Genomic DNA, 72,089 nt, shown 5'->3' on the forward strand with positions numbered 1-72,089 from the left:
GAAAGATGGGAAAGTAGTGCCAATACAAAAAATTCCCCGCATTTCCCCGAGGGGAAGAATGTGAAAATGCGAATGCACGAGTTGAATTTGCGCGGTTCGGTAATGTTCGCGAAAGAGAGATCACACACACACACACACAACTACAAAGAAAGAAAGATGCATTTATTCACAGTGTCACGTGAACGGATGGTGGGGTGGTCTTAACCAGCTCGGAGCAATGGACACGGGGAAGCCGTTGACGAGTTTGACATAACAAACATTTAATGTACACACAAAAAACCCTCACGCAAAGCCCTCAATGATTAAACTACACGTAATAGATAAACACCCACATCTATAACTAACCCAAAACACAACTCAAATACAAACCCCTAACTTCACAGCTCAATATACAAATCAAAATCAGAACTCAAAAGTCTCTACAATAACGTCCTACACTAAGTACGCTCTAAATACACTCCTTAATCAAGTTCTCATTCATTCCTCTTGTACCACAACTCCTCCGCTGTGTTCTACAACTATGTCCCTATAATGGACTGGCCTACCCCGCTGTCGTCGGCGCTGACGTGTCGCACCCGTTGCGTGGCCGCGACTCGGTGGTAGCCGTCTTCTTCTCGCTTCGGTGCCGGCGTTCGATGCGCGCGGTCACTCCTCGGACGGCGTGGGCTCCGCGCGACCTCACTTCGTTCCTCTGTGGCTACCCCCTGGTAGCCGCTCTCGCTGGAGGTCATTGATGCCGGCGTTCGATGCGCGCTGTCATCCCTTCGGCGGCGCGCTTCCTCGGTGGCTACCCCCTGGTAGCCGCTGCCGCTGGAGGTCTCAGGTAGGCTTGGCACGAACGTCGCCTTTCGGGGCCGTCGAGACGAACGTCGACGGAGCGTGGACGCTGGCCGCTGGTGCCCGACCGATGCCGCTGGGGCCAACGAAGACACAGGTTCGTGGTGCACCGAGGATGACGGTGCCGATGCGCAGTCGGCCCGCTCCCGCCCAGGCTCAGATGGCGTGGTCGATGGCCTGGCCGCGTCCCCCTGGCTCGTTCGTTGAAGCGCACGTGCTCCGGCCGCCTCCTGGTTGTCTTCTGTTTCTTGCCTCCCACTTCTCTTTGTGCGCCCCGCTTTTATACCCTCTGGGCTCTCCCGTGGCGCACTCCCATTGGCTCTTCGCCTCTTGTACGTCCTTATATGGCCATCTCGCCACTTGTCACCTGCGTGGCTTTCCCAGATTGGCCGACCCGTCTGCTGTCACCTTTTCCCAGGATTCCTTGGTGCGTCGGCGCTGGCGCTTGCTGATTGGCGCGCTCCTGGCGCGCACTCCAAATGGCCGTTCCTTTGTTCTTTTTTGCGCCTTTTTCTCGGGGGTTTTGATGCGTCCCCTTCTCAGGGGGTGCCCTGAAACATGACAATTACCCCCCGCTTTAAGAGTTTTTTTCTCAAAAAACTGCTTCATCTTGGCCACAGATGTCTTGTTTTTTAACCAGCGTTGCTGACTTCTCATAAGTCCACTGTTCACCAGCACAGATCACTTCTTTCCACGCACCTTTCACTTCACGCTTCACTTTTTTACCTTTGTCTGTAGTTCACTTGTGTCCCAAACACACACACACACTTGGTTTACACAAAATTCTCATTTTATCAACAATACATCACTTTCTCTAACACCGAAATACTCAACCTCTTCTCTAAAACATCATAAAAATCAAACACATCAATGATCTCTTATTCAACAACCCTTTTTCTCAATACACATCAAAAACATCTTTCCTCCTACTCCTCAATCACACTTTTCAACTACTTCTCTTATACCTACAATTCAAGCAGGTACACCAAAGATTTGCTCTCACATAACTAAAATTAAACACTTCAATTATTTAATATTCAAGAGCACTACTTTTCAATCTGAAATTCATCACTACCTCATTGATACCTCCAACCTTGCTTTCTCACTCTACTACAATATTTACGCTGTACCACAAGAGACAACTTATTCAACACCGTTATAGGTCCTATTCCTTTCCATGTCAACTCCAGGCTTTCCATCCGGTTTCTTGACCTATAGCTTCATCTTCACCTTCTTCCGCCTCAACCACTCAGCACCCTTTACTACACTGTCGGCTCGGCTTTGACAGCCAACTTTGCTAATATTCCTCGCGTTCCTCGGGGACGTAGCCTGGCTGACTGTTTGCTGTAGGCCCCCAGGCCTTGCAAGATCACCTCCTACTATGTAACAGGGCGCATTTCTTTGACTCCCAGCTCGCAAGCCTCTTAGCGCCTGACCTCGTCTCTGCTCCGAGCTGCCTGGCCTTCCGTGCTCACTGTGGGCGTTTTTCTCACGCTGTCTCATCTTTGCGCTCCGTCTACTCATTCGCTCATCTCCGAGCCTGGTCTAAGCAATTTTTTGAGACAGACCGCCTCTCGATCGGGTATTTCTCTGGTATTTTGCACCCGGGCTACTGCTGAACGACTGTGCTTTCTTGCACCGCTTTCTCTTTTGCTTATTCGAAGCTCCCAGCGTCTTTTTGCCTCAGATCACTAGCCCCTGCACTGCATTCCTGCCACACTGCTCTACTCCTGACTCTTCATCGAGCGCAATCAACTCGGTCTCAGGGCGCTGTCCTGGTTGTTCTGAAATGCCGGTGGCTAGCGGCACCCTAGAGTCCGCGTTGAAAATCGCAGACGCTGAGCTCCCCGCTTCACTGTCTTTTTCCGGCATAACTATAGTCTCAAGAGTCATAGGCTTTTCTACCGCACTGGCAATAAAGCCTTCTGGCGGGATGCAATTCCTACCAGTGCACGGAGCGGCAGCCACATCGGTCTCAATAATTAATCTTTGGGCGACCGGGACACCCACTAATTTCGCAGGGCTACTAGGCGGCAGAAAGCTGTCCGTGCCTGGCGTTTTCTCGGTGCGCCCATCTTCAAGTGCCTGGCCTGCGGTTAAGCCACGCCCGGCTATTTCACTGTGTCGCGCTTCGAACGCGCCTTTTTGCTCAGCGGGCTGTCCAAACAAACAATCGTTTTCTTTGCGTTCCTTTTCATTTGCGGCCTCATCAAGATCTGCGGCCTGCGTTCTATCTGTCTCACGTGCCTGATCTCGGTCGGCGTTCCTCGTGCCTTCGGTCTCACGTGCGGCACGTTCACCGCTCTCATTGCATCTTTCTTCCTGCAAGCTCTGTCGCGAACGCACCTTTTCTATTTCTATTCTTTTGCTTTCGGCATTATCGCTGTGGGCTAGGCGTGTGCATTTACTGTCAGGTGAGCTAGGTTCAATGCTCCCTCCTTGCTCGCACAAACTATTTTTCACGAAGTGCCGCCTCGATGCTTTTAGTTCTACCTTCTTTCGCAGTTCTATCTCTGCATCAAATTTCTCATGCAGTTCTTCTACCTCCGCATCAAATTTCTCATGCACTTTGCGGCTCTCTTCATCTAACAATTCGAAAAACTGCGTTTTGTTCAAACCTCGCGATTGAACTATGGTCAACAACCTTTCCAAATCCATTCTCCCAGCTGGTTAGACACGTGACTGGGCCCGGTGGAAATATCCCGTGTCAGGATAAATTATCCTGGCAGGCTCGCCAATTATTTGTCACGTGAACGGATGGTGGGGTGGTCTTAACCAGCTCGGAGCAATGGACACGGGGAAGCCGTTGACGAGTTTGACATAGCAAACATTTAATGTACACACAAAAAACCCTCACGCAAAGCACTCAACGGTTAAACTACACGTAAACACTAAACACCCACATCTCTAACTAACCCAAAACACAACTCAAATACAAACCCCTAACTTCACAGCTCAATATACAAATCAAAATCAGAACTCAAAAGTCTCTACAATAACATCCTACACTAAGTACACTTTAAATACACTCCTTAATCAAGTTCTCATTCATTCCTCTTGTACCACAACTCCTCCGCTGTGTTCCACAACGATGTCCCTATAATGGACTGGCCTACCCCGCTGTCGTCGGCGCTGACGTGTCGCACCCGTTGCGTGGCCGCGACTCGGTGGTAGCCGTCTTCTTCTCGCTTCGGTGCCGGCGTTCGATGCGCGCGGTCACTCCTCGGACGGCGTGGGCTCCGCGCGTCCTCACTTCGTTCCTCTGTGGCTACCCCCTGGTAGCCGCTCTCGCTGGAGGTCCTTGATGCCGGCGTTCGATGCGCGCGGTCATCCCTTCGGCGGCGCGCTTCCTCGGTGGCTACCCCCTGGTAGCCGCTGCCGCTGGAGGTCTCAGGTAGGCTTGGCACGAACGTCGCCTTTCGGGGCCGTCGAGACGAACGTCGACAGAGCGTGGACGCTGGCCGCTGGTGCCCGACCGATGCCGCTGGGGCCAACGAAGACACAGGTTCGTGGTGCACCGAGGATGACGGTGCCGATGCGCAGTCGGCCCGCTCCCGCCCAGGCTCAGATGGCGTGGTCGATGGCCTGGCCGCGTCCCCCTGGCTCGTTCGTTGAAGCGCACGTGCTCCGGCCGCCTCCTGGTTGTCTTCTGTTTCTTGCCTCCCACTTCTCTTTGTGCGCCCCGCTTTTATATCCTCTGGGCTCTCCCGTGGCGCACTCCCATTGGCTCTTCGCCTCTTGTACGTCCTTATATGGCCATCTCGCCACTTGTCACCTGCGTGGCCTTCCCAGATTGGCCGACCCGTGTGCTGCCACCTTTTCCCAGGATTCCTTGGTGCGTCGGCGCTGGCGCTTGCAGATTGGCGCGCTCATGGCGCGCACTCCAAATGGCCGTTCCTTTGTTCTTTTTTGCGCCTTTTTTGTCGGGGGTTTTGATGCGTCCCCTTCTCAGGGGGTGCCCTGACACATGACACACATACACCTATTTGTGTTGTCGTTGTACTTCATTGCTAGAGCGGATCTCAGCTTTGAAATTTTGTGTCATTACTCCTTTAAGCGGGTGCATTAGCCCTTCTCACGCCCGATTCTTGGCCAATCCCCCACGTGGGTATGTGCCATGTCAGCGGCCAGGCAGCGAGCGCCCATCTCCCCCCGTTGCCAAGGAAGACGAGGAGATTCCTGGCCAATCCACCACGTGGGTATGTGCCATGTCAGCGGCCAGGCAGCGCGCGCCCATCTCCCCCCGTTGCCAAGGAAGACGAGGAGCGCGCGCACCCGCAGCTGTTGCTATGCGGACGGCGGCGGACGCTTCAGGCTCGCTTAAGAAGTGCATTCGCACTTAAAAATCAGGCAAGCCAGTGGACCGCATGAGTAATATCAGGCTGATTGCATTCGCGTGCACTATCTTCAAGCTGATGGAGCGTAGGGCCGCTACTCGCCTGCGCTGGTGGCTCAAGAACTACATGTGGTATCATCCAGCTAAGATGAGTTTCCAATCACACGTCGATACAGAAGATGGCCTGGAGCATCTTTTGAAAATGGTGCTGTTGAGTAACAGACTTCGTAGCATACGAACGCGCCTAACCGTGGATGTCCTGAAGGGTTATGATTCTCTCAGTCACTCAGCGATGCTTACCATCGTACGTAAGCTGCAAGTTACAAGCATGGTCTGCAATTTCGAGCTCTTCTTCCTCGACCGTCTTGCTATTTCTATTCCAATAGGCATGCAACACGTAGGGCATTTCCCGTCTGAGCGGGGAGTGCTACAGGACTCTGTGTTGGTACCAGTATATTATTTATTGCGGCACTCCTTGCGCTCGCATGACACTTATCTACCATTCCGGATGTTTCCTTTCTCATATCCACCGACCATATTACAGACTGGTCTCTACAAGCACATTTCAAAAGCCATCACGCAGGCCTCCAGGCAGCCCTAAATCAAATGGACCATTAGTTTGCCAGAATTGGTTTGACACTATCAGCTGCAGAGATTACCTTCATGTCGATCAAAAATTGATGGGGCCAACGCCGTCTTTCACAGACGCCTTTCAACTTGACCTCAAACGACCATGTCCTCAATCCCGCGTGGTCAATGCGAGTGTTCCGAGTTCAACTCCACTCCTCTGCATCAGCGGCTCAACAGATCTGTTTTGTGCCAGGCAAACCTTCCAAGACGCTGACCTGTTTCGACGGATCCCCATGAAGATTAGCGGTACCAGCGGTCGCATGGTAGGCATCCTAGTTCAATCTCTCTTTCAACCTCGGCTGATATACCTAGCCGCGTTTCATTTTCTCACTCAAAGGGAATGGGATCTACTTCATACTGCAAACCAACAGGCTATGCGGTATATTATAGGCCTGCCTCGCATGACACCTATTTTGACCCCAGAAGATGACGCACAGCTCCCAATGTGGACGAGCTTGTCGAATAGCGGAGGAGTGCACATCGCCCGAAAAATCAAACAGTTCGCGCTGATGCTGCGGAATTGGCCGATTACTTCGATTCCTGGTCACCTGCTATATCAGAAAAATACTGTGACCTTAGCCTTTGGAGCGGAAGTCAATATTGTGACCGGTAAAAACCGCAAACGTCCATGGGTACTTTGTCTGCTCCTGCGGGGTCTCGCCACTTCCGGTTCGAAAGCTATCCTGACGTCCCATACGCCAGCAGCGGCTTGGTAACACATAAACAGGCAGATAAACGTGGGCCTGTTTATGTGTTACCATCGAAAAAAACGCTCATGCATCGCGCATTCAATGCATAAAAACAATGAATCCCACCACGGGCTTCTCTGAAAGGTAAGCACTGTGTGACAAATACGCACACACACGCCTGAACGCCGCCGACGTTCGGAAGGCCAGGCAAGATCTTAAACCGGAAGTGGCGGTGGAAGATGACGTACCCTTGAGCCTTTGCGCTTTTTACTGGTCAACTATCCACGTACAACCAGCCACTTACCCGGATATGCCGCTTTCATAACCAGCACTGCAGCTGAACCCCCATTCCTCCGAGTTGGATGTCACAACCAATGCACTACACGTGTATGTCGATGCAGAAATGGCCCAACATCTCCTACAAGCTAGCCTCGTGGGCTCAGTCAGACCTTGCTGGCGGTCGGACCTTGCTGCCGCCGCGAGGAGGTGGTGCCTCGGAGGATCCTGTGGCCGCATCTTTGACCCCAGCAATGAAGACCTGATGGAGGATGCAATTCCCCCATTAGCATGCTCCTTCTGTGAAGACCCTGCCACTGTAGCGACCCTAGAGCATCCGGGTGCCCAGACAGCAGACATGTCCGCGTCCCCAGACAGCATGAGTTCGCCGCGTGAGGGCCCTCGGCTATCGGCCACGACGACCACCTGACCTGCACCGGTGGACGCAGTCCCCAATACTGGCCGTTCATGAACTTTATTGCGGAGACTGGACTACTTCACAACGCTTAGCTTATTCCGAAAGGCGTACTTGCACAAAAAAGCTTAGATTCGGGGTCTTCTGATGACGACACACACGTCACGGTAAGCCACCACAGCTCTGCTGTTAAAATGCAGCGTAAGTAGATGGCTTAAAAACAAGTATTACATTCAAGGCAAAATAATTATTTACACCTCAAACTCTACAGTTACTATCCCTTGGATATGGATTTATAGTGTTACTTATCGTTACCGCGTTTTTCATGACCACGGTCACAGGTAGCTACTATTGGTACTTCAACAGTTTGCCAGTGTGTGACGAGTGACGTCTATGTCTACTACTCCACCGCCATCTCTGTGTGAACACAGGAAGCGCTTGGTAGCCTGGATTCCTTGGAGTCTTCAGGGCAGAGCTCCTGACATAAAAAAAGTTTCCGTTCTCCCTTTTAGCAGCACATCTGTTTCGGCCGACATAAATGCGTTTGACGTAGACAGAAAAAACCGAGCGCAGGCGAGCGCGCGCCTCGCGACGACCACCCGGCGTGAGCAACTTTCCCAGCTGGAAAGAAAGAAAGTCTAAAAGAAAGTCTAAAAGAAATACTTTTACTCGTCCCAGCTGCCGATCACCTCGCATAGACCACGACTTGAAAGTTGGCATATCTCATTGCAAGACTAACCTTTCTTTATGATCCCTCTGTACGCAGAACCGGCAGGTACTGGAACCACCTTCTGGCCTCGGTTGTCTCTATCACAGATAATACGACTTTCAAAAATGCACGACTTTGCTGTATAACTTGAGATTGCTTGCCATTTTCATCCATTACTTACTTGTGACTTGATTATTATATATTTTTTTGTAGTTTGTACACTGTCCTCTCTGTAATGCCTGACTGGCACTGAGAGTATGTAAATAAATAAATAAATAAATAAATAAATAAATAAATAAATAAATAAATAAATAAATAAATAAATAAATAAATAAATGAACACCCTACGTAAAGAAGCAACTTGGCCAGTTGGAACAACTTCCCATAATTATTCTTTAGCTTGAAACCCATTCTGAGTGACATTGTCGCGTCGGGGGCCCTCGTCGATCAGTTGGTCGAAGTGCTTCTGGTGGAAGAATAATAACAGATCTTAGCCTGGCCACTTCCTCTCTCACTTCGCTGCTGTATTTCACGCCTAATTATACACTCATCCACGTTTTCCGGCTTAGGCTTGCACGGGGTGGGTTGGATGGAGGGGGCTTTCAGGCACAGCATAGCCTAATGCCGCTACCGATGACCTACTCCGCGTCGTGGTGAGAGGTTTAAACGTGGGAGTCTCATGGGTAAATGAGCCCTGTTAGCTGTCCTCGGCTACCGAGTGCTTTGGGGCTGGGTTGGTGTGTTCCACAGAGAATAAGATGCCTAGACTGGGCAGCGAAATTATTACCTACGTGTGTGCCCGATACGACAAAGGTCGAGGCATCGCTGTGGGACGAGCGAATGTCGTTCGCTTGGTGGAAGAACAGCGAAGAAGCGTGAGCGCGAACAGAAGCGTGAACGGGCGAGAAAACATCGGAAAGCCGCTGCCGCCGCGCTTGCCCCCTCAAGTTCCAGCTGGTCGACTAGCTGCGAACCTGTCCCGGATGAGGAGCACCTGGCCCGCTCGGAACGCCGACGTGGGCCAATATAACTTGTTCAGATTATAGGGCTTTCAGAGAGACATGTTCGATAGTTTCTTTCACTTCTAAGAAGTCGCTCATGAACGGTTGTCGGTTTATGCGTGCTCGGGTTGGGATTGGAGGAAGGGGGGTCATGCATAGCTAAAGATCTAAGGCCCCTACTTATAAATACATTGAAGGTGGTTTCGGCTAAAGGTTCTTTAGGCGGACACAAATCCCTCCGTCGTACCCAAAACCCCGAGGTCTAAAAATTATGTTGCTAGGGAGTTCCCCGGACTCGAACTCGGGACATACACATCACGAAAGCGGCAGCCTCAGCACTAGACTACCCTAAAGGTCCGCGGGGTAGACGTTAGCAGCAGGGAGAACAATAACATGTGCAGACCATTCGAAGGATGTAGAGGAATAGACGTTTAGGTTTGTCGCGGAAAGGACCGAGCCGGGACCACGAACGGGAGCCGCCGCTTTAATGGGACAGGATGGAACACTATGTACAATGATGATGATTCGAGAGGTATGTTGAAGGGACCACTTCTTCCTCCTTGCCGTGATTTCCAACATCCTCCCGACCACGAAAAGCAGAAGGTACTAAACGACTAAGTCAAACAAGCGTTATCGTTCCAAAGTACATGAATATTTCAAAAACGATCCGGTGTAGTCTTGAAAGCAGTCCGGTGCAGCCCCAGTGCACTTGCTTCGCCATCGGTGCTTGTACCGTCTGCCAAAACTTCGGTGGGTGGAGTTGCACCACGTGAAATGAGGCACATAGGTCGCTTTGTCAGCTCCACAGGAAACAGTGGTATCCCCCCGAGAAGGAGTCTCCTGACAGCGTTGATACATTCTCAGGCGGCATGGAATCCTGCCTGTACATCGTTGCTTGCGAGGTTTCCCGGTTGTATGTCTCTGCATCTTCTTTGCTGCCATTTGAAGAGCGTTTCCTCTTTTCCCACATGAAATTATGAAGACACTTCTTTCCAGGCTTTTCTCCGAGAGGTTAGTACCTCTCCGTTTCTTTCCTTCTTTGCGCGTTCGATGCGTTCTGCATTTCTTTTGTTGCGTTATTTTTACACACAGCGTACGCTCTTCTACGTTGGTACTTGTTGGAGCTTCTTCGTTCACGTTCACAGGAGAGGCCGCGCGGATTAACCTTTTTTGGGTGTCACCGTAGTTTTCTGCCTCAGATTGTGGATGGTTGCATTGATACGTTTCTGTTGGTGCTAAAGGCAGTGACGTGCTGTCCGCAAAATAACCGATGTCGGAGTATTGATTACGCTTCACTTCTGGCTCGTTTCTAAAGTCGGTGATGCTCTGGTTGTTAAATGTTTCGTCCGTAATGCCCATCAGTGACGCAGCTGACATATCGGGAGAAGTGCCCTCCCCATTTGAACCGTAACAGGTGAACGATGTTACGTCCAGATATTTCACGTTGCGTTTGATCCGTTGCCGAACTGAGCTTTTTAAAGACTGCCGTAAATCACTTATAACCTCTTGTATTTTCCACTTCATTGTTACGATGGTATTGGCCCATGTTCCAGCACTTTCGATCTCCTCGGCAATCTTCTCTATGGCAATGAGGTCTTCGACTTCGCCGTCCAGTTTCTTTAAAGCTTGTTCTTTCTCTAGCAGAGACTGGTTCCAGCTAGAGAGCTGCACTAGCGAGGGTGGTCCATAAGAAAGATGCAGCTCAACTTGCCTAATAATGGTGGAGACTTCGTCACGTAGCTGAAGTCGTTGGCTTATAAGCTCCTCCATTGTTCTCCTCGGCGTTATGCAGTCCACAAAATCGTTGGTAGGTAGGCGTTCCTTGGTATGGCCACGAAGTATACCGTCGTTACAACGTATGAAGGTGGTGTCTTCATCGTGAATACATGCGCTTGAAGCTCGTTCCCCTCGGGTCGTTTCCTTCTGCTTCAAGCTAGTTCTGCGTCAGGTCCAATGGTCCTCGCCCCACGGCTCACGTTGTCGTTGGTTGGTAGCCCGCTCGGACCTTCCACCGTTGAGTTCCCTTGGCGCGGCTCCATACGAGGACACAAATGCACCGGCGGAAACTTCTTCTCGAAGGTCAATGGGGCCGGCGCTCGTTAGAGTGTCTCACGTCTGTGAAAGCCGCTTTTCCCGTCGTTTCGGCACCATGTCGCGGAAAGGACCGAGCCGGGACCACGAACGGGAGCCGCCGCTTTAATGGGACAGGATGGAACACTATGTACAATGATGATGATTCGAGAGGTATGTTGAAGGGACCACTTCTTCCTCCTTGCCGTGATTTCCAACAAGGTTCTCAAATTAGAACAGAAGGGTAGCCGGCTCAGTCCATGCAAATGCGTGCTTTCGCTGCTCGGTTGGCCCGAAGAATCAGGTTTTGCTGCTCCTGCACGTTCGAGCTGGTCAGTGCGCTTCCTTACTGCTCAGGAGTAGGTTAAGGAAGCCTGGAGGAGTTGCGTGCGCAGAAGAATACGAGGTGGGGTGTGGTGGCTGGGGTGTGGCAATAAGGGCAGTTGTAGGTGAAACCGCTTGGGGAGATGTGAGACAGAATGACACCGTTGTAGAATTTATTTGGTTGGAAACGTCTCCAGATGCGGGATTCTGCGTTGGTGAGTGCAGGGCGTGGAGGAGGTTAATGTCGGGTGTTGCGGCAGAAATGCCGAAGGATATCGATATGAATACGTTGCTCGCAGTGGGCGTAGCGTTTTTGTTGTGTTGGTCAAGTCATTCGGGAGTGGCCGGTAATGCCGTTCGCAGACCGCAGCGTGGACTGCTTCATTCCCGTGGAGGGAGGGGTGACCCGGGGTCCAGACGATGGGGATGTTAGGGCTGATAGAATTTTGAAGGAAGTAGAAGAATTTTTCCGAATAGGTATCCTCGACAGGCGAGCAGCGAGTCGGTGATAATCGTGAGGTAGGGGTTGCCGGACGTCGCTGTGTGCGTTGCGATGGCTATTGCCGTAGCTTCCGCTGCAGATGGAGATACGTGGTGATATCTGGCTGTGGTATAAATGGTACCATTTGTTTCAGGGACCCCTAAGGTTATATGGGAAGGTGAGTCAGCGATGTCGGTGTAGCGGGTGTCATTGGCTGATGAGTATCTCTTGTGTAGGTAGCGAACGCGAGCGTTGCGACGCCCTTTGTTCAACTGCAAATGCATGTCTTGGAAATGCGGTAACTTGGTGTTGGCCCATAAATGATGTGGCATTGACTGTAATGCATCATGAGGATCATGTATTGGGTGGCCTACATTTGGGATGACTGTGCGACAGGGGGGGTGGCGGCGGTGGGGGTGAGCATAAGGCGAACGATTTGGCTAGTTGTTTGAGCTTCTATGAATTCAGAGAGCGAGTTATTTGGGCCAAGTTGAAGGAGCTTATCGGTGGGAGTGGAAGGTGGAAGTCAGTACTCCTAACGCTTCGTAATAGGCTGAACAGATTGGCGAATCTATCTGGGAGCGTCCTTAGGGTCGAAATTGATTGTAGGGAGTGCCATAAGTAAGTCTGCTAAGGAGTAAGGCTTGCGGAAGTTAAGGCAACTTTTCTTTAAGACCATGTTTGTGCGTGCATATCAGGCGGATGAGGTTGGCCAGTTAGGACATGGTGAGTATATATGGGTTTACTACGGCCAGAGTCCTTCAAGGCTTTTGTTATAGGACTCTGCTTCGGAGAAGGGGGTTGGGCAAGAGACATTGTTGTCCCAGCAGTAGAAACGTGCTTAGCGGGTCACCCACTTGCTACTTGAATTACACGTTGAAAGTACTCCTGTACGCAGTGGTACTTGTTTTTAGCAGGCGTTTCTGAGTCGGCGACCAGAACCCGTTCTCTTTGGGAAACTTTAGTTTGCCAGAATGATCGAGTTGTGCTGGTGCAGGGTGTCAGTGGTCGTTACCAATTTTGGAGAACCGTACTTAAAAATCACCGCAAAACCGAATATTCTAAGTTTTCCTAATGGTTTTATTAGTTTCATTATCTACCGGAGACTTTCCCAAGAACGTGGCGTCATTCTCTGCTTTAATAAGCGTTTTTTTATTCTTTGCGGTCTTTCATCCTGTGCCATCCGGCGGCCATTTGGGGTGCCATGGGTGCACGAATATTGACCGATAACAAAGTAATATTTTTCCGTAAAACGGTTGCCTTACAGCAATAAACCGAAATCTGGCCAAGTAATTAAAATCATTGCCAAATATAATTAGATGGATGGTAGGGTTCTACCTGCAACGATCTCATAAACAAGGGAAACGTGATTTTGCTTTATATCACCATTTCGGTACTTCTCTGCCCAGTATTATTCTTTTCAGGGTTGAGAGTGTCATCCGCCATTGTATATACACGTATATATTGCTGAATGGATGTGGATAGCAAGGGAAGTTTGAGTACACACATATGCGGCGTCTCCATTACGACAACAGAAAAAAGGAACAAAAAAATTGGCGAAGTTTCCCTTAGCAGTGCAAGGCTGGAGAAAGAGCCGAGCTTTGGGTCGACCTAGCTTCGCCCCACACTGACACAGATTTCTGCAGAGAGGGAGCAGCCGGACCTTAGCCGCGCAAGGCAGTTTTCGACGGCGCTGTGAAGCAAAGACTGCTAAAGTAATAAGTACTAGAGTGTATAATCACTAGCAATCGTGGTGGTCACTTTCGTGGTCGTCTTACGAAAGCACAGCCGCGTTGGGTGGAAATCTTGTAGTGCGTCTTTGGCTGGGTAGAACTCAACATCTTAGTCAGCTGGTCCAGTGGCCGTTTGCACGTGTGGATTCTGAAGGGATGACTTGCAGATTCGTCGTCATCGTCTTCCGCGCAGCGAACTCGTGGCAAGTCGGTCGCTACACGATGGCGACGGCGACGCAGGCTAGGACGACGAAGGCGGGAGCACCTCGTACGGTGTAAGCCCAAGAACAAGCCTGCCCGACGCCGGTAGATCGCCGCAAGCCATGCGCTCAAGTGCGCTCGGTATTTTCTTTTTTTGCTACTGTCACTGCACGAAGGTCGTGTTCAGCGCCTGGGAGCAGGGATGCCGGGCAGTCACTGCGAGGCTGGTTGCACAGTGGCAAACCTTTGAAGTACCTATAGTAGCTACCTGCGACTGTACCCATCTAGAAAAAAGGCGGCATTGATTTATTAATACACTATGAATGCTTAACAAAGAGAAAGTACATGTAGCGGCGAGGTGTCAATAAACTTTTACCTTGAACACAATTCTTGTAATAACTCGTCTGCTTATATGGTATTTTTAAATGATGAGATGTGTAAACGTTCATCTTGACCGCACAAAAAAAAGCCAGAAACAAAAGACAAGGACAAGCGCTACTTCTAATGGAATTTCATTGAATCAGGGCGCAATATATTCCAGCAAAAAGACAAGAGATATAGAAAAGGATACAATTATACAGAGATTAAAATAACCGAATCGCTTGGCACCAACTTTATCATTATCGGTATGGAATACAAACTAGCCCGAACTCAAGCCCTTCTTCGAGACGCGTAAACTTGAGGTCTTGATAAATGCTTTCAAAGGTGCTTGATCTTGAAGCTGAAGGCATGCTTATAGCACACAACACGGACCTTTGTTGTCGGAACCCTCGAGATTCAGCGACACGTGACTGCTTGTTCTCATACGTAAAAAATATGAAACTCAAGCTTCGTATAATAGCGAGTGGGACCCTACGGAAACGAAGTCAAGTGTAAATAAATTACTGCGGCAAATTAGAAGGACTAGCCAAGCTACTGGCGCTCGGCTTTCCACAGGTTCGAGTTTTGTGGTCGTCCTCATGTAACTTTAAAATCAATTGCCGTTTCAGGCAAGAAATTTCGAAGAATTTGGCAAGAATACATCTACAACTGCAAGGTCACACAGCCCGCTAGCTTAGTAATCTCTTCACATAGCTTGCCTTTGTGCGTTCACACTTGAAGTGCAGTGGCTCACTTCCAAGAGGGTTTAATAGGCTCTGTACATTGTCAATATGGTAGACCAATGGTGTCAAACGACTTTGTAAATAGCGAAAAGTGCGAGGAACGCCAAAATGAAAGAGAGGAACGTATAAAGCAAGCAGCAGCTCATCTTTCCTGCCTTTTTACAAGACATGAAAAGAATTAGGCAGAAAGCAGTGCCCCAAGAATGTTTTGTACTCAGCACAGAAAGCAATTACGGGGGATTGCCCATGTGCCCTTTTCAAAGTTGAATAGTTCTTAAATCCACCGTAACAAAGGATTTCGCCGTATAATAAATACAGGACATTATGTCGAAACACTTTCATTTGCAGTTCAAACTCAGCAGCAAGATGAGGCTACCAAGAATAGTAGAGGGACATTTTTTATCAGCCCATCCTATTGAATAGCATAGCTAGGAACCCAGGAGCTGCTACACTTCAACCTACTTTTGTACGTAATTTTAGCTGGCATTTCCTAATAGGGGATCTTTAAGACCTTTGTGCGGGCTCTGGTTTCCGTTGGGTGTCGTTCTCGGCTGCGTATTCACAATCTATATCCCGCCTTGGCCCACGCCTCTTGGGCTCTCGTTTAAAAGCAGAAGTTGAACGGAAACAGAAAGAAAGCTCCCTAAATGAAATACTAAAAGCCATAGGCAGCCTAAATTGTGCTGAATCACCTCTGTCTAAAGGAAGAAACAATATTGCACGTAGGCTTACACGGCTATAGTTGCATGATCAAGAGACGCAGCTTTTTTAAGGCAGGCTTTGCTGTATCGCGCTTAGCATACAGGTCTTCGGCCAAACAAAAAGCCCTGGGCTATCGCAGAACTGCGACAGTGAATTCAGGTCACTTAAAGCTTATTAGGGTGGGCTTCACTTTATTGCGCACACTTTCTGCGTTTACATTAAACATCGCATGCTCAAGTGAGTTATTCTCAGATTTATTTGGATCAACAATTGATGCAACGGGCGCATTGGAAAGTTGAAGCTGTTCTGCGTACGATTGCTATCCAGAAAAGGAACCAATGACCCTGAAACCTGCCGGCCAGTTTCGGTTTAAACAGCGCATTAAAAGCCCGTGGATATATGTCTAAACGCGCCCCTCGATGGATTTATTTGTCATTGGCTCCTACAGGATATGGAACATGAATGTGTTTCTCAGCCAACCTGAAGGAACACAAAACGACCGATTGGCGACAAACAACCACATTGTTGACCAATAAAATAACCCTTTGGCGTCGAGCACTTCAATGTAAACTTAGAGGCACAATTTTTGCTTACGTTCAGCGGTACGTTGTTTTTCATCAGCCAGCACACGGTGCGTCGTTTCGAGCTGGCCACCTTGAGCAGCTTAAGAATGAAACGAAGTCTAATACTATAAATAAACAAAAGCACAACATGCGCACAAGAAAGAGGCAGTCAAAATCACATTGGGCGCCACGGCGTGGTAGTGAGAAAAGACTGACACGAACATCCTAAGTCACCCTTTTTATTCACACTCCTCATGGCCCCGAAATTCCTTAGCCGGTCCCTGACTCCTTCTATCAATTGTGCATCAGTCCTTTTTTCCTGGCTCCGCGCACTGTGGGGTAGCCCTGCCAGTCATAGACTTGTGTTGGTCATTTGGGGGCGGCGCCCACATGATTTATGTGCGTCACACTAGAATGCAGGCTGCATTTACTTCAGAAAGAACGGGTAGCTCTGTTTCATATATTTTCAATATATCTGATAGATCTGATATATATGATATATCTTTAATGTATCAGATATCTTCAAGACGTCTGGAACAAGTAGAGGGTGTATGATCTACTTGTAACCTAACAAACAGGGCACATATATCGGTGTAATGGAAGCTTTTATAAATATGGCTACAATCTGGAACGTCCGGGAGAGGTGCACCGTTAGGTTAACGCAAAGGCGTTTGCATAGAACTGCTTGTAGCAGTCTTTTTAGCGACGTTGCAAGCAAAGTTCGAGTTATCCTTCTTGAAGGTAAGAGTTCGCATTGCGCCTACAGATATTCGAAGTCATAAAATAGGCATTGAAACTTATACATACTAAACTGACATATCTTTTGAGTACTTGCGTATCGTCAGTAGAGTAATTGATCTCCAAATAACGCCGTAATTTTCCAACACACACGCGTGGGACCTGATATGAGGTCCTAATTATTTATGAAAGTTTGATAATGTTTGACCTGGTACGGAAAGTTTGAAAGTTTGACCTGGTACGAAAATGTGGGCCGGAAAAAGAAACGTAAAGAGAAAAGCAATACCGTCGGCAAAATGACTGTTCCCAATAAAAAAAATTAAATAGGGAATTCAAGACAGTGTTCACAAACCAATCCACAGTGCAGCTAGTTTTGACATAACGCGACAATCGCCTTTCTGATCACGCAACATATATCTTTGACATAGTTGACGAAAATGCATTCGGTAAAGTTATGTGGACGGAGTTGTCAATTCGTGCTACTTTGTCTCAAATTTTTTCGTGGAATAAAATCACGTTGATTATGACAAAAAAAATAATCATATACCCTAGGGGCATATAAACTTTGTGCGCCATTTCCTTTTTGGTAATCCCGCCACTAATGCATTGCATTGATATTACAAGCCAATGTTCAGGCCATTTTTACAGCCGTCCCAATCCATAGGGGCCATTTCCCGTGCAACCCGGGCAAATTTCCCAAGTGTTGTAGTCCCATACAAGTGCAGGGCGCCAGATCGGGGAGTCGCTTGTACCTACTTTACCGGTATTCGAGTCGTGTGCTGAGTGCAGGATTCATGAGGAAAATTATATCAAACTGACCAAACGGAACGCAGCAAGTCAGATGGCGACGTTCCAAAAGCGATGCTGAGGCGCAGAATATCGCCGAAGCGACGATCCGCGCCCCCCAATGTTCTTGCAGACGTCCCTGCGAAGCAAGGCGTAATGGCCAGTCACACTTGTGCGGTTTGAGAAAGTGAACGAAACGAGACAGAATCGTAGCCCGTGCAAAAATGCGCTGTTTTGATTGGCAATAACTTCACTAACACTCGTCGCTGTCACAAAATTCTTGAAGCAGGGGATTACTAGGACTTCATTTACCAGAAAATGTGAACACTCTTGTGTTGGCAAAACATCTTTCAGCGCGCTTTTAAGGACATATTAACTGACACACCTGTAAATATTAGGCTTTAGGCGGGCGATTACATTATTTACTCTGAAACGGAATCCACGAAGGCGCTAGTTTTGTTACACAGGTCGCTAAAGAAGGTTATTTCTTGGTGAGACGCTTGGCAAATGTAAATCAATTTTGAAAAAGAAAAAACATACATGCCCATTTCTTATAAGAAATCAAATTAAATTTTCAATACTCTACAAATAGTTCCGTTGTTTCTAAGGTTGAATCATACAAATATGTTGGGTTGTGGAGAACAAACAATCCGAACTGGACAAAACACATTGACACATTGACTTCTGAGGGTAATCAGAAACTGATTCGTTTTACGAAGAGTATCGATACGTTCAGAGCTATCCTTCCGCATTCTTGCATATAAATCGATAGTGCTGTTAGAATTTGATTATGCCGCTGTCATCTGGATTCTTTTACTGAAATTAGCATCCATGAATTAAAAATACGAAGAGCAATATGCTTCATGTATAAGAACTACGAACTGACCTCGGTAAATGAACTTTTAATCACAGGTAACGTACCTCCACTTTCAGAAAAAATCTTATATCACGATGAAGATATCTCTATCAATTATTATTGTAAATTACAAAATATATGTTCTAAAAATAAATTATTTTCTTCAGGCTACGCCACTAGGTAACTCCATAATCCTACAATACTCCATTCTGCACCCGCAAAAATTGCTTGAAATATTATTTTTTCCCTAGAACCGTGAGGATTGGAATAGTTTAAATAACCATCGAATCACGAAACAATCGTTAGAGCATCATTTGTCGCCAGCCTGGAATAGAAGATAACTAATTTTACTTGTGTGTTTGCTTTGCTTTCCATTCGTAAAATGCGAGTGTTATTTCATCAGTATAATTTTATTCAGTTTGCCTACAGTTGTAAAACAAGTGATATTTGTTGTTTACCTTGTATTAAGCGACTGCCCACTATGTGAAATGTAAGTGATTGTTCCGCCTGTTTGCTACTTTTATATGCCTTTTTTTTCTTTTTAACCAACCTGCTAAATTCCTTTCAAGGAATTGTAGTACCCATTAATAAATAAAAATAGAGAATTTATTTATTCTTTTTTTGTTTATTTTATTTATTTATTTATTTATTTATTTATTTATTTATTTATTTATTTTTTATTTATTTATTTATTTATTTATTTATTTATTTATTTATTTATTTATTTATTTATTTATTGTAGGGTTTAACGCGCCGACGCAAAGCACGCGATGAGGTGTGTCGTAGTGGAGGGCTCAGGATTAATTTTGACGCTCTGGGTATCTTTAACGTGCGCCGAAATCTCGTACACACGGGCGTTTTTGCATTTCGACTGCATCATAAAAGCGGCTGTCGCGACTGGGAATCGAACCCCCATCCTCGTGCTCACAGAAAAAAATTAATGAATTGTTCATTTACAACGTTTAATACAGGTAGCACTTTTTCAATTTTCCAATCACCGTCAGATGTCGCGATGACAGGGGCTGCTTTAAATGACGATGCGGAAGTTTCATAGACAGCAATGATATTTTTTATTATTTTGGAGCTAATAATATTCTCACCAGCTGAAGTGGATAACTGCAGAGTATTGATGAGGCGTGCACTTCCGTATACGATGAGGTTGATTCTTTTCGCCATGGTCAGTCGTAATCAGCGATGTCAGGTGAACGGGTACAATACTGACGTCTTAAAATCAAACCATAACTGTAACAAAACCTAAGGGGCACATATTATTCCACAGGAGAGTGTAGCTTTCACTGTGTAAAGACACCCTTTCAATTCATTGTCGCACTTCATCCGAGTGTTGCCGGTAAAGATATGCCTTGCATTTATTGTTAATCACGAATCAAATATCCAATTCGGAAGAATAGATTTTGATTTCTTTCTACTTTTAGTATTTGCTGTGTGCACCTTAAAATACTCTCTTGATCTTGTTATTATCTCAACACCAAACTCCCTGAATTTATATGAGAAGAATTGGTAAGCACCCGGCCGACAGATGGTTTGTGGGAAGCCTGTGTGGGTCTGCACGCGTGCGCCTCAATTCGCCTTGATTCTGAAAACAAAATTCAGTTAGACTTAACGCATGTACAATCACCCTTCTGGCATGATGTTTGCGTTGGAAACCAAAAATGCCCAAGGTTTGTCAGACTAACGCAAAGCTTCCAAGTGGAGTTTTATGCTCTTGCAACCACTGGGTTGCAAAGGCATTTGTCCTGATATTTTCTTTTTTTCTTACCGTCATGGGACTTCTTTGTCGCGGCAGTATTTGCTCTTTACTTTCCTGCTAGTTACAACGTTTGTTCGTTATTCATTTGTTTGCAGGTTACTTGTTTATTATGTCTGGTTCTTCCTATCACCGGGGCTTCCTTTGAATGCACTGCCAATCGTAATAAGCTCCGTTCCCCACTGTTCATTGATTACCAGATCAGGCGGATCCAACTTGCACTGACAGCAACAGATGTCGTGGGCAGTTCTAGTTTTGTTTTTGTTGTGTAGAAGGGGGAGTTTTGTAGCTCCTTGCTGCCATGTCCCTTTCCGTTGCGGCTGATGGCTTCCGTCCTTAATGTGTCCTGTCTGGCCAATTCCCTTTGCCCCCTGGTGGCATAGCGATATACCATCATTTCCTTTGTTGGCTACGTAGCAGACAAAATGTGGAACACAACCGTATCGACCTGGGTAAAGGGAGTGAACTAGACAACTCAATAAACGACTGGTGGCACCGGGAATTTCTCTTCAAAGCGACAGTAGCTTCTAGACACCAAAGTCTGCGGAATTGCAACGATATTTTAGTCGACTTAGTTTTTTTACATAATCGTGCTGTTTACATAGTATGTGTGTAGGTATGTGTATGTATGTATGTGTGTGTATTTTTATGTACGTATGCAAATATGTAGGTATGTATGTATTTGCTCTTGTAAGTACGAATGAATGCTAACGAGAAAGCAGGCGTAGCCTACTTTCGGCCGCGTATCTGCTGCTTTGGTTGCAAATGTCGACGAAAGACGATACTAGTGCCCCTGCCATGTAAATGGCTCCCTCCTCTTTCCCGCTCACATCTCATACTGTTCCTCTCCCGCTTCGTTCCTCCCAAGGTAACACGATAGAGGTTTACTCAAATCAATTTAAATTTTGCGCGTTCCATGTCTCCAAGTCGGGTGTCTCGATGCCAGCGCTACCATACGGTGGAGACGCGCGTGAATTGAGGCACCTTACTACAACGTTTATAGAACTACGTTGCCCGACTCCCCGAGCGTTCCAAGCGGAACGTGAATCCTATTTAGTGGAAGCTTTCGTTGCTATTGCCCTTAGACTTTTGAAGTCCCGCCACGAGATGGCGCGGGCAACAGCAGGCGAATGTTTTCTGCCGTTTATTTAGTATTTCAATTGCTGTCGCAAAAACCAAGCATTCAGCAATTTTTTTAATAATTTAACACTGCCAATATCTCTTACGTATTGATTTGCTGCCTTACATTTGCGTAAGGTCTTGTTCTTGTTCAATAATGTTGAGAAGTATGAACATTGACACCGGACTTCGACGTTTATATTTGCCTGTGGGTATGAATGAATGAATGAATTCTTCATTTCCACTTGTTTACATCTATAAATAGATATTTTCGTATAACATTGCGGGGCCATTGAAAAAAGCTGTACTAGACAGCTTGACTAGCCCATTGCCCCGTAAGGTACAAAGCAAAGACAAGGTGGTCGGCACTTCAGAGAACAAGTAAACGAGACAAAAAAATCATCAAAAGACGAAAAGGGGCCGCAATGCTGTAGACAACTTCTCAGCAAACTAATGATATCTTGTAGATTGGAATACATGGTATCCACGTTATGTTTACACAACCAGTTTAGCAAAGAGGGTAGAATAAAAGACATCTGTGAGCCATGATTTGTTCTAGGGAATGTTACAATCCCTTTGTTAGGTTGTCGTGTACGATAAGGTAGATTTCGCTCGGTGAGGTTTGCTAATTGAAGAAAAGTGTTTTGCTCGTGGGAACGGGAAGCTTTCAATAGCCCGTAAATAATCGTATTTCGTACAGAGTTAGAATACTGAATTTAGTTAGGTATTCAAGGCCGAATGTACGGATTGGTCTATTTGAATATTGAAAATTTTTCTCAACGCTCCTTTTTTGCAAAGTAAGTACCATTTGTATATTTGTCTATGTTGTCAAGCCCTAGACAAGTTGACAAGAATTTAGATGACACAGAAAAAGACAGTGGTAGATTAGTATTTTTACTCCAGTTGGTATTACGATTCTCAGTTTTGATAACGCGCCCACAGCGGAAGATAGCTCATTTATCACATGGTTGACGTGAGTGTTCCAATTAAGTGAATTAGAGAAATGTAGTCCTAAAATTCTAAAGTCGCTCACGACTTGAATATTTTGTGACCTATACGAAAGGATGAAGTTATCCGGTGGTTACTAATTGTATCTAAAAAGAACATCGCCTTTGTTTTAGACGCATGAACTGCTAATTTATTGTTGTCCATTAATTTATGGTTGTATATATGAGACTATTGCGCAGCTGTGGTTTCAATTTGGCCTGGTGGCTGAATGGAGTCACAGACAGAGAGACAGATGGACAGACAGATAGACAGACCAAAATTTTTGTGTTTAAGTAGCCCAAGAAAGACTATCGTCTTTGAAAGTAGGAAGCGCACAGTAACGTGTAAGACGTGAAGGTAGCGTAGGTGTAGGCAACATTCACGGCCATCACGGTGGTTTGGGTACACGGTTTGAAACGATTTGCCTCTTCTTTGCTGCCGCAAAGACCTATAATCCATCATTGTTGCTATAAGTGTGGCGTCCTTCAATTGTTTTCAAAGTAAAAATCATTGGGAATCACCTTGGAGTGGCGTACGCTATGACATGTCTTTCTCGTTGCGACCAAGTGTTGCCACGATTACGGCAATCTAGGCCGATCTCGGTCAATCAGTCTAATTCATTATGCTTCGCTTGACAAACGTGCAGCGGCGACGCCCGGCGGTCACCGCGACCCACACAAACACGAGCACGCAGCATTTTTTTCTTTTTTGTACTTGTGCTGCTGTAGCCGCGAAGAGCGAGCACACGGGTATTTTTGGTATTTTTAACAGGGGACACCATTAGCTACCCATTTGCTCAACAGATTCGCTGTGAAAATGGTGAGCGCGCGTGAGCCTGTGTACCGCAGCAACTGCCAAAAGTCCTCCTACGCGCAATGGGTTTAGCAAGCAAAAGACTGGCAAAAACCCCGCGGAGCGAGAAAATGGCGAGCGCTCATGAGCGTGTGCCAAGCAGCGACCGCCGAGCGTACTCGCCACGCGCCGTGGCTTTAGCAAAAAAAAGAAAAATCCACCGCTGTCGTCGAGCGCTACTGCGCATACAAAAAAAAAACTACAGCACTAACGCTAAAGTTGAAAAGACAAGCTTCTTGGGAGAAGTAACCGTCATGAGATATTTCACTACAGGTGAACAGGCTCCATTTTCGCCTGCAGTGAGCGATCTCATGACGTCATGTCACAACCACAGGCACGCACGCAACGAATAGTAAAGTTAAAACGAAAAAAATACCACAAACGTAAGCAAAGAATTGCGAGCCTTACTTCAGAATGCGGGATAGCCTGGCACAGTAGTCGACAGACGATGTTAAACCGAATGACTTGTATTGAAAACGACAAACAATAGAAATAGTAATTGATTCGGATGACCTCTTATCTAACTATTTGTGGTCATAATAAACTATCGACGAAAGAGATGTTCTGATGATCCGCTGCATTATTTGGCTCCTTACCACCGTAAATCGCCACTGCGCGTTTAGTTATAGATATCCCTGGTGGCGCTACCGTTCTAAGATCAGCTTGGACGTACGAATTAGCCACAATGTTTCCATACGCGAAAAGCGTTTTTGTTAGTTTTCATAATAAACATGTAATTAACGTCGTTGTTCTTGGCGTGAGACAAAACAGACGACGAAATGCGGCCTTCGTGTAAAGTTTGAGCGCGAACGGAGCAGCGCTTCTATCAGGAAAATCTCTCGAACGGTTCCACCTAACGACGGAACACCCGATACATTCCCTTTGTACTCCAAACGCACATGTTGTTTTTTGACGACGATGGGGGGGCAATAATTTGTAAGATTTGTCTGATGTTGCTCGTGAAATACATTGTAATACTATAGCAAAAGTGTTCTTAGCAAGAGCTATCGTAGCTGTGCTACAGGCGGCCAGGAACGCCATTTCTCTCAAGACCTCGGAGCGTTTGTCTCTGTGTCTCCCCCCCCCCCTTTGAGACGCGAGTTTTCACTCATTATTACTATGTCCTGGCACACTTACCGTCACATACTATGCTAGAAAAACCGTTGCGTGAATAGCCGCTTTGCTTTGATCAGCCACAAAAAATAATGCATTAACAAGTGTGGGTTGTGTCGTCCTAATGGTTACTTTCGATATAAACACACCTCGCGCAATTCCATCGAGTAACAATGATGCCAATTAAAAATATATCGTACGCTTCCCGTGAATACGTTCTTCCTCTCCTGCTTATCTGCCTGTGCTTCAGATACTACGTCATTATTACACGCGCTGCTGCGGATAAGGGCAGGAACGCTGGCGTGGTTTACCCGCATCATGCTGAGTCGGGTATAACAGGAAAAACAATATAGAGAGCGCGCACACGACCGAGCCTATGCTATACGGAGCAGGAAATTTCAAAAACAGGTATCTGACTACGGACATTTTGTTCAATTCTTTCCACCATAATAATGATGACGCCCAATAGCGGAATTCGACAACTGAAACCTTGGCAGCGGTAGATTTAACGCCTGTTAAGATTTTATATTTGCCTCAACTAATGGCAATAATATTAATATGCCACCTAGCTAGATTTTCCCCCATTCATAGCCTATCGGCCTGTTCTTCGCGCCTTCTTTATAAAATTTACACTAGTTCAACGAAGCAGTGTATGTGTAAACACGCACCCATTCTAAAGTTTTTATTCCGGTATATGATACGTACCATTCAATTGATTGATATTTCCGTTCTTAATTTTGTAATCTTGGTATAGTTGTATTGCTTTCTCGGAAAGCTTGTTTTTATTTTGAACAGAATTGAGAATAGGCATGAGCGGAGCCCGTACTGCCTTCGCTTGAATTTTCTAGTCTCATGGAAAACGCGACTGTAGTAACTGTCGTTTAAATACTTGTAACATCGAAAGCTATATTTTGTAGATTACAAAGAGCAAGAGTAAAAATTTCGAACGTCCACTTAAAAAAAAATCACCACAAAAAGACATCATGAATTCTCACTTAACAGGCTCAAAATGGCCGCCCTCCTCATTTTTCTGTTTTCGTAATACCCAGACAACCTGGACGATGACGGCAGAAAAGGACTTCAGCCTTATTTCGCCTTTTCATTCATAATTTAATTGTGTCAATGATTGTATCGTTTAGCTCAAGCTACCGTCCATAGGAGTATATTTGCCAAAATTCGCAGCACTTTCACAAAAACGGATGCTTATTACAATGAACGGGAAATGCAACATAGTGTCAAGAAAAGAATGCACACTTGGGATTTAGATTCCAAAGTTTTTAGACCCCTCGATGTTCTACAAAGTCAAAGCCAGATTCGCAAATCTCCCGGTATATACAGAATAGAGAAATAATAATTTTGATAGTTAATTTTTACAAATAATTATGGTGAGAAATGTGGAACTACGCTACAAGTTGCCCATTTTAGGCCTACACAAAAACACTCGTCTATGCTAATGTTGAGCGTTTGCATTTGAAGCATAACGACTGATCCAAACTGACCATAGCTGTAAAAGCTCCATTGAAAATGCATTAGTTAGTTTTTTTCCTCTAAATTATATAATATTTTGTGCCGTTGTTTCTTGGTAATTGATATATTTTGTTAATATTTTATTTTCGTGCCAGTTGTATTTTGTAAGAAAATTTCCCGTATACTTGCCATCCGCGGCAAGACGTTATTTATAAACTACGTTGTTTAAAGGGCCATGCAGACAGGACCATTCGAAAGACGGTGTTTTCAAGGGCCCCCACCGCTGTCCGGCAGAAAGTGATAGTTTTTTCAGTGAAGAAATAACCAATTTAAGGTAGAAGTTTGATTCTCCCGCAAAATTGTGTGTTTCCTGACGTCTGCCATGACGTAACGAAGACGTGTCCTCAAGAGAATTTCAAGTGCGCTGTTCAGTCTGCCGCAGACTGCGGAGCCGTTTCTACCGTCAGTCCTTTTAGATAGCACCGTAATTCTACTCCGCGCCGCTTGTCGATTTTGCTTTCCATCGTATTGGCACGTGGAATTTTTTTACGGTAGGTAGCTATCATTTCCTCAATCATGGGGTATTTTCCAGAAACAGGGTCACATCAGACAGTGTCGCTTACACCAATCTGCCGGTGTCGTGTGAGGAATCCCCAAAGCTGCGCACTGCTGTGCGGCTATAACAGGCATAGCTCCCGGAGTAACAGCAGCAGTTCGCACTGGTACTTCTATGTTTGCGTGTAGTTTAAAACATCCATTGTTTACCCCACCATTCTCACTGCAACAAAATGTTTATGCATTACACTCAAGCAGGAAGAACTCGTTTTCAAGCTTATCATCTATGCCTAACTTGCGTTTCCTGGCCTTAGCCAATCTTAGAACTGTGCATGTTACGTCATATGTTCTAGTTCGGAAAATGCGCTAGTAAGTCGCATGACCATTCCCTTTTTTTTTTGTAATTATATAACTTCTATCAGCGAAGTTTAACTTAACAGTGGCATCATTATGGTTATGACGAGGCAATCTTAGTAATGAACCAAACGTGTATTTTATCTGCATGGCCTCTTTAGGTCCTTAGTTTAAAAAAGTATGCCCTGCACTCCGGTGAAGCAGGAAGAGCAGCGAAGCGTTATTGGTCGATAATTTGTTGAGTTGTGTCACGCCACTGATTTTATCGATCGAATAAAGATATGTACCCACACGTTCAAAATAATTTTGAAACCATTTCTCGTGAACTTTTCTGTGGGATAGTTTTTATAAAGCAAGGGTTCAGCCGTTTGCTGCACGCATACTTCTTTTACAGATGGCGATGTATTGACAGCGTACGGAAATTGTCTAACGTTTACGACCTCACTCTGAATAAAGTAAGTTTGATAAGTGCGGCAAACTAAGTATGAAAAATGAGCCTTCTAAATATGATAAATTACTTTTAGCGTGCAACTTCAGTGCAATTTTTCCTAAGATACCAATACAAATGGGAGCCATAAAGCATATCAAACGGGTGCTATGGAGCGATTGCTTGCGACTATATGTCGACCCGACCCGACATGCGCACGCTATTTTTGTTAGAACACTCCGCAAGCCAGCCTTGCTGTTAAAATTACCCCAATAGCTTTTTTCACCTCTACGAACGCCATGGCATCTTCCATACGGCCATACGTTCTAAAATTTATAAACACATCGTACGTAGTCCCTAGAACAGACTCCTGCTTCTTAAAACTCGTAACCTTACCTCCTTGGTGCTGTGCTATTGGTGCGATACACGTCTTATTGTCATTGCCTATTCCAACATGCCAGCATGTATTGCGCACCGATGATCAAACAATAAACGCAGCTACAAACACTTTAACAAAAAAAAAATAAATGCTGCAAATTTTTATTGAAATGTATCAACACATTGGATCGTATGGAAATTTATTTCCGAAATATGGATATTCTGCCGATGGAACTGCACTGCGAATATTGAAAAGGACTTAATGCGAACACTTTGCCAAACGCAGGCTCCCAAACATATAAAACATGCGGAAAGCATCCATCAAATTTAACGGCGTGAAACAGTGAAGATAGAGAGAAAATATTCTCGCAACCTTAGCAAACCACAGCACACGAAATGAAACGTCTTCACGCACAAAAAATATCAAGGCCATTATACAGACAATCCATGAGGTCTGTACTCAAGAGAGGCCATTCCCAGCTCAATAAACCATTGCCTTTCTTCATGAAGATTTCCTGACACACCGCTTTAATATAGCCGACTCTTGTGAAAGAACGAGGCTAGCATCCCAGATCGGTAATTTCGTTGAAAAAATTCTCCGCCTTTTCCCCGTTAAGTCTTTCCCCGCGCCGTGCGGCCCACATCAATATAACTTATAATGGATCTCCGCGCTTACTTCGCTAAAGGCAGAAGCGCCTAGGGGAAGCAAAAGTTAGGTATACTACCGTAGTCGTTTATAACGCAATCTCGACATTCTGGAGATGCACTCTCCATGCCCCTGCAAACAATAGGCTCAATGTAAGAAGAAAGAAATACTAGAACCTTTTCATGGCTATCTGTTCGCTTCCCACAAAAAAGCGCCAACGATGCATTTTGTATTGCGTAGGGGCATAGAGGCGGGCGTTGCTACTGGCCGTCATTTCTTGTCCCCCTTATTTTTTACATCGAGTAGCATTGTCTTTATGGGGACGACTGACCTGCAGTACTGCCTGGCAGAGCTCCCCTTCTGAAGGTTTTGTTGGCACAGCACTCAGTGCTTTAATATGCACCATCCCGTCAATGCCGGTAATTTTAGTTGTCTTGGCGTTGCGTATGATTGTCAGGTTACCATTTAGTTGGCTACCGTTACGCCAGTGTGATTGTTGGGGGTGTTCTGAACGGGCTCACATTTACTTAAATGTGCTGCTTCTATGAAGCCTAGCTATAGTTTCTTAGCAGCAGCCCCTTCTAATATGAATTATCGATCATTCGCTGTGTCGACGCCCTTTGCATTGCTTCCTAAGGAACAGTTTTCGACGTACGATATTATAAGTTATCCACGCAATCTTTAGGCTAAAGGGTATTCGGCTTCGCTTGTATAGCTCCCACAAGCACGCCTATATATTCATCTGAAAATGAAAAGACGCATAACAATGAAATAGCTCTACCTGATATCAATATTGTTTTTGAAACATTCTCAAAGCCTTTGCTTGATTGCATGTGCGTACGGAAGGTGCCATTTTGCAAGTATAGTTTAGTGCCGACTCACAGCAATGATGGAGCAGAGACAAAATGTGTACCGTCTCCTGTTTGATGAAAGTAGAGTTAACTAGAAGATACTTACACTTCTAATTCACTATAATAAAAGTTTCTTTAAAGGGTTAACACAGTTATGGAAATAAAAAAACATGTGTTTGGTAGGTCACATGGTTTGCTTCACTGCGATGTCCAAATACGTTCGTGAAGTTATGAGGGCAGCATAGCCGAATAATAGCTAGAGAGTTTTGTTAATATACTGGTAGGAAGAGAAGACAAAGATGACGACGCTGTGCGCGTGGTGCCCGGCGTCGCAGGGTGCTGTAATGGCCGTCATCAAGTTAACTTATCGCTTCGCATTCATTCATTGCTCCTGCTATTTAACAATATTTAATGATAATATGATCAGTGAACCTAAAATTCTTATTTTAATTTTAGAAAAGAAAAGGGACAAAATAACGTTACCAGAGTAGCGAGCGAATTCAAATCCACGCCTTGGGATTAAAGAAACACTTCCGAAACCACAAATGCTTCTAAAATACTAGTTGCCGCTGAAAAAAGACAGAACAAAGATTACCTTGGAGATTGGTGCAGTTTGGGACGGCTGTGCAACGAGGAAAGGCGGTACGCGAATGTCCATTCCCCTGTTCTCAGGTTACTAAACCTAGACGGAGGTTCGCTCTGCAAATCGAGGGATTGTTCTGAGCCCACCAAATCGGATTATTGGGCTTGAAGACTTGTAGGCGCCGTTGGCCGTGCGTGCGCTGTGTCGCAGCTAATCAGTACCGCTTTGCTCGAGTGCCCCCATCCTACTGTAACACGAAAGTCTACGACGGGCCAGCATAGCGGTAACGGACTTTATAAACAGCATGTACAGCATGAATCTACTTAGGCCAATTTTTGACCCCGGATCCCAAACATGAGGCAGATATATTTCGAACGATAAGAATGTAATGGAGTGCATTCGGCATGCATTTTAAGATGATGAATGCTAGCCTACCATTGTCCCTGAAGAAGAAAGTGTATGACAGCTGAATCTTACCGGTACTCACCTACGGGGCAGAAACTTGGAGGCACACTAAGAGGGTTCAACAGTTTTGTTGACACAACAGCGACACCAGGAAAAGGGTGAAGTGTCAAGAAAACTGTATAAAATGCGAAGAGGCTATCAGCAATGCCCTCATTTGAAACCGACCATGCCAAGCGTTCCGGAGGAAGACCGACTGCGCATGATCCACCTCTTCCAAGAAGGTATTAGGCAGCGCGATATTGCGAAAGCCGCAGGAAGACCGCTATGCACCGTGAATCGCATCCTGGAAGCGTTCCGTGATGAGGGCCGGATCGAGAATCTTCCCCGAGAACGCAGACCACGGGCTACCACAAGTGAGCAAGACATGCTAATCGTGGCCGCTGCGGCAGTATAGCCGTCCCTGACATCTAAGGAAATCAAGTGTGAGCTCGACCTTTCGGCAAGCACGAAAACTGTACGACGACGCTTACATGATGTGCGGCTACGAAACTGTGTCCCTGCTAGAAAGCCCAAGCTATCCGAAGCGAACAAGCTTGCGACACTGCTTTTCGCAGAAGACTACGCAACCTGGACGGCGGAAGACTGGAGCTGTGTTCTCTTCACGGCCGAATCCACATTTTCAAGCACTTGGGACCAGCGCCAACGCATATGGAGGGCAGTGAACACCAGTTATGAGTGATGCAAATGTTTTTCCTTTTCTTTAAAACCAAATAGTAATAGAGTACATAGCGATAGTGCGAATACAATTAAAAGATAGACCAGGCAAACGAGCCCACGACAAGCTTTCGTGTTGCTTGCATGTTCGTTTACGTGAAGGTTTGTTGCCACACACCACGCGTTTAGTAGTGCAGTCATTTCATATCTTTGTTCGGTGCAGCCCTCGCTAGCAGTCAGAACTATTGCGCTCCCAAGCTTGGGCGCCAAGTTTCTTTCGTGACTCACAATAGAAAAAAACGACGGTGGAGCATAGGCAGTCATTTAGCTGCCTACATCACTGCCTTTCCCGGAGCGAAATTGTGCGTCGGGTGCATCTGTCGATAATGGCCCAGAGATAAATAAACGTCTGAACGATATCGACACTACCCTACTGCGATTTCTTTCTTTCTCAGATTCGAGTTGTGCAACCTGCAGCGGATTTCAAGTAGCGGCCGGTGAGCCGTTAGCGTGTGAGGTGCGATTTCAAGCCATCGCCTCGGTCAGTTAGTTCGTATCGACGGCCGCTTCAACGCGGCTGCCTACGCGGACATCGTTGACAGCGTGGTGATACCCTACGCCCTCGATGGTCCATTCGCGGATGGTCTGTATTACTTGCAGCACGACCGAAGCCCGATACACATGGCTCTGTCAGTAAAACACCTACTGGAAGAGCGAGGCGTGATGGTGATCGAGTGGCCACCGCAGGAGGCGGACATGAATATAATTGAAAACGTGTGGGGAGCAATGAAGAAGTCCCTTAGCAGCCGACAGCTACAGGGCGGCTCGCGTGATGCGTTGTGGCAAGCTGTCCAAGAGGAGTGGCAGCGCCTCCGGGCTACCGACTTCGCGGCGCGCCTTTTCGAGAGCATTCCTCGACGAGTGGCGGCTGTTGTGTCTGCCAAGGGGGACTTCACCAAGTATTGAAGTGTCTCAAAAAGGCTCCCGCCACTCCCTTTGTTTTCCAGGGGCTGCTGCGTATCCCGGCGACTGTTTGCCATAAAACTTGCAATTTTAACAGTTTTTTTGGAATAATGCCACGGCTAATTGGCAGTTTTCGGGTTGTCGCTCACCGTCATCTCATTTGTTTTTGTTGTTGTTGGCACAAAGCACATGCTGCGATCTGTATGCCTCGGAACTGTGCGGCTGCTACCTGGCCGAAATAAACCGAATTACGACGTCGTTGCCAATGGGCTAATTTATTTTCTTTTGGTCTTGTGGCATGCATGCGACGCATCAGGATCCACTCCTGACTGCACTAAACATGGCTTTGGGCCAGTCCCAATGGTGGTCGTTGGTTCGAGTCACTGCGCCACGCACGCGCGGCTATGTGACGCTGGCAAAGGCGGGGAGCGGCTGATTATGGGCTCCGAGCGCTGAGTAACCGAAGTTGCCTACTATGTTGCGCCGCCTCGCTAACAGCTCAGATTTCAGCGCTCTTGCGGCGCGGCGACAAAGCAACATGCGAACGAGCAGAGGGCAACATATCAGAGTGGGACACGCAGCCTCGCTCCCTTCATCTCAACTGCGCTTGTCCGTGAGCTTTCCACGGCCGCTGCCAGGTGACGGCACCGGTATCTTCGGCCACGAGCTCCGCGGTTCGCATTTGAATTGTCCATGACTGTACATACAGTGTGCAGTACTAAAACACACTTATACATGAAGTGCAAAACGCAAACCGAGTACAAAAAAAGAAGTACGATCGCGTACATTCACCATACAAATATTCAGTTTTATAACGTCAGAAAATGAAAACACGTTGTTTTCGCAATATTGAAATCACATTTTATCATCTAAAATAGATTTAAAATGCCTTGTTTGCTTAACAATAAAATGTCGATTTGTTCCCGGTCAAACTTGTTAAGTACAATAGGCAAGGCGCTCTTAATTCGTTGGCAACTGTAGTCCGTACGTCAAAATGAAACTTGCCATGGGGACCTGTATCGATAAGAATAAAGGCTATGAGTCATTGTCAGGGCAGCTTCAGTTAAAAGAACTTTGTTTTCCTAGCGATGCTTTCTTGTAGCTGAGCTGAAGCTGACAATTGTATATATCACCAGCACGGAGGAATTCATGCTTTTGAAAAAGTGGCTGAGTGTGTTCTAAGTACGAGACATTATCTATAACCCGCACGGCCTTTTTTTGTATTAGTACTAGTTTCTGCAGGTTCTGTGAAGTGGTGTTCGCCCATTCTAATTCGCAATAATTGAGGTGGGACTGCAGGAGGCAGTTGTACAGAAGTTATGTGATGTTAATTCGGGGGATCATGGCGATGTCTGCAAGTGACACCGGCAATCTTCCGTGCTTCTGACAGGTAGAATTAACATGGTCCTTCCAATTCATATTTTCCGAGAACTTATAGACTTCGATATCTATTGTATATGGTCCCAATGTAATGCTTTTCGGTAAATCTAAAGAGGTACCTCAATAACAAAGATAATGCGCTTAGTTTTTGATTAACTCAATGATAGGCCGTTTAGTTTGGACCAATAATGAAGCTGATAACAAATGCGATTTGCATTAGGGAAAATATCTGGCAAATCCTTTCCATGAGCCAGTACAAAGCAGTCGTCAGCGTAGATAATGCACCTATAATAGTTTCTATATGTACAATGTCATTTATATGAAATAAAAAAGCACCGGCCCAAGAATACTACTGTCAGGTTCGAGTGACAACAATAAATTAGAAGAAACTCTTTAGACGAGACTATATTTGTATACTCCTAAATCACAACAAAATGCCCACAATGAACAGGTACAAACGAAAATGCAATGCGGGGCTGCGAGTATGCGGTATAGAAAACGGCAGTAAGTCCAAATAGCGTAAGAGTCACAGTCCGGGGACTAAGGAATGGGACACGGTACGTAGTGGTTACCGACACCGGTCGAAGTAGCCTTGAAATGTCCAGGTAGTGTGTCGTGGGCGCGGTAGTACAGCGTGCTCCGAGATCCCGTCACTGTCGTGGGGAACGCAGCTCTCTAGAAGCGCCGCTGTCGTCACCGATGCCCGGCGCGACGACTTGCTTGTGGAGATGTCTTGAAGGTTGTTATGGTGGAGGACCTCCTGGGGCACGGCACGGGTCCGGTCGCCCGACGGCCGCGCAGCCCGGTCACGCTCCACACTTCAGTCTCTCTTCTCCCTCGTCTTCTTCTCGGGATCGCCTCTGCCCGCCGGTCGCTGTCGCTGGCCGCTCCTGATTGGCTGGTGGCCGGTGCGAGCTCGTGCCGTGGTCGCGAGCCTTCGGCGCCGTAGCCAGTGTCGATGACCTTTGCGCCGCACGCCTTGCGTCTTCTTTGTTGTCGTCTTCTTCATCGTCATTGTCTTCGTTTTCACTCGTTACACTACCTTGCGCCACCCCCGCAGTTATTTCACCAGTGCGAGATTTACATTCAATAATTTCCACATACTGATTTCTAGAGCTTAGGTAGGACCGCACAAGTTCCATGGGAGTCCCCCGAAAACCTTATCGTCCCAATTTAGCAAGTAAGAGCTCATGATTAACGCTGTCAAACGTTTTGCTGATATCTATGTCTATGCCTAACGTCATTAACTAATTTTTTATGTTTTACAAAATGGCTTTCTTCTGGGCTAACAAGGCGGATTCTGTCGAGCGACTTGCCCTAAAACCGTACTGACAGTCTGTGATCAGGTTGTACTTTAATGTAAAGCTAATGATTCTAGCATTTATTATCTTTTCCAAACACTTAGAAAATACTGGTAATATAGATACTTGTCTGTAGTTGCCTATTTTGTTTTGATCACCCCCTTTGTAAGTAACTATTACTCTAGCCAATTGCATATTTCTGGGGAAAGTGCCTGTTTTCAAAGCGAGGTGGAAAATACGCGTTAGTACGGGGGCTTTGATGTCAAGCACACATTTTACTGGTCTGATTTCAAGGGCATCAGCATCTTTGCATCGACTATTTTTAGCACTCTGGAAAGCGACAACGACTTCTGAAATATCTTTTGGCCGTAAAATTATTGTATTTTCAGTTTTAGGAATATTATGCAAACTTTCTGTGTTGTTTAGATCAACGTGGCCACCAAGTCTGGTAAAATAGTTGTTAAACTTGTCCGATATCTCCACTCCAGTTAGGATTTCACCATCAGCTACAATTTTGTTCAGGCGAGAAGCACGGGGTTTCCAGATGTTTATCTCGTTTAACTTTTTCCACACGACATCACTTCTGTGGAGGCAGCCGCTATGAAAGATGCGATAATAGTAACCTTTCTTTGCCTTTTCTATCGGCTTGTTAAGGTTATTTCGAAAAATTTTAAATTCAGCCATGTTGGTGGCTCTCGGGATTTGGAAATGAGTGGTAAAATTTGTACTTTACTTTATTTTTGTTTTACAATACGCGGCCTGATACATGGTTTTCGCACTTTTTTTGTTTGTGTATATTCTCTCAGTGGGAAAGATTCCAAATACACTGCCTTGTAAAGGTCCACAAAAGCCTCATAACATAAATTTGCATCCTGTATGGTGAAGATCTCAGCCTAGTTTACTCGGTCAATATTGTTTCTAAAGGTGTTAAGTGCGTTCGGTGATATTACGCGGTATGAGCCTTTTGTTAGGTCACGCACCTTGGCCAGCGCCATGCATATCGACAAAAAGGAATATTGGCATGTGTTCACTTAAGCCGGAGCTCAGGACCCCAGATATGTTACGATTCCTTGAAGAATTTGTGATGAACACGTTGCTGTCGATAGTGTGATGACGTTGCAGAACCCATTGCACTTAAGGATTGCCAAGAAATCAGCCTTTGTATCGGAATGTTTCGATACATCGATATTAAATCTCTCACAAGAATTAGCAGGCAAACCGTGTCATTCGCGTACGAAAACAAGCAATTATGGAGCGGAAAAAAGCAGCAATACATCCAGTTGGCTGGCGGTAGATAACAGCAAATAGTTCTTTGCCGTTGTGTATACATAGGATTTCATATTTATCTGTGACTTGGCTGTATTCAGAAACTATTTCAAAGCCGGTGAATGTTGTTTGAATCAATACGCCGCCTCCGCGGTTGCCTATGCGATTCATATAAAAATGGCTGTAGCCGGGCAGTATGTAACGGTCTGAGTTTTCGGTATACCAAGTCTCGGTGAACAGTACAATATGAAATTCTACGTTGCATGCCTCAAATGGCGCTAAGACATTATCGTGTGTTGTTCCGAGTGATCGGGCATTTAGATGAAAAAGTTTCAGGCATTTATTTAGATGGATGTATCCAGCGGCTGAAACAATGTTTTCTGGCAGATTGTAATTGGTGCTCATGAGAAGGGAACGGACTGTTTTCTGTTTATGGACAGATAACTCGACACGGGATTCTATGCACTGTTACTTTGGCTATTGCTTTCACTGGCGTGAGGAAGTACGGGCGACTTATGGGCTCTATGTGCAGCGGAATGCGCCGCGTCGTCCCCGCACATCTTGTTGGTATCCCTTTCGGTGATTATGGCAAGTATTGGCGGCTTTTCTGCTTTGCGGGCAAACATACTGCCGTTTTAAGGCAAAGCCTTTTACATCCACCCCCCCCCCTCCAAGGGTTCTTTTGTGGCCGTTGGTGTCAACAGAAAACTCCCGCGACCAAATAAAAACTTTACTGGCACCACCAGGAATCTAACCTGGAACTAACAGAATGACAAAGTAGAGCCGATTTAGCTACGAGCTCACGTAGAGACAGGAAAGACAGGTGGTGCACTAACCAAGCACATCTACGGGTTTACCACTGTGCATTCTCGCTGAATGCCACGTGATGCCGTCACGCGACCTCTCGCGCCGCTGTGCACTCCGTCCACGGCACGTCCAGCGTCACTGTGGGCGCCTTGCGCATGTGCAAGGTGTTACAAAAATTAAAGAAAGCTGACACCAACCCACGGCATATCACTTCCAGTACGCCAGTGCACGAAGGCCTGTGGCCTCCAGTGTTTACTTAAAAAATCACAGCTCCTTGTCGTCTTCCCACACCTAAGGACACATTGGGGAACACATTCAAATACTCCTTGATGGCCAGGCCATCACACCGAGGCCCCAGCATCAAGATCCTGGGACTACATCTCCAGGCCAAGAACAAGAGCAACGTATCCTTGCAGCGCCTCAAACACAGCATCAATCAAGTCATATACATGATGAGGTGAGTTGCCACCAAAAGCGAGGCCCCAAGAAATCCGATACCTTTCGATTAATTCAAGCTTTTGTCCTCTCGAGATCACCTGCGCTAACCCCCTGTCTTCTCAGCAAGGAGGACATAAACATGCTTTATATGATGATTCGAAAGGTGGTTGAGCAGACTGTTGGTCCTGACTGCGTTCACAGAGAGGCTGCTTAGAACGGGGCTCCACAACACGGTGGAAGAGCTGATAGAAGGCCATCTTTCTCACCAGAAGCTCCGATTGAGCAGAACTGCGGCGGGTCACAACATACTTCCCCAGATTGGCTGGGCAGCACAGAATGTCGCTCCTCTTGATGTACTCCCGGACTCTTGGCGACATGAACTATATATGCTCCCTTTCCATAAAAATATGAACCCCTCACACGACGAGGGTCGTCGACAAGCACGGGCTCAAGCGCTCAACACCACCCTCGGTGGGTGGGCATCATTCTCTTATCTACACAGGCGCCTCGCAACGTCGAGGGCAGCAGTACGCCATCATCATGGCTACCTCCAGAACCAACCTTATTGAGTATGCCTCACTTAAGACCCAAGACTTGACGGCAGCAGAAGAGGCAGCGATCGCCTTGGCTCTCACTCAACCAGGGGTTCGGAAGGAAGTCACCGATTCCCAGCAAGCCTACTGGAGTTATCAGATAATTCGGGTGTCCCAACCTGCACTGCGTGTGCTAAAAAACCACTCCCGAAACGGTACCATTACGCTCATCTGGACACCTGCTCACGCTTCCATGGAGGGCAAGGAATACACTCACCGACAAGCCTGCGCTTTTACCCCCGTGCTATGGAGCTGCACCAGTACAGTCCCCCGCTTTTCACGTTCAGGGAGATACCCCAGTGTTATCGCCTTCAGAGACAGACACTACCTTCGCCTTACCCTGACCTTTCCAGAGAACATCAAACTGTGCTATGGCTACAATCCAGATCCTTCGCAAAGGCGATGCGTCTTTAGTTTTATGCACCGGAATCGGTACGACGCTGCATGTAAATTTTGCTCAGAGCTAGGAACACCCCGCCACATAATTTTGGTTTTTTCGACTTTAGCCCTGAGCCTCCTCCTACCTTTCCCTCACCTACCCAACAAGAGCAATGGGAGATGCTGCTATCCAGCCCCTCTCTGCCTTCCCAGCTTCAGCTGGGCGACAGAGCATAGGCGGCGCGGACTGTATATGGGCTCCAGTGAAGAAGGAACCACTCCCCTAGGCCGCACTCTCGGTCGTTCAGAAGTCTGAATAAAAATATTTCCGCCTCCTACTCCTCCGTCTCTGCAACCGATCTCGTCACCTCCATCCGCGGCGGCAGAGGCGGTGAAGTGAGAACGTCTAACACCGGATTTGAGCTGAATTACTTTAATGTTATAAAAAACAGTTTCCACTCAAGTGCTACACCAATACAACTCAACCAACAACCGTTCATGCATTATGCATTGATTTTACTGTACCAAGAATATCTCTTTGAAGTAATAAAGGGTGTGATTAAGTGCATTTCACTTCTCTCTGGTTTAAGAATTTGGAGAGCGACTGGAGTGCATTTTAGGGACGTTGCATGGGTGATCGTTGTGGGTGCCGTTTACAGCTTTGCTTTCCAACCACATTCACGGGATGGATTGGCGCGAATTTGTTTGACAATGATGAACCCGCGGTTCATCATTGTCAATACCAGTTATATCTGGTTTCAGATGGTCTGTCGTCTGCTGAGTCGGTTTACCCCGCTTTCCGAAATAACCCCCCCAATTTTTTTGGCGTTTGTTGCTTTCTTCCCGTTTTACTCTTATTATTCTCTGCGTGCGTGTTTTTACTTGTGACAAGGCGTAATGAGGTCATTCACTGCAGACGAAAAGGCAACCTGTTCACTTGCAGTGAATGATCTCATGACGCATGTCGCAAGCAGAGACATGCAAACAAGAACAAAAAATAACGCCAGAACAGAATCGCCAGCCTTGTACTATGATGTACATTATTCTTCTCCGAACACTAGTGTCTGGCAAGGTAAATAAATATCTATCGTACCCTCAGCAATGCAGCCCCAATGCAACTCAGATAGCTTTGCCAAAGGCGGCGGTCGACTGTCAATGCACATGTTTTACCTCGAAGCTTTCCACTGGATGGTCATGCTTTACAAAATTGTAATTGAAGCACTTTAGCGTTTGGCGCACAGAAAATGCGTCCCATGCGAAAGGACGAACCAATACCATGGCCATTCCCGATGGAATAACCTGATATAAGCACAATACAGCGAACGTGCCTTTTTAGAGGATCGCTGCCGCATCAGTGATACTTAGTTAAACTGCCCACGGGAACGGTCGCATTAGTTAGAATGGAATAAACCGACTTAATGTCTTTTTTGCGGTGGTAACGTTTGAGAGGCCTGCTGCCGGACCAGAAATACTTATCGAAACTGCTCACGGAAACGCTCAATTTAGTTAGAATCTAAGACCATCGACTTGACTTCAAAGGCTAAAGTTATTGTTCCTCGACACGGCCTGTTCTGATATGAACTACAAGTTTCCTCTTTTGAGAGGGAGAATGAAGCCCTCGTGTTGAATATACAAAGTTGTAGACATGCGCGCTTGGCGTAAGTGATACACCGAAGTTTATTGAGCCATGTTTCATGCAACCTCGTTTACCTGGGCGTATTGGCCTTATAATGTCATGAGCGTGATTTAATCAAATGCTAATAGAGTCGATAGGAAATGGCTGCCGAATTATCAATGTTATAAAACTGAATGAAAATGCAGTAGGGTATGGCAATACCAAGAAAGCATTCCCGAATTACGCGTAGTGATTTCTAAGCGTCGTCCGATAGTGCAAAAGGGGCACGCTCAAGTAATCCGACATGCTGTGAGCTTGTTTGAATGAGGGCCCCTCTTTTGACAAAAACTCTTAGTTGTCGACCAGCATTGTATTGTGTGCAAATCATCATCCATTTCTCTTCGTTATTGCGGGCAATCTGATTCACAGCCCGTGTACCTCTTGGGCAAGCAACACTAAAAACTCCGACCTCCCCTCGCGGGAACCCCTGTGTAGATGCGACGCATAGGGGGTTTGACGTTGCAGCGTTGGACAGCGGAGGAACGACGCTGGAACGATGGAGCGGAGCGGCGCAGGCACCGCGTTTGATAGCGCGCATAACGGTGAGGGGACGCGCCGGCGCCAGTGCGTCTGGCGCTGCTATGAGGCAACACAATCCAACACAATCCACTCTAATCAAATCCAATCCAAATCCAATCTTATCCAATCCAACCCAAGCCAAGCCAATCCAAGCCAATCCAATCGAATCCAATCCAATGTCCCCCGCGAGAGAGTGTTCGCTGTCGGAGAGGAAAGGGGGTGAGCGGCGGAGAGTGCAGCTGGCGCGGCGAGGAGAATGGGGCAGGGGCGGACGCCAACGACGACAACGCCGGATGCAGGGACAAGGCGGGTGAATAAGATGCGTTGCATCTAAAACTCAGAATTCTAAGTCACCAAGAAGATAAATTCTCTGTAGACTTTGTGCACGGTAATTTGTACACCATTTTCTTTCTTCGGACTAAAACGTTTCTGCACGACTCTTTTAAGACCAAGATGTAAAATGCTACAACTCAAATCGTCTGCAAACGTTCCTAGAATCTAAATCCCAGGCGGAAAATGTGTCTAGTAGGAGTGCATCCGTTAGAAACAATGGTAAGGAGAGAGATGGCGGCGCGGTCTCAGCCAATGCGCGGAAGTGGGTGCGGTGAGTGGGGTGTCAGCGTTCGGCGCTCAGAAAGGTACAGGACGCTTCGCAGCAGAAGCACAGCGTGAGTGTGGGGAAGGGGATGGGCGTTGAAAACCACACAGCCGCTGCCGCCGCTAATCACATAAACACCCTCTGCAAAAATACGCAGCCGTTTGGCGCATTCTTGTAACTGCGCCGGAGAATATCGTGTTTTTTAAGGAATTTGTGCAACTCTATGAAGGCAAAACAGATCCACTGTTCTTCCGCCACCGCATAAATTATTCAGCCCAAACCTTTCTGCGTAATTCATTCACGCAAAAACGCTACACGCTAACTACAAAGCATAAGTAAGATTTTCTGTCCTAAAAACGTCCACACAGATTTCTTTAAGGAGGGAAGACCGGAACCTAGCACTGGTACTCTTGTCAGTGAAAGGTGGTCCAATATTGACTGTATGAATAAGACTCCCCGCACATCGTAATCAAATACAAGCCCAACATTAAATCCAGTCACCGGGAATACATTTCTTCAAAACTACGAAACTTATACAGGAAGGAAGACAAGCGGTCGCCGCATAACCGTTGCTTTTATGGCATGAGACACTTTCTGCACGACACGATGCTCTGTCGATTTTTCCTGTTCTTTTAATGGAGCTAAATCCCCGGATTTGCTTTTAACCTCGCCCCGGTGGCATGAGTACTGCATTAAGTGAAATGGGGAAAGGGGAGGAGAAGGAATGTATTTAATGATGAAGAGAAGTCAGCCTGGCAGCGAGCTTGGCTTGCTACTCCACATGGGATATGGGCCAACATTCATAATGTTGATAGAGTGACCATAGTCTCCGTGGGCTTATTGTAAAAAGTTTCTCGGTGTCTGCATTCTCCTCGCCTAATTATTACCTTTAGAAACATTGGCGTAGTTACTACCTGTAAGACGTTATGTCGGCCTCTATTCTGTTAGGAGTATGAATTCCTGGACAAGTTAGTGTGGCTATGTAGAAAACTTTAAGGCTCTTACAGACACGAGAGAGAAGGTTGTAGCGCCCTCTAGTTGGCGCTCTTAGCCGGCGCCTTGGCGCCGGCTATGAAAGACGAGAATAAAGAAACGAGCGGCGCGTGCTTGGTGCGCCAGCACGGCACGGGCAGTTGGTTTCCGAAAGCCTGCCACGCTGGTACTTTCTCTCTTGCGCTGCGCTGTGACCCCGCGGTACCCGACAGTGATGACTCCGGACTAAGACATGACCGACCCCAGCGACCTCGCGCCCTCGGGCCCTGTTTTGCCTGACGTTTCCTCGCGGCCGCCGGACGTCGCAGTCATACAGCTTCGTCTGCCCACCTTCGTGCGCAAGAACCCACACGTTTGGTTCGCCCAGGTCGAAGCCGTCTTCGATCTGCACCGCGTCACCTCGGAGACTACTCGGTTTCGCCACTTGCTTTGCAACCTGCCGCCTGAGGTAGCTGATGAAGTGGCAGACGTCATCGGTGCACCTTTGAACGATGCTCCGTACCAGCGGCTCAAGCAGACTATTCTAGACCGAACCACCGCGTCCGAGAGCGCGCGCCTCCGGCACCTGCTCACCCAGGAAGAGCTTGGAGATTGCCGCCCTTCCCAGCTGCTCAACACCATGCGACAGCTCGTAGGCGCGAGCAACGTGGACTCGAACGGTGCACTTTTAAAAGAGCTCTTTCTGCAGCGCTTGCCACAGTCCACTCGCATCGTTTTAGCTGCTGCGGGGGACTTGACCCTCGACCGCGCCGCCGAGCTCGCCGATAGAGTTCACGACGCGACTTCTCCCTCAGTCGCTACCCTCGCTTCGACAGCAGAGACATCGGCCGTGTCCCGTTTAGAGTCTCGGATCGATCGACTCGCCGCTTCCATTAAAGCGCTTAGGACATCCTCTGATCGCCGATGCGGCTCCTCCCCACGTCCTAGCCGTCGTTCGTCTTCCCCGGGAGGTTCTTGCTCGCGCAGGCCTCGAAGCTCGTCTATCTGCTGGTACCATCGCACTTTCCAGCACCGCGCCCGTCACTGCACTTCCCCATGCAGCTGGTCGGGAAACGCGACGCGAGATCACTGATGGCGGCATGTGACCTCGCCTTACAACCCGGCCGCCTTTTCCTGGTCACGGATCGCATTTCTGGTTTGCGCTTCCTTGTAGACACGGGTGCCGAGGTCAGTGTATTACCAGCCACCAAGGATGACCGAACTTCTAAGTCACCTGGGCCTACGCTTCGTGCAGCGAACTCTACCTCTATCGCCACGTATGGTCTGCGGTCCCTCACCCTCGACCTTGGTTTGCGGCGGGCCTTCCGGTGGGTCTTCGTAGTAGCCGACGTCAATCAGCCCATCCTCGGCTCCGATTTCCTCACCCATTTTGACCTAGACGTCAGCATGCGTCACCATCGCCTGATTGACAGCAAGACGCGCCTTTCCATCCTGGGCGTACTGTTTACTGTCGCTCCAACTGGCATCTGCATGCTGCTTCCCTCTTCGCCGTACGCAAGAATCCTCGAAGACTTCCCTGAGGTTACGAGACCCTGCAACTTAAAGCAGCCGCCCAAGCACAGCGTTACCCACCACATCGTCACGCGTGGTCCACCAGTCGCAGCTCGGCCGCGCCGCCTTTTCGGTGAGCGTCTGGCGACTGCTAAACGCGAATTCGAGCACATGCTGGAACTCGGTATTATCCGCATATCTTCCAGCAACCACGCGTCTCCACTCCATATGGTTCCTAAGAAAAGTCGAGACTGGCGTCCGTGCGGCGATTACCGGGCGCTCAACGCTCAGACTGTCCACGACAGCTATCCCCTACCCCACATCCAGGATTTCACAAGCCACTTGGAAGGGTGCACTATCTTTAGCAAAGTGGATCTTGTTAAGGCATATCACCAAATCCCCGTCGAGCCTGCCGATATCCCGATGACGGCCATCACTACACCCTTCGGCTTGTTTGAGTATGTGCGCATGCCCTTTGGGCTACGCAACGCCGCTCAAACATTTCAAAGGTTCATTGCCGACGTGACGCGCGGCCTTCCGGCTGTATTTGCGTACATTGACGACATCCTCGTCGCGAGTCCCACTCCACAAGATCACGAGCGTCACATCCGAGAACTCTTTGAACGCCTTCAACAATTTGGCCTGGTTGTCAACGCATAGAAATGCGTCTTCGGGACGTCCGAGCTCGAGTTCCTGGGCCATCACATTTCGGCGCAGGGAATTCGCCCTTTACCCTTTCACGTTCAAGCCGTGAAGGATTTCCCCGCACCTACCAGCCTCCGCCAGCTTCGTGAGTTCCTGGGCCTGGTGAATTTCTCGCGACGCTTTATACCCCACTGCGCCGAACTTCTGCATCCACTGAATGAGCTTCTTCGCACAACCAAGAGCTCCTCATCCGCGATTTCCTGGTCTCCCGAAGCTCAAGCCGCTTTCAACGCTGCTAAACAAGCCGTCGCAGATTCGGTACTTCTCATCCACACTAGAACCGACGTGCCCACTATCATCATGGTGGATGCATCCAGCGTTGCAATCGGCGCTGTTCTCCAGCAGATAATCGCTTACGAGTGGCACCCGCTGGGTTTCTTCTCTCGGAAGCTCCAACCTGCCGAGACGCGCTACAGCGTCTTTGGTAGTGAGCTGCTCGCCATTTACGCCACCATCCAGCACTTGAGGCACTTTTTGGAGGGCCAGCCCTTTCACGTTCTTACGGACCATAAGCCTCTGGCGTACGTTTTCCGTACAAACTCCTCCAAGTACGTCGCACAGGAACTCCGTCAGCTCGCCTATATTTCGGAATTCACGACGGACATTCGGCACATCAAAGGTACCGAAAACGAGGCTGCTTACGCGCTTTCACGCATTACCTCCATCGGCAGTGCTGCGTCTGCTGTGGACTGGGAACGCCTAGCTCAGGCGCAGATTGAAGACCCTGAGCTGTAAGCACTGCGGGACCACCCGGGTTCCCTCCGTCTACAACTTGTGCCTCATGCGTTCGTGCCTGGCTCACTTTGGTGTGACATGTCAGCGGCGGCGCCTCGACCCTTCGTTCCGGCTGCCTTTCGTCGTGCTGTGTTTCACTCGCTCCACGACATCTGCCACCCCAGCATCCGAGCCACGCAGCGCCTCATTACACAGCGGTACGTCTGGCCGAGCATCAACACTGATGTCCGCCAGTGGGCCCGTTCGTGCCTCGCTTGTCAGACAGCTAAGGTGACCCGCCACAAAAGACCCCAACGCAGCCTTTTAAATGCAGAGCATTTCAGTAACTCACGATGTCACCCGCGTTGGCGTCCGTAGTCCGCGTCCGAATTCGCTCCCCCTACACTATATAAAAAAATAATACTTGCCGGCGCCAGGTTTCGATCCTACGACTCTGCGAGCGGAACGCAAGGTGCACGGTACTCTACCAACTGAGCCACAAAGCCGACACAGAACGGAAGGTTACGAACGTGCCTTATATCCTTCACTCATTCAAACGTCGGCCAGAGGTGCGCCCTCTCCCCCGCGTCCTCCTCGCCTTCTCTCCGCTCGCAACGCCCTCTCTCGCCGCGTTCGGTTCGGGCACACAACAGGTGGGGACGTGCGCAACACCCTCTCTCGCCGCGTTAGGTTCGCGCGCAAGAACAGGTGGGGCGCTCGCATCGCGCTCTCTCGCCGCGGTCGGTTCGCGCTTAAACCACATATGTCGTTCGCGCGCGCTGCGGTCGCTAACATCTGTGGCGTGATCGTGACGTCAGCATCACGCGTTCGCGTGGTGGCGATTTCGGCGCTATAACACTCTCTCGCGAGGGGCATTGGATTGGATTCGATTGGATAGGCTTGGATTTGGATTGGATTGGATTAAAGTGGATTGTGTTGGATTGTGTTGCGTCATAGCCGCGCCACGTTGCGTCATAGCCGCGGCAGGGGGTTCACGGCACGTTTCACCATCGACTTCATCGACAATGTCTACGCTGGAAGACAACAATTACAACAACAACAACCAATACGTAATCCATACGACTTGCAGGCGCGCCCCCCCCCCCGCAGAAATGCTCTGCATTTGATCGTGCCCCTCGCGAGGGGGATGTTTTTCTTTTTGGTGATTACTGATTTATGAATCAAATGGAAGGCGGTTGAGGCCTTCAGTTTGGAAGCTAAAAATGAATAGCGATATTTTTGCCACCTAGCTGTCGCTTTGTCCACGTTCATCTCGATTTGGTCGGACCATTTCCTCCCTCCCGTGACTACCGGTACATTCTCACCATAATTGACCGCTTCACCCGTTGGCCCGAAGTCGTACCAATTCCGGACATCACGGCAGAAACGGTCGCAAAAGCCTTCTTTTCGACATGGGTTTGCCGTTTCGGCTACCCCGGCATTGTTGCCACGGATCGAGGCAGGCAGTTTGAATGTACCCTGTTCACTTCCCTCAGCCGCTTGCTTGGCACTAAACACTGCCGCACCACGGCATACCATCCCTGTGCCAACGGCATCATTGAGCGGCTCCATCGCCAGCTAAAAAGTACTCTCACTGCGCGCTTGGATAGAGAGCACTGGGTTGATCACTTGCCTGTAGTGCTTCTTGGCCGGCGTGCCGTCCTTCGTCGCGACCTCGGCTGTTCAACTGCTGAACTTGTCTACGGCGCACCCCTGCGGCTTCCTGGCGATTTGTTCGTCCCTACGGCCTCCTCGCCCCAGCCGCTTGAGTACCTCCAATGCCTGCAGGACTTCATGCAGCACCTGCGACCGGTCCCACCTCGGTCTTCAGACCACCGCATTTTTGTGCATCCCAACCTGGCGTCTTCGACACCCGTTTTCCTCAGGCCTGACGCTGTAAAGGCACCTCTTACCCCCTCCTACGATGGGCCGTACCGTGTCCTTAACAAGACCCAGAAGTCCGCCACCATCCTCTTGAATGGCCGCGAAGAAGTCGTCTCGTTGGACCGCCTCAAACCAGCCTACCTCGAGGCGCCACCCAACGAACTCCCCGCAGACATCGCAGGCCTACACACTCCACTGCTCGCCCCCAAAGCCAACGCCCGCCTGCCTCGCCGTCGTGTCACGTTCGACATTCCGTCTGGGCGGGGGGCCCTGCAGCGCCCTCTGGTTGGCGCTCTTAGCCGGCGCCTTGGCGCCGGCTATGAAAGACGAGAATAAAGAAACGAGCGGCGCGTGCTTGGTGCGCCTGCACGGCACGGGCAGTTGGTTTCCGAAAGCCTGCCACGCTGGTACTTTCTTGCTTGCGCTGCGCTGTGACCCCGCGGTACCCGACAAGGTAATTTACACCACACAATGCTACTAGTTAAGACCATTACGGCGCACATTTTTGCATTTCCTCGTTTTTTTACATTGAGTTGCACTGACTGCGTATGCTAAGCGTGGTGTGTTCCAAACTTCTCTAAAAAAAATTGCTATTGGGTGGGTAGCCTTCTTCAATTGAATCTTCCCTGACCTATGATAGTTCCGCTATCATGCAGGATTTTAAGCTTGATGGAGAGCCATAGAGAAATAAAATGCGAACACAGAAATATGAACCAGATTGAAAAAAGTAAAAAAAAACGGTTTGTTGAGGTCCAATAATGGCACGCTATCGGTATATTTTGAAAGTTACAATTCCCAACTTGGTTTTTCTAACTACGCCACGCATAATTTCGACTTGCATAGATAAAAATTGCGCTATTTGAGTGTTAAGATTTATATTTTCGTGTTTGCGTTTCATTTGTCTATGAGCGTACAAGCAGAAACCCTCAAAGCAAGTACTCTGCCTGCAACTTAAGTTTGACCTTTTTGGTACAGGTAGGTTTTCTCACACAATTTGTTTCAAAAATGGGCTGGTGTTGGTTTTCACAAACCAGTCTTGTGTAGGTTCTAAGCCGGGAAGTCGGCGCTACATTACGTCATTCACTTTATTTTATTACAAATGGTAATTTGTTGGGGGCCTTGTTCGTCACATGCGCCTCAAACACCACAGCGCTCGGATACTTTTCTGTAGCATAACATTCTATTTCAAAGTTGCCGTACTATGGCCGGTGTTCGTTGACAATTGCCAGAGGCCTTTGACATCAATCAAAATCCTTGGGTCACGTTTCCCGAGGTTCCCACGACTTTCCAACCTTGTAGGCCCTACTTTGCTGCAGAGGCGGGTCGGAAAGCATATAAAGAGAATAATGAAGGCTCTACACACAAGGAAAGTAGGAAAGGAATTGTCTTTTAAGTTATGATCACATATAATACTAAAGCTCTTCTTTTTCTGTATCGGAATGGGATATATGAAGGCTACTGGGGCACAGCGAATACGTACTCTGTTGGGGTTAAGTTTAAACGATGCCACATTCCCCACAAAAGTTTGGATATGTAACCCAACACAATCATACCTTCTGTGTGTGTAGGACTTGCTTTGTGAGAAAGATTATTTTACGAACCACACTCTATTCTTGCGAGCTGCCATTCTTCAACGTAACAGTCTGCAGCTTGAATCTTATGTCCAGCGATTTGAAAGTATAACCTGAATACCAGCAAAAAGTTCAACGAGGAGACATATTGCCGGAAACAAGGAACCTCACTGGTATCAGGACCAGCAAATAATACCCCATATTTCTCCCATGAGCGAAAACCTTGCCCTCAAGTCTCTTTTTCCTGAGTTGTCAAGCATAAAAACTGACCATGGTAGCGAGAGGGCTACGTAAAGGGCACAATTGCCGTGGATGTTCTGCAGGGCACCTGTAATACGCAAAGCAAGAAGGGGACACAAGGAGATGATACTCCTCAGATGAAAAGCCACATCGCGGGATATGTACTGAGGCCTGTCACATTATAGAATAATTTACAACAAAACCGCCTATCCTAACGACCACGAATCTTTTTGATCGGAATTGAGAAAGGAGACAGGAAAGCATTTATTTGGTCACTGCGTGAAAGCTGGTTTTATCTAAGCATCGGTTCTTTCCGGTTCAACATGTTCACTCGGATAATCTTTCAATTTAACACGTGTAATGCTTTAGAGTCCCAATGCCCTTCAGAGCTTACTTTCTAGATCCGCATTTAGTTAAGCGTAGACAAGGCTCAGACACTCATAATGTCATCGACGGGGGACCGTACTTTTACTGGGGTGCATATAAATGGTCGTAATAAGGAATACTTTAGGAAGAGAAGTTTACCACCTCGAAATTCTTCTGCGTTAACCCTCGCTCTAATTAAAAGCGTTCAGTGCCCATGACAGCATCTATTTTATAAGCGCATTACAGCACACAGCTGATGCAGCACTTCAATGCACCATTCTAAATCTCTAATGCTTCGCTTCGGTGGGCCCATTATTCATAGCGCTTACGTAATCCTTCGTCAGAAAAATTTCGTGGAACCGGCCGGTCTCATTAGATAAGCCTTCTCTTACACGAGAAGGTTCTGTGTTCCTGAAGGATTTGCAGATGCAGCTCGTCATAAAAAGAATTTATGCCTATTTTTCCTGCGGTCCGGGTCCATACCACAATGTTTTGAAGTATTTTGTGGTATGGGTTTCGCTACAGGGCCATCTTTATGGCAGAAGCAAGCAAGATTGAGGCTGTTAATCTAATTTTGTGTGAAATTTGAATCACCCTATAACAGAAGCAAAAGCGAGTAGCAGTTTCTTAGGATAAGCCCCACGTAAAAATATAACATCTACGCAGACTGCATTACGCCCCCTCATAGCGGAACGATAGCCATGAATGCCGGGACTGTGACAGCGACGAAACTAAAAATAAGTAGCGAAGGTGGAATAGGCATCATCTAAGCACTGTCGACTGCTTTGAGCCATTACAAAACTCTAACGGCTTCACCGCGTTGGAGCCTTATTCGCGCCGTCGGCAGAAACTTACCAATGATGCTTATATAACGTTTCGCTTTTACAGAAATGTAGGAGTATACGCAATAGGGATATTTTTTTACGTAAAGGCAAAAATAACAGGAAACAACTATGAGTTTTCTAAAAAAATATCAAAGTAGTGCGAAGTATAGGAAAGTGTCAAGAAGCAATTTAAAATACGGGGCTGTTACTGTGTGAGTAAACTTGATGGAGTCAGCCGTGTTTCTTGCCGACAAAGAGCGCATTTCTCGGATCGCCGTTTGCTGGGGTGTTCTACAAGCGTTTTCAACTAAGCCTTTTTTCGTAACACCTTTACCAACCTCCTAATAATAGAATTATTAGCTGCGAAGAGTGAAGAATAATCTAGCTTTCATGCATGGAATAATCGTTACCAATACCGGCGACGAAAACTGTCCCTCGAAACTCTGTCATAATACAGTTGGTTTGGTTTTGAACCCCAAGTGAAGCTCACCTGAAACTTTACTCCGTTTTAGCGGCAAGGATTATTCGAAAGCATTTGCTCAGACAAAGCAAGCGGACATCCGCCAAAACAGAAAATTATTTATTGCACGAGGTATGGAGTATATGCGAAATGGCGGTTTATAAACAGCGAAGGACAAGGGAAAACGAACGGATTGTTGCTTTATTTTTACCTAAAAATTTACACAATCCGGTAAAGCGCAACCAATCGACCTAGCGATAAAAAACCGATAAAAACGAATTGAAGGAAGTTCACACTAACGCACAAGACGTGAAGACAGCGAAGCTTTACGCAACTTTCACGACAATCACGAAGACTTAAGTCTACGATTGCAGCCAATTCTATTTTCTTCGCGGCAGCAACGATCTTTACTCTACAATTGTTGCTATAAGTATGAGCTTGTTTCATTACTTTGGAAGTTTTAATCATTAGACATCAACACGAAGGGGCGTACGTTATGACCAGAGCTCTTCGATGTAGGCAGTTGCGAAACTCCGCCTCAAAAAACGGCCCGCACTTGGACCCCCCCCCCCCCCCTGCTTTGGATCGTGCATACCGTGGCGCCACGGCGGCCGCCGCATGCACTATATAAAAAAACAAACTAAATATTCAAATTGATAATTTAACGGTAAATTTTGTTTTCACGTGCATAATTCTTTATTTTGGTGCTTTCATAAGTTATTCATTGCTATCTTAACTTCGGTTTTTACGTGGCGATTGTTTCTGCGTCCGCGCATCTGGCTGGACCAATTGGCGCTTGTGCGGGAACTCCGGCACGACATAGTTCCGAACAGAAGTACCAAATTTGGAGTTATCGTTTGGCCTACAGCTCATTGTATGCCAAAACTAATCTAGTAGCCGATCAAGCAGCTCTAAATAATCTGTTACAGCTGGGATAAAGCCGTCGAAGCGACTTATTTATTTTTTTGCCGCCAGAAGACCGAAGAGGACGCGCAGCAGACGACAGTGCGTGAGCGACGGTTGACCCTATGGTCGCATTTTTTTTACTACTTTTACTCCGCTTTATATAAAACACTTGCATAGTTTAACAAATTGGGCTCCTTTGGTATAACAAATTTACGTAAGCACTCAAATACCATTGTTGTCCCAGGTTGTCGAGCGGCGAAGCAAGTTGTATAGTTTATTTTGTCACCAAAAGATGGCGCCACTGTAAAACAAGATCCAAAGCAGTGGACCAGTCGTACCGCACTTTTTGATACATGGGTCCTATGGGGAGTTTCGCAACTCGTATATTAAGTAACTCTGCGTTATGACGCATCTTTCTCGTTCAGAGCAAGCATGGCCACGATTAAGGCGAACGCTGGAGCCTTCCCCGTTCCGAGCAAGTGTTGCCACGCGGTTACGGCGAACGCCAGATTTTTTGGCCCATCTTGGGACATCTCCCTAAGTGGTTGTGCTGGGCTTGACTAACCTGAGCAGGGGACGCTAGGAGGTTGTCGGGAGGCACGCCCACATGAGCGCTACGAATCTTGTTGGTTTCATTAGCTCCAGGGTGGTTGCCGCGAGGCCTCCGCTCGCGTGCGCGCACTCCGCATTTCTTGTTTTTATTAACTGCGGTCACAAAAAATTCCGATTTGTTAAACAACTTCGCTGTAAAAACTCTACGTTAATTCACGCCAATAGGTTCGCGAAATGCAAGATTAGCGAGAACTATTGCGCTGCCTTTGGCCACGACCGGACCTTCTCGGCACTTTCCGCGTACGTTTTATGGATAGAAATATGAATGTTGCATCAATGCTGGATGGTGCCAGGATCTCTGAATTGCCTGTTTTCGAGGCGGCTACACCGCGTAGCTAGCCATACTGTACGAGAAGATGCGGACGCCGAACTTGGCGCACAAATGAGGACTGCAACGCAGGTTCGCACCAGGTGATATCCCAAGAAATAAAAATTGTAAACGTGGTGCCTATCAGTAGCATTAAAATTTCGCAGCTCAATCTTTGTTCATTTTCAAAGACCGAATTTAAAACGAAGCTGTCTATACCAAGGGTTTTGTGTATTTTTTAGGTCCGTACAAATCTGGCTAAGGTGGCAAACCCAACCTGAGTTAAAGACAACCAATTCCAAATGCTTAGCATCTTTCCGCCGAACTACTGTTTCAAAATGTTTTTCTAAAAACAATCGCATGAAAATTGCCACGTAGACGACTCTATGTGTGCAATTTATACTGAGTTTCATTTACTTGCCATGATCTGTTACTTCCTTGTGAAGTTGTAAGCATTGTAGAATCTCCTCTGCTGTCAATGCAACGTGTTTCTACGGAAAGATTTCGTACTCTTCCCGGTTAGATCTTACCCAAAAAAACTCTAATCCATTAAGTTTTAATACGTGTTACAACGCCAAAACCCCGGAAAGTACCGAATAAAAACAAAGATGCATACGGGTACATTGTGTGAACACGTATGTGATGTGCCTTTTAAACATCTTCGCTGGTCACCCACATCAGGGAGTGGGATGGCTTCCAATCTTTTACTAGACTGAAGCTGGTGATGTTACTTCAATGAGGACGCTTTGTCCCCTTCCTTACCCAAATAAATTATATTGCACATGGGGTGTTCTTGTGGCAGCGGGTGCGGAAACGCAAAGTAGAGCTGCGAGTGGCACTACGGCGGGAATCTCAGAAACTACGCTCGTCACCTTCAAACAAAGTGGTTTGGCGTGCAAATAGATATACGCTTCTGTTGGGGAGTCAGTGTAAGCGGCAGAATACGGCGCAAATCACATAGGGCGTCCTTATGGACCGCCCCGATACACGGCTCCAAACGACTCGCAAAATGGTGCTTACTGTGCACGTCGTTTTGAGCGCCGTTTTTTTCTGTGCATCAGGGCAGTTCATGGTATGTTCGCGACAGATAATAATGTCACCATTGTCACTGTTGATCACGGCGTTGATCACGGATTAATGTCGCGTTACCAGGGCTACGGCTAAGCTATAACTGCGCGGTAACTTGAACGTACAATGCAACGTAGTCTGCATTGTAGGAGGAGATCGTTAAAGTCACTGCATGAGTCACTTATGAGGCGCCAACCTGACGACATGAAAACAACTTGTGTGGAAGCCTAAGATCAGCCCCTTAACGTCGCAGCAGTAAATTAGGCTTATAAACGGTACTCAAGTACAAAGCTAGATAGATGGCCAGGAAGGTGAGTGTTTCAAAGTAAATAGGCTTATAACAAGAATGGGTTACTGAGTAATGAAAAGGATCGTACCTGGTAAGGCTAACCGTGAGACAACACACGAAGGGGAAGCATACTGAGAAGTAGGCAAGGTCTTCAAATATCCCTGTTTAAACTTTCGTATCATCATCGCTGCTGCACTGACGACATCATCATCTGCGAAGCCGAATATCCCGTGGGCCACGCTCTCGTGCTGCTTCATCCTTCTCATTACTCCCCCTAAAGTTGCATGCTCCACGGCCACCTCTCACTGCATGGAGTTCTTATTCCCTCGAGCATAGATTCCGGCAATAACTAAAATCTGATAACCCATCGAAGCATAAGAATACATCAAGTGAAATAATTCACGAGCAAGATCTTAAAGTTAACAGAAGTGGTATTGGCCCTACTTGGACAAAACAGTTATTGTCAAAGAAAAAGTTGACGAAAAACTACTACGCTTGTTCTCACGATATGCGAAGGTTCATAGGGCGACCTACGACACAAAAGTGTACAACGGCGCTGGAATTGATAGTATGACACGTATGCACATCGCAGCTGGAGTGCGATTTTGACCACTCCGTGTCGGACGCACTGCACTAAACTACGAACTCCTATAACGGGAACGTATTTTCGAAAAAAAAAAGCATCGGTCCTGGCGGTAGATGATTGTGTAGGCACATGACAATGTCCATGTATTGCATATCTTTCAGCCTTACCTCTCCTACCTAAACAATTTTCATTCCAGTCCACGTGGTTGTCTAGGGCTTCCCGCTTTTGCTTTAGTCGTTGTTTCTCATCCGCCACTTCCGTGGAGGTTCTGGAAACCCGAGTGCGGCCCAGCATGGCTGAATGGCGGCTTTCTATTTCTATCAGTTCATTTCATTATACAGTGGCAGCTGAGAGGGTACATTGTTTTGACGTCTGTCTAAAATAAAATATTTTTTTCATGTATCACAAAGCTTAGCTAGTCGTTTAGTCAGAACGAGTACCCTGGACAATCAAAGCTGAACGGATTACCCTGCTGTTCTTAAGGGGCGCAGCGCAAAAATGAGAGGCGTTCTGTTGATTGCATACGCGTAAATCCTAAATACAGGGCATGGGGAGGAGCGAATTCTGCGTCATGCGAATCAAAACACGCATTTGGAGCCCTAATCTTTACACCACCTCTAGAAAAGCGAGGAGGTCTTACGTGTCACGGCTGCTCATCTGGCCAGTACTACGCCGCAACGCCGCCACGCATTTGGGGCAAGCAACGTTTGGAGTTCTAAGGGCGAAGCACCGTAGGACCTAGCTTTGTCCGTGGCTTGTCGCTTGGCGCCGGTGTACACAGTGTTGCACATACGCGAGGAGCACTGGATTGGATTGGATCAGATTTCGATCAGATTGGATTGAAATAATTTGAATTTTAATTTGAATTGTATTACCACGGGTAATTTCGGCAAGAACGATACGCGGTGCTTGAATACGTGAATCCCTAAATTTTTCGTCACTCTTTTCTTCCAGAGTTTATTTTGGTGGTTCTACAAACCGGCTTCTATATGCGACCGCCTCAGCCCATCGATCGTACCGACAATCTGAACTTCCAATGGGCGTACGCGACATTGGCACCCTCATCCCACATTTTGTACTATTCTGTGCTGTTGAAAGCACTAAAAATACCAAGGATAGGGTAAATAACGAAAGAAATAACGTCTGTAAGAGAAGCACCAAACTTTCGCTTCCTTATTATGTATTCATGGAATGACGTTCACCGGGCAAACTAGAAACGCCAGGGCCCCCTCCTACATTCCCCTTTTCCCCAAAGTTCCTTTAGAAATAATAACCGATTATGGTGTTTCGCTTTATTTATTTCATTCTGTACATTGTGTTATCTGCAATATATTGTTGCACAGCCACCATTCAGAATAAAAAATTGGTTTGTGCCAATGCAGTGTGCAGAGCTTTGTTCTAACGACATGAAGGGAAACGACTGCCTACGTTCTGGTATAACTAAAAATACTATAGATTTTTGCCAACCATGTCTCTATCACTCCCCCGCCATTAACGTCAAAAGAAAACAAAAATTCTCTGTCGTGTCTTCAAAAATATCGTTAGTTTTAAGATGAGTGAGCGCGTTATTACCTACTAGTACCAGGGTATAGGTTCTCGCAGTGCTAATGGAAACGAAATTTAATAACGGTCATTTCGATGACATAAGTTGCGTAATAAATACAGAAAGATAGGATGTTTATGAAGGTGTACTGGAGAAATAATTTTGCCAAATTGTATTTCCAATCCGTAATATAGAACTATTGATTAAAGACATTTGCGCTATTTGCATGCTGCACATGACTAATGTGAATGTGCTAATCATATACCAGACGAGATAGCATTCACTCTTTTTTTCCTGTTTAAATTCCGATCATGTTATGAAGACCACGAAGTGATTTTGATACCTTTCCGGTTAATGCAGGTGTATTGCCAGTGAAACAAACGACGCCAAAATCGTGGCGTCGTCCATAGTGCGACCACTTACTATGCTAGTTGCTTTAGTGGCACTAACAAAGATTCCCCCTTGCAGCGACTCTGCAACAATGCCGGTAACCGCTTTCAGTGTTTCCTTCTCGTCTGGAAGCATTGCGAAATCCGTATTATCGCCAGCACGGAGCGGAACTGCGTGATTTCCTCGTAGCAGCAGATGCGCCTTTCGTTGTTGCATTGCTTTTGTGACTTTATTTTTAAAGTGGCTATTTAATGCACGCATTGCTGCAACTTAAAAAATCCTGCCAATATCCGCCACCTAATTCCAGCGTAATGACGTAATTCCAGCTGTTGGAGAGTGGCAAGACCGGGAAAGAGAGAAAAATGGCGCGCGCACGTTTGTAAGCAATCTGATCGCATAGAGCAAGAATTTTTTAGCTGAGGTACTTTGCGACCTCCCAACCTAAGTGATGAATGCGTTAATTGACTACGTCCTGCAAGCACTTAGGGTTTCAAAAAAAGTGAAAGAAGTGTTTCAGGATCCGTTTAAGGTTCCTTATTCCGTCACCACCTTACTACTTTCGCATCGTTTGCTATAGCGTTTGCCGCCTATGGGGGAACGTTTGCGACATTCCAAGCGTGGGAGACATTGTCTACGAATCCCTTGGGGACACGTTTGGGCAGGTTCTGGTCATGTCATAAGCCCGCTTCCCTCGGTTTGGAGAGAACCGCGCTTCGCAAGAAACTGTTTTCAAATTCCAGGAAAGGTGCACGGTGTTTTTTATACGCTTTTATAGCACTGGGGAGTCCTCTAAGCCGATCCCACTAGAAACAGTGGAAGGCCCTGGGGTAATTTGAAGGCAACGTAGGAGGTGTAAATCCGCGCAATACCTTGTTTATTCCCCCTTCAAAAACTTTCGTCGACGACAACACAGCCTTTTTAAAGCATCTGGCACTTCCGAGCCGGTACAAGCATCTTGCGTGACGACAGGTCAAGCCACACAAACTTTCCTCGAGCAATCCGGCTTTACTCCGCCTTGATGGTTTAGCACCTTGCATACCTGAGAAAGCCGGCAAGGAAATTTTCATTGTTGTGATGAATCCTATTTGTCGTTAATCTCTCGCACGTTCTGTTTTTAGCATGTCTAGTTTGTCCCCAGGCGTGTCGTACTTGTTTCAGACATTTATTCCTCTGAAGATCGTTGCTATTACATACACTCGAAAGAATTTCACTTTAACCTTTTCGTACCACCTCGATTCCAAGAAGATAAAAAGAGCAAGGGTAACATGCGATTTGGGCGTTTTGGTGTATTCAAAACTTCGGTTCACACGTTATACCAGCCACCAAGCAAGCTCATCTCTTGAGACTCTGCGTGCGATCTCTCGTGCAACAAAGGACTTCGCAAGTGTATCATGTTTTCTAGCCCTGAGTATGCATCGGCAGTATGGAACCGTATGGGTTAGTCGTCATCTCTGCGCTTAGAGATTGTGCATAAACGGATCATTTGCATATTCTCTCGCCACTACACCCCGCATGTAAAATACGCCTACAATGACGTCTCCAAGCAGCCCAACCTGACAGATTTACAATGTAGACGCACGAACGGGGGCTTATGTTTACTGTTCAAGTGTGTTAACTCTAAAAATTCGACAGCCCGAAACTAGTGAGCTCTGTTTGGCTAAGGGCTCCAAAGCAAGCACTCCGCCCCACATGTAACTTGTTGTAACGACCAAAGAGATGATTTGCCCTGTATGCCGTGGCAACGCGTGTATAATTACAAATTTCATATATTCTTATGCGTCTTCTCAGGTAATATTATGTTCTGAAAACCTGCTCTTGAAAATTCAGGTGTCTGAAGCTCTTCGCGCTCCCTCAGTATGGTATTAAAAGGATTCTGAGCTCTTTTTTTTTGTTTTCATATGTGTGCGCGCGTTCATGCTCGCGTGTATTTTGTGCATACATTTAAATGTACTTTACATATATCTCGCGATATTTATTTTCTCCAATATGATAAGACGATTCCACTGTTTAGAACATGAATGCTTGCAGATGCCTGTACTTATTCATGATCGCTCTATTGATGCTTCCTAGGGCATCCGACAGCAATGTTCGTATCTTACTCGTATTATTTGTGGGCTACAAACACGCGTGCGTGTTTGCGTGCGCGTGTGTATGTGTGTGTTTGCGTGTGTGGGTGCAAGCGTGTGCTTATGTCTGTGTGTGCTTGTGAGTGTATGTATACGTGTGTGCAAATGGCGCTACACAGTACTTCGCTGATTCACTGCACTTCTTAACCGGTATCACTACTCCATTGTTTGTTTCTTCTGTGTGTCGCCCTGTATTTCCAGTGCACCGCCAAAGGAAGGCAAAGTGCTATTGGTGGGCACTTCCAAATAAAGAAATATAAATAAGGAAGCAGCCGCCAAGTAGCGAGCTTATTAATAGGGCCAAATCGCTCTACCATCGTGCTCCTCAGCCACCTCAGCCTTCACACACAGAAGCTACTAAATAAATGCCACTACCCTGCTAAATTTCTTGAGCTTTCGTTCGTGAATGTCTAGTACGAAAATGGCGTACCGCACCCGTGTGTTAGAATCGATGTAAACCGAAGCTTCCACTCGTGGTTAAGGAATGCGTTCAGCACTTGCTCAGGGGGGTAGTGAATCCCCCGTCGTCGCTAACGCCACCGGGAAGGGTTGTAACCATGCGTGCGTTCTACCGCAAACAAAAAGTTGACGATTCGATCGACTATAACGATCTGACGGCTTTCTTCGGCGCAGCTAGTACTTGATAGTCAGTTGTTCCGCTTGTTTGTTTATCGAGGAGCTTCTCACGACATTCCTCGCCTTTCATGGCTGCCACACATTATGGTTTTGCTTAACGTTTTCCAGCCCGCATACATCCGCGATGTGCACTACGCTTCGAAGACGGGTATGTTCTGGAAGACGCCTCTTTTGGGCCTGCGTGTCCTGCATACGTGCCAAGCACTCTCATCAGAAGCGAGGAACAAGCGGAGAGCACTAGGCCACACACTTTGAGTGACTGTGAACGGCTTCCACTGCGCCGACGGCAGTCATTCCTCCATGCCACCAACTTCTTGGGTGTGGGCAAACAGGTGACGGGTGTGACACGAACCACAGCGGCGGCTGCCCATACAAGGTCGGGGGATGCAAAAAATGTCTGTTTAACAAATATAAAAATTTTCAAGGCCTTCTTTCATATACGCAGTGCCTTCTGTTATATGCGTGGTGCACCGAGCAAAAATGCAAAATCCTAAAGAAGGCGCTTCACAGCGTATTGGCTTGCTTGTGCCAGGAGTAATAAATTGTTATAGGGCGTGGTTACAATCATTTTCAATTTTTTCCATGCCTGGGTGAGCTTTGAGTGCTATAGTTATCGCTACTACAGGGCGATATGGTGTGATTAACTAGGCAACGCAGACGCCTCCACTAGCGCACGCTTTGCGGGTATTGTGAGTTCTCTTAAGGTAGTTATCGAAGGAGTTTATTGCGGCAACTTATAAGACGCCGGCCGACAGAGTCGATAGTGAAATCCTTACGTCCATCAAAAACCAAAAGAAGTCCCAGTATTCAACGAGGGTGTAAACAAGCCATAAAAACAAAATAGAAGTTCGATTTGTTGACTGCTTTTTTCTGGTAACAGTGGTACGCAAATTTCAAAAAAATCAATCAATCAATCAATCAATCAATCAATCAATCAATCAATCAATCAATCAATCAATCAATCAATCAATCAATCAATCAATCAATCAATCAATCAATCAATCAAACTATTAGTGATGTTGATTCTTCGCCGTTTGTACAGCAAGAAAAGTTGGCAATGAAAAAGCTGCACTTTCGCAGGTTGACAAAGCTCTATCCACCCGTACACAGCAGTGGCAGCGTGCGAGGGTTAAAAGGAAAAGAAAAAAAGGAAGAAGAAGAAGAAGGGAAGGAAAATGAGGTAAACAACGTACAGTCTGTAAAATTATCAGGAAAGTACACAGTAAAAAGTTCAGCAAAGTAAACCGCCATAAAACCGGAATATTATATACAACACAAATAAAAAATATCGTCCGTCGCATGCCCCCGCGCGAGGGACACGAGTAAATGCAGAGCATTGGGGTCATTCACGTGGCGTTGGGTTAGTGGTGGTGGTGGTAGTTGTTGGTGGTAGTTGGCGGCCCGACGCTGACGTGTCGCCTCCGCGTGTCGCGCACGAATCGAAGGGTCCGTGGCCCGACGCTGACGAGCAGACGCTGCTTCTTCCTGACGAAGGCCTGGATCCGCTGCTCGACGTTGGCGATTGGCCGCGGCTTCTCGTTCACGAAGGTCGGCGTCGGCGGCACGCTTACGACGCTTGCGTTCGGCGTCGGCAGCGCGCCGCCTCGCCGCCTTGTCTTCTGCCGACGTCGACGAAGACGATGGTACGATGTCTTGTACTGGTTCCGTGACGCTGATGTTGGATTGCGTCGCGGTACTAGTTGAAGGTCTTGCTACCATCGCTTATCAACTGCGACCGCCGACGAACGCAAGAGAAGAGAGCGCAGGAGTTGACTGGAGTGGAGCCCGCGCCAACCCGCTTTATAGGGGGTGGTTGTATTGCGGTAACGTTTAGTGTTGGGGGGGTTGGTGCTATCACGTGTACACCACGCAGCTATCACGCCGCTAGCACGCCGCTGAGTCGCCAACGCACGCCGCTGACGACGTAGTTTGAATGAGTCAAGGATATACGGCGCGTTCGTAGCCTTTGATTCTGTGTCGTTTTGTGGCGCAGTGGGTAGAGCACCATGTACCTTGCGTTATGCCCGCAGGGTCGTGGGATCGAAACCAGGCGCCGGTAACTGTTATTTCTTTTTCTTTTTATAGTGTAGGGGGAGGCTGGCTGCTGCGGACGCCGACGCACGGGTGACATCGTGAGTTATACAAATGCTCTGCATTTAAAACGTCATATTTAGGGAGCCTACATGCGCCGCGCCAAACGACGAAGGCGCGGCGTATGTAGGCTCCCTAGTCATATTCACAGCACCTCGCTCGTGAAACGTAAGCGTACGCCTCATAACTGCAATGAAAATTACATGCAGAAATGGCCGCAAGTCAAACAGCATACACGCAGTGTGAGCCAGAACAGAAATGTTCAACCTCGAGTTTCAATGTTCAACCTCAACTATAAACCGAAATCAGAAGCAGTGAGTTAGCAACATAATACGGCCTACGACAGGATGCATGCAGTAGAGCAAAGTGTTTTGAGGTATTATACATTCTTCGAAACATATAATATGAGCGTACCTTTAAAAAATAGAACATGAAGTGCCATTTCCTTCTGACAAATACACTCACGCTTGATTCGAATGTTGATAGGGTTACGACGCAGGGCATAAAATCGGGTTACGACACATGTTTCGAATGTCGATGCATCTTCCACCCATGTAGTTTAGTGTTGCGGCTAATGGGTTGCGAATTCGTTCGTTTTGTAAGTAGACCACGAAAAAGGTAACTGCCATGGCGGTCTGTAGTGTGGAGGATAAGCACTGGTAGGTCGGTTGAGAAGCGGATGGTCTAGAAATGTGTAAAGCCTTGCCTGGACGTCTTTTTGTAGATGCGTAAAAGTTTGTACGTGTATATATTTTCCGCTTCAATTATCGCGTGTTTTCTAAAGAGTGGCGCTGTGTGGTGAAGGTACGGCCCACTTTCTATGACACGAGTAGCTTTTTTTCTTAGCAAGTGAATTTTGTTTTCTTAGCTGCAGTGGTATTAGCCCACACTCGTAAGCAGTGACAGAGCTGCGAGTAAAAAATCGCGCTCTAGGGGAGCTTTTAATTACTAAAAGATGCAAGTGCCTGTTGCAGTTTAAAATATTGATTGTTTTTCTAATCCTTGTCGATAATTTTCTAGCATGGTCATTCTGTGACATCTGCTCGGAAAAGCCAACTCCCAGTGCCTTTAGGGATTTTTCTACTGCAAGACTGACTGTGCCTAGAATAAGTGTATGGATGTGACACAATGGTATTCTGGGTCCAATACAACAAGCATTTTGTGTTTGCTACTGTGAATGTCAAACTGTTTTCAATGTACCGTTCTTTGAGCTGGTGGCAGAAATTAGTGGCTCTACGCGTTATTGTTTCCATATCCTTGCCAGTAGCGAAGACAGCACAGTCGTAATTAGCAAATTTGCAAGTTTTATCTAACATTACAATGTCATTACTAATAAAAAAGGAACAGTAGGGGTCCCAAAATACTTCCTTGAGAGGCGCCTGATTGAATATCTCTCAACACTGATTTATATTTGTTTATTTACACAAACTGGTGACGGTTTCAGGAAAATTATTGAATTAGGTTCTCGGCTAATCCGCGAACACCGTTGTGCTCTAACGTGGCAGTTGGGGTCAAATTACCGATACGGTCAAACGCCTTACTCAAGTCCATGTCCACCCTTAGTGTCGGAAATTTGTGCTAGACATTTTCTATTATTTCTGGCCTGTAGACCGCCTTCTGTGGAGACACCTTTTCTGAAGCCAAATTCAGAATTGGTTATGAGTTTATGCCTGGCTAAAAAACTGTCATTGTGAATGTTGATGTACTGTTTTAGGCTCTTTGAGAAAACTGTTAATATTGAGACCACATGGATGTTGCTAAACGTGTTTTTGTCACCCCCTATGTGGATAATTACGACCCTGGCAGTCTTCATTTTGTTAGGAAAGACCCCTCTTAAACGCGCCGTGTAATGTGCGTTAGTGTGGGGGGATAAAGTCCAACACATGCATATTGGGTCTTATTTTATTTCAAAGTCATCAGAATCACAGCACAACAATGGCTGTTTTTAAACTTTTGAAACAAGGTAATTATTTTAGAAGGGTGGGTTGGCCAAAAAATGGCTTTGGCTTAAGCGTGGGATGGCAGGTGCACCTTAAGGGATTGTGTACGCCTTCTTTTATTTCTACAAAAAAGTCACTGCAACAGTGTGGACATTCTTTGCCGTCTATTTCTTTGTTGCAGCAATAATGCTGTGATCGAGCCTGTGTTTGTATTTATAATGTCGTGTAGCTTTCAAAGACGATCGTCTTTCTTGAGCTACCAAAACGCATTAATTTGGGTTTGTGTGTCTCTCTGTCTGTCTGTCTGTCACTAGATTGAGCCACCCGGCCAAACTGAGACAGAAGCGGCGCAGTAATCTTCTATACAGACAGCAGAATGTAATCGTCTAGGTCCGGTCTCAATGTTTATACTTGCCAACATTGTTGAACAAGAACAAAACATTACGCAAAGATAAGGCATAAATCAATGCATCAGTGATATTTGCAGCGTTCCTTTAATTAAAGACTGTGGATGCATGGTTTTCGCGATAGCAAATGAAATACTACATCAACTGCAGAAAACCGTCACGCGTGCCGCTATAGCTCCTGCGTGCATTCAAATCATCGAACGGCAACAGTGACGAAAGGTTTCACTAGGTAGGTTCCACGTTCCCCTTGGACCACTCGTAGAGTAGGGCAACGTGGTTCAAAAATTATTGGAGTAGGGTGCCTCTATTCACGGGCGTGTCCGCCATACGGACGCATTGGCATCGAGGCACCCGACGTGGACCAGTGGAACGCGGTAAATTCGAATTGACTTTGGGAACCCTCTGGCGTGTTATCTTGGGAGGAACGAGACAGGAGAGAATGGCATGACAGGCGAGCGGAAATAGAAGGGAGGCATTTACTTGGCAGGGACTCCAGTCTTTCGTCGACATTTGCAACAAAAGCAGCAGATACGGGGCCATGTTTTCCGTACCAGTTCATAATTCGTAAGCAAGGGCTATTCAAACGAAGTTGTAGTACTCAGTTTAGCTTGCTTCGTTAATAGTTTAGTTCACTTGTTTCGAAACGTTCTAAATTGTATCAATTTAGACGGATCACGTGGTTGAATAACAGGCCGATAAAATCTTAATTTCTCATTTATCAATTGTATGTGTCCCCGGGTTACCCAGGTTGTACGAGACATCTTGTGTTGGTGGGTCTTTAGAGGAAAAGAAGAAAAATAGTTCGTTTTAAATATTTCAAGCAATTTTTCGTACACCTCATTTGCATCACATAGGGCTGTTACGTTTCTCCGATCGACCAGCGTAAGCGTGTCCCAGAACTTTTGCAAAGTGGTCGGCGATATCAGGCGGTAAACGTTTTTGTTTTTGTTTTCTTTGAGAGATTTATTGCGCTCTATTATCATAAAGATACACTGATGCCCCGCATATTGTGCCTGACAGTTTTATTTGCGGGCTAATCTGTTATAAAGAGATCCAGCATAAATGACGTGACGGAAGAAGCGCGAGGGCATTGCTCACTCATGTTCCGGGGGGGATTTTTTTTAATGAATTTACGCCTGTAATGTCGTCGAGAGGGAAAAAAGGGATTTTGAAATAAATGCAGTTAATTTTAGGAGTCGTGGAGTAAAAAGAAAAATAATTTCAACACACCGGACCATGCATCAACCGCAGACGCACAGCGGATTTTCTCGTGGGTTGGCCTCGTGAAGACACGTAAGCGCAATAGGCTGGCCAGCGACAGTCGGAACGCTACTACGGTAGTTCGCTACGAATTCCACTACAAAGGCATTTGCTGCAAGAATATCAATTTTCGCCGAAGCGCATCGCTCTTAACACACAAGAGAACACCAGAGTGGGCTAAATGCACACTTGATTAAATAGGGCACTACGCCTGTGTAGCACTGAATCTAACTCAATAAAAATAGTCAATTACCGTACCGCGGCAGATGTAGCGGAATTTAGTTCAAGCTGAAACTCTCATTCTCTGAACGGTGTCTGCGTCTGGACGGCTACGTTAAGTATACATAGGTGGTGCTAGCTAACGGCCATAACTGAAATGGAACCCGCGGAAAGAGTTATCAGCTGCAAAAAGAGAATGCAAGGAAATTTGCAGGTATTTCTTGAGAGACCTGCGGAGAAAATTGCTAAAAAAAATAAGTTTCTGACCATAGAAATGGGAATTTTTATTCCTCTTATGGAACATAACTGGCGTAGCTATGACACCGTTAAAATTGTTGCTTTATAAAACAACAAGAAAGTCAAGAAACACAGCGTTGTCTGTCGCAATGTCGGTGTTTAGGTCACCCACAATCGTGAAGGTATACAGATTTTGTGCAGCAAAAGAGAATAGACTGTCCATGTAGCTTAAATTTGCTGAAAAGGTTCCGTGTGGTGACCTATACAGGACAGTAAAAATAGTTTTTTTTGTTATAAATCGCTAGCTCTTTGTAGTCATTTTCCGTTGCAGTGTGATCCTTTACGTTTCCCAAAACCGGGACTGTACTTTGAATGGCCACCCTTCCTCCCTTCGTGTATATGCTATCGAAGTGGTCATGGCGGGTTCCATGGAGCAGAACGTGATCATTGTCGTGAGAGTACGACGTTTCCGTTAAAAATAATACATCCGATGGGAGCCGACAATGTTCTCATCAAGAAAAAAGATCAACTCGCTTAGGCGAGATTTCCCTCTCAATTAATGAAACAACTTCAACCATTTTTTGGCAGGATTAGCTCTGACTAATTGTGGCAAATCATTTGGGACAGAGCAATCCGCCATATTTCCAAACGGAGAGATCATCGGAGAGGGTAATTATATGCCTGCCCGCTACGAGTTTCACTGAACATTTTGTCAAGGTTCCTATAGTGTTGAATGCCTACGGCATTCAAAAATTCAGTACGGCGGAGGAAACGCGTCTTTTTTTCTGTCCATACATAGCGCCAGTTGTGTTGTCGCTTTGAGGCCACGGCCATTCACGAAAGCTTTTTCACAAAAGGGCAGAGATGCTCATTTATAAAAATGAGCAAGTCCTTAAGCCCAGACGCCGATTGTGCCATCTGCAGACAAACACCGTTGTTCGTAAGTTTTTTCCAACGGCTTTTGTCGAGTGCTTTGTCGCGCTTTTCCCGTGAATGAAGGTGCACGATTATGTTTGTCACTTTTTTTAGTTGGGAACTCGGGACATACGTAGACGTCGCTAGGTGATATCAGCGCACCAAGGGCCTTTCTAATCACTTCCCGAATCTCAGGAATGATTTCATTTGGTTCTTGAATTGGACCATTAACCTCAAGATTTTTATTTCTGGTTATTCTGTTCAGACTTACTTAGGTTTGGCTGACCTGTGGAGAGGTCCCTGTTCAGCGCGTAGGCGCCTTGTCACTGGTCTTTGTTTTCCTTTTCTGAACATTTATTTTCCGTTTGGACGGCTTCGAGCCGCTCGTTTGCCTCATCAATGCACTCATTCATATGATTCAAGCCATCCACCATTTCGCCCATTTCTGCCCGAATACCTCGATCTTCCTGGCGAGCCCGATCCACTGCATCATTAAACGACTTAAATTCCGTTCGGAACTCGTCATATAATTCTAAAAAAATGTTTCTGGAAGACCTTCGTCATCACTGTCAGGACAGAATTGAACGCAAATTAATATTAAATCCACAAAACCAGCAGTAGTAGCAGCGAAAGAAATATAACAACAGGCCGTGGAAAGACTGCGCTAACCTTCAAAGTGCTGAAGAAAGATTACTCATTGCACGCAAGATTCCACCGCTACAAGCCATCGGAAGGGATAAGGAATAATGGGATAATGTAGGTGAGAAGGGAAACAAATGAAGCAGTAGGGCAGTGCCCTGGCGTGTACCGGCGAGGTCTCTTTCACGTGAGCTACTGTTATTGCGGTCATTCGCACACGCTGTTCAAAACCACCGCCAAGAAACTGGACTGGATGATTTTAGTGGGGCATATATAGTTCAGTTTGACAATATCACTGCAACGCTAGCGTGCCAGTAAGACACTGATGACCACGTTATTAGTGTTAGCCTAAATTTTGTCAATCCCGATATTACGCTACTGTTTTGTAACACTTCAAGGCTTTTCAGTATTGTAACTTCATTGTAACTTCTTTGTTGAAAGCAAATGGCGGTCGTTCGCCCGCGATAGTTGTTATATCTTCATCTAATCCAGGCAACCCGGAAGCAGCTGTGCACTGTTCATTTGAAAGCTCATCGAGGTGAGGATTTGTCAGAATTTGCTAGCACGGTTTGTGCTCCTTCGTTATATCTTTTCTGCCTTTTATATAAACATCCACCTTCCACAAAGGAGTGAATGCCAAAACATGGCCCACAGAAGTTGAGCTCGATGCGTGTAAAATAGTGTTACAGAACTACGCCGGCTCATTTACATGTTTCGTTCAGTTCTGAGCCTCGCGAGCAGACCATCGCTGATCATTTTCTTACTAAAATGCGAGCGAATTCGTGGAATGAGTGTTCGTCCATTGCCGTCTGATGCAAACATCCGAAAAATGTTCATCGACCACTTGCTGAAGGAGCAGTAAACACCAACGTTGAGTAATATTTTCCCGGGAAATCTGGCATCAACCTGAAAGGCAACCATACGGTGTTTCAAGTGGATGTAAAATTTTCTCTTCCACGCCCGTAAAATTTATGAGGGCGCGGATAAACTCCTGCAATAATTCAACCAGCGGAAGGGAGCAACAAAGTGCTAAAAAATAGAGAAATGCTCCCACGCGCTCTGTACAGGTGTTTAGCGAGGCAAGTTGTAACATGCGGCCCCTGTTAACGCCTGTGTTGCTCTTTTTAGTTGATTGAAGTTGTTCTCGTCATACTTTGCGTGTTGCGGTATTTTCCTTTTCTGTTCCTACTAGCGGCATCAGTGATCGTAAGCGGCCTGCTGCTTGGGTGCAAGTATGACCCATGGCCAGCGCATTTTTCAATTACGGGCGGCTGGTGTTCGCCATTACCACGATTACGCTGCTCCACCCGCACCGTCCTGCTCTCGCCGGACGTTCACGCTTGATTCGTGCTTCACGCAGCAGTTCGCCGCGCGCACAAAGGTGCTAGAGATGAACCCAAACAATCAATATCCTCTTACTTCTAACTAATCTCCTGCCTTTTTTGGGAGCGAATAACCTTAGGGGCTTGGGCTGTTGACATCGCCTGTGGTCGTCTCGTGGAGTCACGCTACTAAAACACCGGGACAATTGTTTTCTAACGCCTTGCGCTAGAACGTAACCCGTACTAAAAGAAAAGTGTCTAATCGACAAAACAGGTTCAAAATCAATTAACATGATTTAAAGAATTGTAGAATACTCCCTGTCCGCTTCAGCAATCACCAAGCCTAAGCAGAAGCTGTTTGTAGAGGGGTTATAATTTGTGTTACATTCATGTACCCACCGGCTGCAGGGACTGATCGGGTCGGGTGGTCGGTCGAAGCAAAAAAAGACACTTTCCTGATGCTGGGGCCTCGTTCATCCCAAAATACCCGAACGGGGGATTCGTCCAGTGGTTAAAACGCCTAGCTCAAGCCACTCCTCTGCGCTGACCGGGATCATCGTTCTGCTGGGTCAACTTGAGAAGACAGCACCCACGTCGTGGGGCCTCGGTGAACGGTCCCCTTGGCTTAGCCGTGATTCCAGAGGGGCGGCCCTGCGTTTTACGTTGGGGTAGCCGCTTCCTCCTGGTTGCTCAACCTACTGACCACTGAACCACCGTCTTCGAACTAAGGACACGTCATTATGGCGTCTTGGGAGGCGATTCAGCCACCGCCCAAGGCCTATGTCTTCTGTTTGCTGCCACAAAGGACGTCACCGTGGATGACCTGGTGGATGCCCTGGAGGGAATCGTAGGCCTTTATGGCCCGGACACCGTGATGCATCAGGGTGGTTTCAAGTTCTGCTTGGTGGCGGCTACGGCTGCTGCTGCTGGCAAGCTCACCGAGAAAGGCGCCGTCATTGTGAACCGCGTTTCGTGCCCTGTGGCCTGCATGGGCCCGCCGGTCGTCTACATGACAGCGTACCGCCTTAACCCCCTTGTGAATAACCTGGAGCCTGCGGCAGCACTCTGACCGTACGGGAAGGTCCTCAACGTCAGCCAGCCGGCGTGAAGGTGCCTTCAACATACCAAGACCGGCATGCGACTCGTGAAGATGGAGATGGCGAAGGCCGTCCCTAACTTCATGAAGATTCGAGATTTCAAGACAGTTTGAATACAAAAGGTGTGCGGAGGGTATGCGCCTGCTGCGGCCAGACCGATGACCAAGTTAGCGCCTGCAAGACCTCAGTACGGCCACGATGACGTCAACTGCAATGCCCAGTGTCGCAGCTGCAAGGGCAACCATGCCACCGCCGACTGCCTGCAGCCCCGCTCCTATGCGGAGGCTGCGAGCAATTTCTCTGAGACGCCTCGCGGGCCCCCCAATCTGCAGGCTCTAGAAAGTACAAGTGACTTACCCGAGCTGCCCCAGGCCTCCTTGGGCCAGCCTGCAGAGGAATCAAGCGAACGTGCCGATCTTGGCGTCACCCAGACCGACATCCAAGGGATGGAATTGGAGAGCTGCCTGCCGCCTTCGGAGGAAGAGCATGCACCTGCGGCAGAAGCCACGTCATCGTCATCGGCCGATACTTCCCTCTTCACGAGCCTCAGCTCTTCCGAGAGCAGTGACCCCACGAGAATGCTCAGCACGAGCCAGGAGAAAAGCATCGCTCTCCCCGGTTCCTCGACCGGCTCGCGCAGCCGCCGGAAGGAACAAAGCAAAACCGGCACGAGCGGGAAGGCAGCAGTTCGCCGTTGTAGTCTCGCCTCTAAGTCACCTGTAGCCGGTCACAGTACGGCCAGTACCAGTGCTGCACCTACGCCCAAGGTTACGGACTCCAGTCTTGCCAATCCTGTCAGCCAGGTCGCCGATCTGCAGAGTTCTCCATCTCTCCTGGAGCGGCTCAAAGGGTACACCAAGAAAGTCAGCCTTCTTCGGCAGACTCAGGTGATGTGGGAGGCACTGACGAGCCTTCTAGTCCCTTCCTCGTTGTTACCGACCTTTGCCTCGCCAACCCGATCAACCAGGTGCATGACGTGCTTCCCCCCAACCCTCTCCACCGGATCGCCTAGATGCGTCCAAGCGGGCGTTGCCGTCGTCGTTAGCGGACACCGATGATGCCGACGACAACACGAAACTGTGCGTCGAAGTCGACGTACCGTCCGCCGATAGTTAACTTTCAGGATGGGAGGGTTAAAGTGGTTTGTGCACTTATCACCTTATGCTTTGGATGTCCAGGGCTTTCGGGACATGGACAAACAGAGGGAGGTGATGCACTATGCTCGGGCGCAACACGTTGACCTTCTCTTTTTGCAGGAGTGCAATTTTCGTAATCCACGCGAAGTTCTTTCGTTTCGCGAGCGCTTTTGTGTCCAAGCTTTTTTCAGCCTGTCTGACAGGATAGCTTCGGGCGTAGGCGTTGTATTTCTGCGTGAGAGCTTGCGCCGCAAGGCTCATTGTACTTATGGGATGGGAGGGAGCGTGCTTGCAGTTGATTTTTTCTAGCTTGCTCGTCGCGTCCGAGCTGTTGTAGTGTACGCACCCGCTGCAGCACTCTGACTCTCACACTTTTTTTGCAACCCTCGATGCATTCATGCTCGTACCTTACCCACCATTTTTGGTGGGTGGTTCTAATTGTGTAACCGACCCTCAGCGTGATGTACGGGGACGTGGGCAAGCTCGACCCTATAGCGGTGCCCGGGAGTTAAAGGACTGGTGGGTCAATTCCATCTTTCCGATGCGTGGGTGCAGCCCCACGGCGACAGGTTTCTAGCTACTTGGGAAAGGGGACAATCCGGCAGTCGGCTAGATAAGTTCTATTTCCCACCCGAGTGTAGCTGCTACGTGGAATGCTGTACCGTCCTCTTCTTCCCAACTGGGGCTCGTCGAGTGTCCGATCTCCGGCCGGTGTTAGCGACGCTTAACCTTGGCAACTGTGCACCACACCATAAGATATGGCAAATGGACGAGCGTCTGCTATCCCACAGAGAGAGTTCAGCAGCACTTAATGCTTCGTTGACTGCTCTGTGCGAGTGCGGTTATCTGCCTTGGAATGAGTTGAAGGACTACTGGTGCGTGCTTTTAGTAAAGGAGAATCGTGCGCGCAAGGCGCGCATCACGGCCGCGCTGAACGACAGGTTGCAGAGGCTTCGCATCGTTCAGAGAGGGTGCACATTAACCTTCGCGATGCGAGACTATGTTAACCTGCAAATTGTACGCTACGAGTCCCTCTTACGGTAATCATCGCTGCGGCGAGGCGTCCGTAGACCTTGGACAGGCCCGTCTCGGACCCCTCTATACTCCGGCATATTAGAGCGGGCTCTCTTGACGAGGGTGGGTTAGCTACTGTTCCAGAGGTTACACTCGCTGACGGGTCGGTTAGCACAAGGGCTGAAGATATAACTGAGGTTTTCGTGGGACATTTTGCATCCTTTTCTCGACCGAAAACGCGTCGTAGGATGCAGAGGATTTTGAGGACAAGCTTAGTGAGATTTGTGGGGTGGTTCCGTGTGGGCCAGATAACCTTGTTGATTCGCTGTGTGCTCCCTTGGATGCTGACGAGCTCGGTGAGTGTGTTAAAAAATTGAATGGTGCGTCGGCGCCTTGGCCTGACGGGATTCCTGCTGGGTTTTATAAGAGGTTTTTCCCGGCCATTCAGGGTGCGCTCCTCGACATGGTGAACGGCTTTTTTCTCCATGGAGTAAGGCCAGAATCGTTCTGTGAGGGTCGCTTAATCTTGATCGCGAAGCCAGGCGGGGATCCCACGCAACCCAGGCGTATCGACTGATCATACTCCTCAACACGGACTACAAGATCGTAGCATCCATTTTGGCTAGACGCACCAGTGCCATTTTAGCAGATATGATCAGCCAAGCGCAAACGTGCAGCGTGCCAGGTCCCACGATTTTGTCGACCCTGGCATTGACGCGTGATTTGTTCAGCTATGCGACCAAGATTGGCAACTCTGCATGCTTCATCTCTCTAGAAAAAGCGAAAGCCTTCGCAAGAGAGGAACATCGATACCTGCCAGGCCTTTTGCGTCAATATGGCTTTCCAGCCGACTTTCTAGCAATGATTGAGCTGCTATACTCGAACGTGAGCGTTAGACTCCTTGTCAACGAACTATTAGGTAGTCCGTTCTCAGACACCCGTGGGATAAGGCAGGGATGCCCCTTGTCGCCTCTCCACTTTCTCATTTGTCTAGACCCGCTGCTCCGCCGTATAAGTGCAAATACCACCATCCGCCGGTTCCCGTTGCCAGGCATAGGCCAAGTCAAGGTGTCTGCGTATGCGGACGATGTGTCCCTGTTCATTCGGGGCGTGGACAGCTACGAAGCGTATATGCGGCTTTTTTTATGCGTACTGTGAGCTGTCTGGAGCTCGACTGAACAGGGGCAAAAGTATGGCGGGGTGATTCGGCACATTTGCTTCTAGCCTGGCGGGCGACGTAGAATGGGTGACGGGTGTTCGAGTGCTTGGTGTGGTCTTCCATTCCTCGGGTGAAGTGGCGTGTAGTACGTGGAAGCGCCGCCTTGAGACAGCGGAACAGCGTCTTGCGGTTGCGTCAAAGTTCAGACTGTCCCTCGCAGAGCGCGGTTACATAATTAGGCTGTCCGTCTCGGCGGGCCTTTTTTATGTAGCACACGTAGCGAAACCGGTGCGTCAGCTTGCCACGAAGTTTCGGTCGTTCTTTTGGGTGGGCAAGACAGAAACAGTGTCGCGTGCGC

This window comes from Haemaphysalis longicornis, unplaced genomic scaffold (assembly GCF_048455015.1).
Source record: "Haemaphysalis longicornis isolate Haplotype H1 unplaced genomic scaffold, Haemaphysalis longicornis Haplotype H1 scaffold_2, whole genome shotgun sequence".
Lineage (NCBI taxonomy): Eukaryota > Metazoa > Arthropoda > Arachnida > Ixodida > Ixodidae > Haemaphysalis > Haemaphysalis longicornis.